This window comes from Homarus americanus, unplaced genomic scaffold, assembly GCF_018991925.1.
Source record: "Homarus americanus isolate GMGI-L3 unplaced genomic scaffold, GMGI_Hamer_2.0 scaffold24260, whole genome shotgun sequence".
NCBI classification, from domain to species: domain Eukaryota; kingdom Metazoa; phylum Arthropoda; class Malacostraca; order Decapoda; family Nephropidae; genus Homarus; species Homarus americanus.
In genome coordinates this window covers 596,741-668,829 of record NW_024721079.1, presented here as the reverse complement: position 1 = coordinate 668,829, position 72,089 = coordinate 596,741, and the positions used below count along the sequence as shown (strand labels likewise).

General features: G+C 38.0%; 4 protein-coding genes across 8 annotated transcripts in view; 2 read left to right on the top strand and 2 right to left on the bottom strand.

Moving 5' to 3' along the window:
* LOC121861396 (sodium/potassium/calcium exchanger 1-like) overlaps positions 1-6,076 on the top strand; it is a 26,533-nt gene extending 20,457 nt beyond the window's left edge. For both annotated transcript variants that reach the window (XM_042359069.1, XM_042359070.1), the window contains exons 8-9: positions 3,268-3,748; positions 5,144-6,076. In XM_042359069.1, coding sequence (XP_042215003.1) covers positions 3,268-3,732 — 465 coding nt within the window. In that variant the 3' untranslated portion in view covers positions 3,733-3,748; positions 5,144-6,076. The remainder of the gene's footprint in view (positions 1-3,267; positions 3,749-5,143) is intronic.
* Positions 6,077-16,256: 10,180 nt separating this feature from the next.
* On the bottom strand, positions 16,257-35,245 carry LOC121861395 (clathrin light chain-like). The gene is made up of 9 exons (XM_042359068.1): positions 35,163-35,245; positions 33,316-33,488; positions 30,032-30,154; positions 25,923-26,324; positions 23,700-23,738; positions 21,185-21,274; positions 20,875-20,986; positions 19,321-19,332; positions 16,257-17,589 (listed from the first exon to the last, which is right to left on the bottom strand). The coding sequence occupies exons 2-9, from the start codon at positions 33,485-33,487 to the stop codon at positions 17,415-17,417; spliced, it is 1,125 nt and encodes a 374-aa protein (XP_042215002.1). The 5' UTR covers position 33,488; positions 35,163-35,245; the 3' UTR covers positions 16,257-17,414.
* An 873-nt stretch (positions 35,246-36,118) lies between these two features.
* LOC121861394 (proton myo-inositol cotransporter-like) lies at positions 36,119-46,023 on the bottom strand. Of its 2 annotated transcripts, none has more exons than XM_042359067.1 (13): positions 45,935-46,023; positions 43,514-43,717; positions 43,154-43,251; positions 42,810-42,938; positions 41,034-41,190; positions 40,623-40,718; positions 40,197-40,302; positions 39,850-39,953; positions 39,450-39,719; positions 38,714-38,822; positions 37,959-38,097; positions 37,274-37,426; positions 36,119-36,801 (listed from the first exon to the last, which is right to left on the bottom strand). In XM_042359067.1, the coding sequence occupies exons 2-13, from the start codon at positions 43,654-43,656 to the stop codon at positions 36,638-36,640; spliced, it is 1,668 nt and encodes a 555-aa protein (XP_042215001.1). In that variant the 5' UTR covers positions 43,657-43,717; positions 45,935-46,023; the 3' UTR covers positions 36,119-36,637. The 2 variants fall into 2 exon arrangements, with proteins under 2 accessions (XP_042215001.1, XP_042215000.1); XM_042359066.1 differs by having other exon boundaries at positions 45,926-46,018.
* Positions 46,024-54,902: 8,879 nt separating this feature from the next.
* Positions 54,903-72,089, top strand: part of LOC121861393 (phosphatidate cytidylyltransferase, photoreceptor-specific-like) — a 22,145-nt gene continuing 4,958 nt past the window's right edge. Inside the window, exons 1-10 of one of the 3 annotated variants that reach the window (XM_042359063.1) lie at positions 54,903-55,134; positions 59,469-59,608; positions 60,568-60,664; positions 60,938-61,117; positions 61,708-62,067; positions 63,025-63,177; positions 63,582-63,713; positions 64,929-65,063; positions 65,346-65,464; positions 65,633-67,226. In XM_042359063.1, the coding sequence (XP_042214997.1) occupies positions 55,069-55,134; positions 59,469-59,608; positions 60,568-60,664; positions 60,938-61,117; positions 61,708-62,067; positions 63,025-63,177; positions 63,582-63,713; positions 64,929-65,063; positions 65,346-65,432 (1,350 nt within the window). In that variant the 5' untranslated portion in view covers positions 54,903-55,068 and the 3' untranslated portion in view covers positions 65,433-65,464; positions 65,633-67,226. Of the gene's footprint in view, positions 55,135-59,468; positions 59,609-60,567; positions 60,665-60,937; positions 61,118-61,707; positions 62,068-63,024; positions 63,178-63,581; positions 63,714-64,928; positions 65,064-65,345; positions 67,227-72,089 lie in introns of those variants that run through there. The other 2 variants (XM_042359065.1, XM_042359062.1) reach the window with 2 other exon arrangements.

Below are 72,089 nucleotides of genomic sequence, written 5' to 3'. Positions count from 1 at the left end.
TAGGTTAACTTTATACTTTTTTCCCTACAAGGTTTTATACTTTTTTCCCTACAAGGTTTTATACTTTTTTCCCTACAAGGTTTTATACTTTTTCCCTACAAGGTTTTATACTTTTTTCCCTACAAGGTCTTATACTTTTTTCCCTAAATAAGGGCTGTCAAAAAGAGCTGTCATGTTTCACTGAAGATCTGCACGGGAGAGAGAGAGAGAGATATTAGGGATGTGCTTAAGGATGACTGAACAAGAGCCCCAGAGATATGAGGACATGTTCTTCAAGAGTGTTCAATGTTCTTCAATGAGAGACAAAGAACACACACGTCCTCAACCACAGGAAACAGCAGGAGGAAACGGTAGGAGGAAACGGTAGGAGGAAACCCCAGGAGGAACGGCAGGAGGAAACAGTAGGAGGAACCAGGAGGAAACGGCAGGAGGAAACAGTAGAGGAATGGTAGGAGGAAACGGCAGGAGGAAACAGTAGGAGGAAATGTGAAACGGTAGGAGGAAACGGCAGGAGGAAACGGTAGGAGGAAATGGTAGAGGAACGGCAGGAGGAAACAGGAGGAAACAGGAGGAACGGTAGGAGGAACGGTAGGAGAAATGGCGGTAGGAGGAAAGGAGGAAACAGGAGGAACGGTAGGAGGAAAAATGGCAGGAGGAAACGGCAGGAGAAACGCAGGAGGAAATGGTGAGGAATGGGAGGAAACAGCAGGAGGAAACGGTAGGAGGAAACAGCAGGAGGAAATGGTAGGAGGAAACAGCAGAGAAACGGCAGGAGGAAAGGGGAGGAATGGCAGGAGGAATGGCATCAGGGAGGAAATGGCAGAGAGGAAATGGTAGGAGGAAACAGCAGGAGGAAATGGTGGAGAAACAGCAGGAGGAAACAGCAGAGAAACGGTAGAGGAAACAGAGAGGAAACGTAGGAGGAACAGCAGGAGGAAATGGCAGGAGGAAATGGCAGGAGGAAAATGGAGGAAATGGCAGGAGGAAACGGCAGGAGGAAATGGCAGGAGGAAACAGCAGGAGGAAACGGTAGGAGGAAACAGCAGGAGGAAACGGTAGGAGGAAACGGCAGGAGGAGGAGGAAAACCAGAAGAGGAGGAAAAAATGGAACAACAACAAGAGGCAAAAGAATGACCTTTTTGTAAACACCTGAAGACAATTTAATGAGAGAGAGAGCGAAGGTATCAGACAGGTAGAAGATAATTACAGGTAAACCGTGGCTCACCTGACACTTGAGGATGAGTGAAAGGACACCATTAACTTCAAGTATTAGGCAGAAGTGACAGAAAATATCAGGTAAGTATAACGTGTTGGTAGTAGGGTAGGAGAGAGTGAGCTTGGTGTAGGTGGGAGAGGGGAGGGAAGGGGTAGGGGAGGGGAGGGGAGAGGAGGAGAGGGGAGGGGAGAGGAGGGGGAGACATCAATGGATTATTAATTACACCACACAGAAGAGCAGAACCGATACGACTAAGGTTTTATCATAGGCTGAGGGAGCGATAGCGATGAGGTCAGGAGGGTTAAGAGAGTGTGGGGTTTTGATCGGGGAAACTATAGTAAAAAGTTAGCTTAGGTTAGATTAGGTTAGGTTATGTTAGATTAGGTTAAGTTAGGTTAGGTTAGGTTAGGTTAGGTTAGGTTAGATTAGGTTAGGTTAGGTTAGATTAGGTTAGATTAGGTTAGCTTAGGTTAGATTACGTTAGGTTAGGTTAGATTAGGTTAGATTAGGTTAGGTTAGATTAGATTAGATTAGGTTAGATTAGGTTAGATTAGGTTAGATTAGGTTAGGTTAGGTTAGGTTAGATTAGGTTAGATTAGGTTAGCTTAGGTTAGATTACGTTAGGTTAGGTTAGGTTAGGTTAGATTGGTGAAGGGTATTTTGTGGGGGGGGTGGCGGGAGGGACAGAGGTAATGATTATTTTATTTTGCTTTAGAATGTTACGTATATTAGTAAGTGTCTTGGTTAGGGTGATATTTTCTAGTGTTTGTAGGAAGATTCTTTGAGTTTTCCGTTTACTGGTAGGGAAGAAAGGCTCAACCAGGGTAAGGATTCAGGGGTTTTTTTGGGGGGGATAGAATCGGGTGTAAGGTTACATTCTAAAGTGAAAGGTCTACGAAATGTTGTCAGACCTGGTGGACTAGTAATGAGTACCTAATTGGAAGACAAAACTAGGTACAACATACAGCCACTTAATCCACTAGTGTGATTAATGATATTTAACCCTAATTAACCTGTAATTAGTCCATAGTAAATATTATTAAGGAGTTTGGTCTTTATAACAAAAAAATTATTACTATCCTTGGAATTTCTCAGTTTGATTCAGAGTTGTGTGAGACGTGACTGTCAATTAGCACACCAGAAGGAACCAAACTAGAATTATTGGTTCATTTTTTGGCTTTTGTGGGGAAGAGTTATCGTCATCACAGATAATCTCGGCAGACCAGGTATTGTCCGAGGCTTCGACAGGCTAAATTATTCGATGATCGAGACTTGAAAGGAGACAATAAAGAGGTGACAGTAATGAAGGTAATTTAGCATTGTGTGTGTGTGTGTGTGTGTGTGTGTGTGTGTGTGTGTGTGTGTGTGTGTGTGTGTGTGTGTGTGTGTGTGTGTGTGTGTGTGTGTGTGTGTGTGTGTGTGTGTGTGTGTGTGTGTGTGTGTGTGTGTGTGTGTGTGTGTGTGTGTGTGTGTATGTGTGTGTGTGTGTGTGTGTGTGTGTGTGTGTGTGTGTGTGTGTGTGTGTGTGTGTGTGTGTGTGTGTGTGTGTGTGTGTGTGTGTGTGTGTGTGTGTGTGTGTGTGTGTGTGTGTGTGTGTGTGTGTGTGTGTGTCCTTGTACCAACACCGTCAAGGACAGTCATTAGTTCCTGGCCTCTGCTCGTTGAAGTTATATAGCATTTTCGTTATAAACAATGTGAATATAACATAAGAAAACGATGATGTATAAAGCAAGTCCTATGGGTAAAACAATATATATATCCAAAGACGTAACATCGATTAACTGTTCGTATGTATAGCATGAACGCCCTCCTCCACACTATACAGCTTAAAGCATCCCGTAGGTGGCTCTCCAAACGTGTTTTATCAAGGTTAAGTACAAGGCTTCCAGGTCCCCAGCAGGTAGGTCCTGAAGGAAGTGGGCGGGGGTGTCTCTCACTCCTTGACATCATTAATAGGTTGGGTGTTACCTGGAGCGTCTACCTGAGCTTGAGAGGTGTTACCGTCCCGAGAAAACCTTTAATTAATCTGTGGTTGATTTCTTACCCTACAGGAGGAGGAAGCGGAAGGCGATGGCGATGGTGGTGATGCTGATGGTGGTGATGGTGATGATGGTGGTGGTGATGATGCTGAAGGTGATGCCGAGGGTGGTGATGCCGAGGGTGGTGATGCCGAGGGTGGTGATGCCGAGGGTGGTGATGCCGAGGGTGGTGATGCCGATGCTGGTGATGCCGATGCTGGTGAAGCCGAGTCTGGTGAAGCCGATGCTGGTAAAGCCGATGCTGGTGAAGCCGAGTCTGGTGAAGCCGAGTCTGGTGAAGCCGAGTCTGGTGAAGCCGAGTCTGGTGAAGCCGATGCTGGTAAAGCCGATGCTGGTGAAGCCGAGTCTGGTGAAGCCGATGCTGGTGAAGCCGAGTCTGGTGAAGCCGATGCTGGTAAAGCCGATGCTGGTGAAGCCGATGGTGACGGTGATGGTGGTGGTGACGGAAAAGGTGATGGTGGTGGTGGGGGAGACTAAGAGAACAGATCATCAGGTAATTTTCTCTCTCTTTTTGCCACACTCTGTACCTATCTCACCTGCTTGGCTCACCTCCCTCTATCTCTTACCTTTTACTTGTCTGGCACTAATGTATAACAAACATCACACCTCCAGCACAATACCAACTATAATTAAGATAGATTCCTCGCCTATAATAACCTATAATTTGTCTGCCAAAAAATAAAATGAAAAATAATCCCGTATAATAGTCACTGAGACGAACCCCTCATAATACGGGCCCCTCCTAAGACGGACCACTCCTAAGACGGACCACTCCTAAGACGGACCACTCCTAAGACGGACCACTCCTAAGACGGACCACTCCTAAGACGGACCCCTCCTAAGACGGACCACTCATAAGACGGACCACTCCTAAGACGGACCACTCCTAAGACGAACCCCTCCTAAGACGGACCCTCCCACGGACCACTCCTAAGACGAACCCCTCCTAAGACGGACCACTCCTAAGACGGACCACTCCTAAGACGGACCACTCCTAAGACGAACCCCTCCTAAGACGGACCACTCCTAAGACGAACCCCTCCTAAGACGGACCACTCCTAAGACGAACCCCTCCTAAGACGGACCACTCCTAAGACGGGCCCCTCTGAGAGTAGGTCGGGTTGAGCCATTCTACAATACAGTATAACACAGCCTGAGCAGCAACATAGATTTTCACTCAACGTTATTTGGAATCAATTCAACACAGATGTTTATCCAATCGAGAAGAAGAATTTCATGCGTTTGGCCAACCTTGTGTGAGGGTGAGAGTGTGTCAGTAATACCTGGTCACACTTAACTGATGGCTGTACAAACACTCAGACATCCGGGGGTCACGTCTTACACTCTTCCTCATCCATGTTACACCCTCCTCATCCATGTTACGCCTTCCTCGTCCATCTGAGACCCTCCTCATCCATCTTACACTCTTCCTCATCCATCTTAAACCCTCCTCATCCATCTTACACTCTTCCTCATCCATGTTACACCCTCCTCATCCATGTTACGCCTTCTTCGTCCATCTGAGACCCTCCTCATCCATCTTACACTCTTCCTCATCCATCTTAAACCCTCCTCATCCATCTTACACTCTTCCTCATCCATCTTAAACCCTCCTCATCCATCTTACACTCTTCCTCATCCATCTTAAACCCTCCTCATCCATCTGAGACCCTCCTCATCCATCTTACACCCTCCTCATCCATCTACTCGTACTTGAGAGCTCACAAAATCAGTCATTTAATATTATGAACAATGATAACTCGACACGGTGTATTTCTGACCTCAAGTAAGATTCATTCAAAAGTTCCGCGGATTCTGAGAGTGAGGATGAATAAGGAAGGCCAATTTCTCATCAGTGTGATATAATGTTTCTCATTTTCTTCCCCAGAGAGACGCCCCATCGTGGTGTGTGTCTCAGCGTCGTGGGGGGGTGTCATTGTGGCCCATCGCTCTTTCTCGCGTGGAAGAATTTGTATACCGTGCGTCTTAATGGTGTAAAAATATTTATTATTATATACCAATAAACAAAAATGGTACTAATTATTACCATGTGTGTGTGTGTGTGTGTGTCTGTGTCTGTGTGTGTGTGTGTGTGTCTGTGTGTGTGTGTGTGTGTGTGTGTGTGTGTACTGTCGTTTTTTTTTAAGACACACTTACGACCAAAGGGACACCTGACTATACTTCATATGTGACCACCAAACATTTGACTACCAGCCGCCACATCAAGTGACCACCAGACACTCATAACATACACACATCCACACATCTGACTAACCACAACTGTGACTAACATACATACGACTAACCACAACCCACACACTCACACTGAAGTATAAATGTGATGTGATGCCGTGATGTAGTAGCCATTTTCTAGAAGTTACTATTTACTATAATTATGACAGTAAAGTATAAGACCTGACACAGTTACCTAATATTCACGTATATTTTGAGATTCAGAGTTCAATTACCTTTTAAATATGTGACTTTAATTAGTGTTCTTATGTATAATTACAGGTGTTTTCAGTACAAATAGGTTATACAGAGTTTTATTGTAAGGAATTAATCTTTTTTTTTAACGACAGGTTAAGAAACTTGTTAAAATATTGAAGAAACAAAATCATATATTGACTTAAAATTTCACAAATAACAAAAACTCTGGTGGTAGAGTTTGTTAAGTGTTAATGTATGAAGAGAGAGAGAGAGAGAGAGAGAGAGAGAGAGTCAGCATATTTCTCTTTTAATTACAACTATGTGTCAGAGTCATACTGCCTTCCTGTACTAGTGATATAAACAGATACATTATAATAAAGAACTTACTAAGGCAAGCCCTCTCCTTGTCCTTCCTTCACCCACAAGAGACCCCAGGATTCGTTCACCCATCCACCCATTAACCCATCCACCTACCTACCCATCCACCTACCTACCCATCCACCTATTCACCCATGATTGAAATAGATCCATCCACTGGTAGGTAAAAGACTGATGGGTAAATGAATGGGGAACAACAAGAGCAAACTAGAGTGATTCACCAGGGAAGTGTATAGACAGACACTCACTCCCACACCTCCTCCCATTCAGGTTTCTCTTGGTTAGGTTAGGTTAGGTTAGGTTAGGTTAGGTTAGGTTAGGTTAGGTTAGGTTAGGTTAGGTTAGGTTAGGTTAGGTTAGGTTAGGTTAGGTTAGGTTAGGTTAGCTTAGGTTAGGTTAGGTTAGATTGTTTATCACATCCAGCCTTGTAGTTCAACAGCAGTTTAATATAGAAACAAATAAATAATTACTTTATATAAATGGCTTAGTAAATATGATAAACAAATTCTAAATGTCTTCCAGTAACACACACACACACACACACACACACACACACACACACACACACACCAGACATTGACCTATCTAACTACGCACATTTTAGCAGTCATGCCACGTGACCTGTACTCCACCACAACATGTTTACGTCCTGTGAGTGGTACTTGAGGTTCATCAGTGTGTGTGTGTGTGTTTGTGTGTGTTTGTGTGTGTGTGTGTGTGTGTGTGTGTGTGTGTGTGTGTGTGTGTGTGTGTGTGTGTGTGTGTGTCCTCTCATCACCTCAACGTCGTCTACTAGATACGTATGAACACAAACTCTTCAGAAACACCAATAAAATATGCAATGTTAAGTAGTTTCATTAAATTCTTTACTTGTCATCATCTAGGACACAAAAATATTCAAATGTTTAATATTTTTTTGTCTGTGGGAACGACGGGATAATATGTTATTGAGAACGTTGAAATGTTACAATGAACCCACTAACAGAGGTGGAACTGATATTTAGGGAAAGGAAGAAGAGAAATTAAAGAATATCACTATCAGAAAAGAGGATGTTCTTAAGAAGATAAATAAACTAAAGAAAACAAAATCCCCAGGGCCGGATGAGATTTTCCCTCGAGTCTTGAAAGAGTGTAGGGAACAGATTAGCGGACCCCTCGTAAACTTATTGACAAAATCATTAGACACGGGAGTTGTGCCAGACTTGTGGAAACAGGCAAATGTAGTACCCATCTTCAAAAAGGGAGACAGAGCATCAGCGTCAAATTACCGGCCGATCAGTTTGACGTCAGTAGTGGGAAAATTTCTTGAATCAATTATAGCAGATAGCATCCGATCGCATCTAGAGAAAAGCAAATTAATCTATGACTCTCAGCATGGGTTTACAAAGGGAAAATCTTGTCTAACAAATCTGCTGACGTTTTTTAGGAAAGTCTTCGAGGTAGTAGATAATGACGAAAATTAAGATGTTATTTACTTAGACTTTAGCAAAGCGTTTGACAGAGTACCGCATCAGAGGCTTCTGAGAAAAATTAAGGCTCATGGTATCGAGGGGAAAGTTTTAAATTGGATAAAATCATGGCTCACCGATAGAACGCAGAGGGTCAGCGTAGATGGTGTTAAATCTGAGTGGGGCCGTGTAACCAGTGGGGTTCCCCAGGGGTCAGTACTAGGCCCACTCTTGTTCATAATCTACATAAACGATCTAGATACTGGGATCAGCAGTGACATAAGCAAGTTTGCGGATGACACCAAAATAGGACGGCAGATTAATTCAGGGCAGGATGCAAATGCATTACAGGAGGATCTAAATAAACTGCAGGGGTGGTCAGGAAAATGGCAAATGAAATTCAACACCAACAAGTGCAGCGTACTTAATATTGGAAGAACAAATACTGATAATGTATACAGCCTTAACAACATCAACCTAGAGAAGTCGACTTGTGAAAGAGACCTAGGGGTACTTGTAAGCCCGACCTACCCTAGAAAACAGTGCGTTAATGTTCGAAATAAGGCAAAACAGAGTATTGGGTTCTATATCTGAAGTGTAAGTAACAAGAGTGCAGAGGTCTTATGCAACTATATCTTGCGCTAGTCAGGCCGCACCTCGATTATGCGGGTTCAGTTCTGGTGCCCCTATTATAGAATGGATATAAATTCACTAGAGTCGGTGCAGCGAAGAATGACAAAAATGATTCCGGGACTTAGAAACCTTCCATATCAGGATAGGTTAAAGAAACTTAACTTGCATTCCCTAGAAAGACGAAGAGTGCGGGGAGATATGATAGAAGTATTTAAGTGGGTGAAAGGAATCAATAAAGGGGATATAGATAAAGTTCTTATAATATCCGAGCAGGATAGGACTCGGAGCAACGGATTCAAGTTGGATAAGTTTAGGTTTAGGAGGGAGATAGGAAGAAACTGGTTCACAAATAGGGTGGTGGACGAGTGGAACAAGCTTAGTAACTTTGTAGTAAGTGCGGGAACTCTGGAAAGTTTCAAAAGGAGGCTGGACAGATTCATGGATGGTAGAGAGTGGTAGTAACTCTCGACAGGAGCTGCCATGCACAGGCCAACCGACCTATTGCAGACTCCTTATTTTCTTATGTTCTTATGTAACACTTCGGTAAAATGGGCGGACAACACAACAGCTCCTGGGGAGAGTGATGCAAGGAGGGGTGAGTGTGATGCAAGGAGGGGTGAGTGTGATGCAAGGAGGGGTGAGTGTGATGCAAGGAGGGGTGAGTGTGATGCAAGGAGGGGTGAGTGTGATGCAAGGAGGGGTGAGTGTGATGCAAGGAGGGGTGAGTGTGATGCAAGGAGGGGTGAGTGTGATGCAAGGAGGGGTGAGTGTGATGCAAGGAGGGTGAGAGTGAAGTGATGCAAGGAGGGTGAGTGTGATGCAAGGAGGTGAGTGTGGGAGGGTGAGTGTGATGCAAGGAGGGTGAGAGTGATGCAAGGAGGGGTGAGTGTGATGCAAGGAGGGGTGAGTGTGATGCAAGGAGGGGTGAGTGTGATGCAAGGAGGGGTGAGTGTGATGCAAGGAGGGGTGAGTGTGATGCAAGGAGGGGTGAGTGTGAGGCAAGAAAGGATGAAAGTGATGCAAGGAAGGGGTGAGAGTGATGCATCAGGTGAACCAGCCATGACAACCCTTCGGTCTGTCTGGAGAGTCGAGGTTAGGTTAGGTTAGGTTAGGCAAGTCTTTTTACCTGTGCTGGCCAATCATCCTCAAGTAAATCTTCTCACCAATACAGGTATCCATTTTCTCATCAGTTAGACATAACTGATAGGCTACAGGTTAATAAGCCATAGATAATTATCTGCATGCTGAGAATAATCTTTCTTCAAAATAGATCCAAGTATGTCACATTATCTTCACGGTAGAAATGAAGGATAATCTTAATATCCAAATGTATGAATATCCAGGCAATTTGGATAAAAAGTTCTTGATATTTCTGTTTTTCTTCCCATCTAAGTATGAATCTAGGCGTACAACATCTCACCTGCTGAGAGACGAAGGACAAACAGAAACCTTTGAGATGCAGAATGAGAAACGGTCAGTGATCCTCAAGCGGGAAGCTGTACGCGGGGCCAGCCAGTGTTGTTGTGACAAGAGGCGTCAGTGGGACCTTGCTCTTACTGCCTCGCTTGCCCGCTGCGTCTAACGATGGTTATTACTTGTGTCAGGTGATGATTGCTTGTGTGTCTGTGTGTGTGTGTGTGTGTTTTTTTAGTAAGGTGTATGTAGGTTTGTGGGGAGGTTTTGGCGTGTGTATTCTTGTGTGTTTTTGGGGATGGATACTATAAGTCTGTATGTATGTTTGTGTAAATATCTGTACATGATACATGGAAGAGACACCCCCCCACATAAATAACTTAACCTCACGTATTAAACCATAAACCTTAACACTGGTAACATAAAACATTCAAATCCTGCATTATCATTCACATAAAATTCCTCCTGACTCCCGCGTTCAACTGGCTATAGAACCATCCAGAAACTACACCTAACCCCTTGTGTATGGTGTCCTCTTTGAGCTGAATAAAATTATCTAGCATTAACCAAATAAAATATTGCAACTGGCGTCCCCGTAGTGAAGACGTTAATAGAAAAATTCGCATAACACAAGGAAAATGGTAGGGAGATGGATTACGATATTTTCCTTATCGCATTTGGTCGACATATTTTCCCTCAGATCATAGAGCGTTGTTGCCGGGAGCTGCATAGGGCGCTGGGATAAAGGTTCACATCTGTCCATTGAATCATCACAGAGAGACAACTGGTCGCTTATACTCTGTCGTAAAGGCTGACGGGAAGGACTAATGCCGGGTCACATAACACAGCATACGAATGGATACTTCAACTCTAGATTTTTCCTGCGCCTCGATAACTTGTTAAGGTCCTTGTGTCCATACTCTAGGTTAGGTCATACACTAGACATCAAAAATTAACAGTTAAATAGTTATATATCTTTCTGACTATACGTAACAAGGTGGCACAACCTGGAGTGAGTGACTGAAACATCAAACAAGTGAATCATGTCTTTGAGCCTACAAGTATCGAGGTCACCAAAACATTTATACTTCCTTGTATCCGATAAATAACCTGTTGACGGGTGTTCAAGCTAATGCAAAACGACTGAAAAATGTGAAGAGAGAAACAAGAAAAATAGGCATTTGTGAAAATATTATTACTGTGCTTCAACAACTATGGTATTTAAGCGTACAATGTGGTTATTAATCACATCAGGTCTATCAGTGTCTTAAACAGTTGAAATCTAAAATAAAAAGATACCAATAAAATTTGATAAATGGAAAATTAATAATACTGTATTTACTTTTACTTTTTTCTTCTTCTCCACTGATCGGCTCGCTATCCCCTTGGGCGGCCGGTCATGTCTCTGGAACGGAAATAAAATAAATGTACAGGGGAAATTTGTTCACAATTATACTACATTATTACGAAATATATGATAGATATGTAAAAAATATAATAAAGGTTACATTATATAAAATACTGAATTAAATTGAAAACACAGGAAAAATATTTGAAATGGTTATATAAGTTGTAGAAACATGAAACCAAATGAAATTAACTGACAAATAACTAAAAAATAATAATAATTTAAGGAAGTCACTTTTAAAGATTAACATACAAAGCGATTAATTACAAAAATAATTAAGCAAGAAATTTTTAAAAATAATTAATGATGTAACAAAGAAAATGTGAAGAATATCATGGGATACTTATCAAAAAATCAACACTGTTAAACCTTGTAATATAAACTTTAATACAAATTCACAGCTTGGTAGACTAGAGCTGCATGTCAGGAAAACATAAAAAACAACTAGAAAATAAGAAACTAATAAGAATAACATCAGAGTTAATTGGAAGAATATAGTACTGAAAATTACTTGAAGTACCTGACACAAATACTTCTTCCAAGTGTAGCATTAATATCAAATTTCTTCTATGGTATTCGGAAACATATCGGCATTTTTTACCCGTCAGTGATTCAGTCGGTTAGTCGGTGGTAAAATAAAAAATATATGCGTGGTTAACAAATAAACGAGAGTGAAAATAGTCGGGAATCGGGATAATAAACACAGAGAAAAAGTCATAAATCCGAGAAGAATCAAGCGGTATTAGGACAGGCTGGGGTGGATGGCGTGTGTGTGATATTCCCGCAAGACTTACACGAAGGAGGGGAGACCTTGGGGGTGTTTATGCGGTGTGTGTGGCTTCAGGCGGAGGTCACGGACGTACAAAACCCCGAGATATACCCTGCCACATCCTTAGTTTGTTTTTTCAAGATCCCCATCAACAGAAGCCCTAAATATTTACCTTTCCAGATCATTCCATCCGGTTGTGCGTTTCATTGCTGTTTGCGATGATTTTTCTATATAAATCCAAACGCAACACTTCCACGAGAGACATTTATATTATATTTCAACATTATGTATCTGCCACGAATGAAAATTGTTCCGAGTGACTGCGAAATTTCAGCTTCTTGCGCCATTTCTGCGTGACGTCACCTCACAAGACTGTCACCAAGTGGAATTTTTCGCTCTCTTCCTCTAGATAATACGTTCATTAGCACGTTGTTGTTGTGTTGTGTTTTTTCTTTAATTCTATATACAAGATAAGTGGGATTATTTTGGAGCTATTTATAACAAGTAAAAAAAAACATGCGATCATCAGTCCTCTCCATACACTATTTATATATTGCCGAGATCATACACTGTTGAATAAAATTACCTAATTTAAGATAACTAAGCCAGTACATCTTCTAAGTGAGGTAAACAAATAAAATTATAGAGAAATAAAGCAGTAAGAAAGATCAAAACGAAAATTAGATCTAGCTGAAACAAGTAAACCCTAGGAGTGTGTATGTGATTTGCTCGGACACGCACAGTACTGTACTTAATAGCTTTAGGTGACGATGAACCCAACAGGAACGCCCGAAAATCGTTTATTCCATCACTAAGGTTAACCTACTAACACTTGATTTACATTTTCGATTTGTATTCATTTTAATTCAAATAAACCTTGTAGATATACCAGACTCCCAGCTGTAAAGTTACGTATCCATTTACAACTTGATGGACTGATAATGATGCCCCGATGCGAACCAGAGACCCTTGATTGGACAGAATGTGAGTGCTAATATCAACTAGACCGCAGCGCCGGTCTACCACACTCAACCTAGAGAAGTCGACTTGTGAAAGAGACCTAGGGGTACTTGTAAGCCCGGACCTACGGCCTAGAAAACAGTGCATTAATGTTCGAAATAAGGCAAACAGAGTATTGGGTTTTATATCTAGAAGTGTAAGTAACAAGAGTGCAGAGGTCTTATTGCAACTATATCTTGCGCTAGTCAGGCCGCACCTCGATTATGCGGTTCAGTTCTGGTGCCCTTATTATAGAATGGATATAAATTCACTAGAGTCGGTGCAGCGAAGAATGACGAAAATGATTCCGGGACTTAGAAACCTTCCATATCAGGATAGGTTAAAGAAACTTAACTTGCATTCCCTAAAAAGACGAAGAGTGCGGGGAGATATGATAGAAGTATTTAAGTGGGTGAAAGGAATCAATGAAGGGGATATAGATAAAGTTCTTATAATATACGAGCAGGATAGGACTCGGAGCAACGGATTTAAGTTGGATAAGTTTAGGTTTAGGAGGGAGATAGGAAGGAACTGGTTCACAAATAGGGTGGTGGACGAGTGGAACAAGCTTAGCAACTTTGTAGTAAGTACTGGAACGCTGGAAAGTTTCAAAAGGAGGCTGGACAGATTCATGGATGACAGAGAGTGGTAGTAACTCTCGACAGGAGCTGCCATGCACAGGTCAACCGGCCTATTGCAGACTCCTTATTTTCTTATGTTCTTATGTTCAACCCCCTCTCTCTGTTCCCTCCCAACCTTTTTTCTTCTGTTCTCCTACTCCTTCTCTCCCCCGTCCTCTTTTCCCCTTACCTCTCCCTGTTCTCACCACACGGAGGGAGGCTCTTCTCTCCCTTGACCCACCCCCCAAGAAGTCTTCTAAGGCACGAACTGCCTACAATCACCCGGGGGCCGACACCACCCTCCCCCTCCCTCCTTCAGATCCCGGGGATGAGGTGTTTGATCCCCTCGCTTGCGTCACGTGATTTTTTTTCTCTGCCCATGGGAACCGCCGAGAGCACATAACCACGGCATCACGAGGACGACTTCTTCACGAGGATCACCCTACACGAGGACGACGACCCTTCACAAGGGCGACTGTAGAACGTGTCTGTATTTTTTATTCACATGTCTGTACTCTTCATTGTGTGTCTGTACTTTTGAATAACATGTCTGTACTCTTGATTCATGTATTTGTACTCTTGATTCACGTGTCTGTACTCTAGATTTAGAATTCTATTAACATCATACTCCACCCCGAACATACCCATATCTACAGCATACATTAGCGACGGTGGCAGATTCATCCAAGGTTTATACAGTAGAATATAGACCTTGGATTTATCAAGGTAAGCCGTCGTGCGTCGGTGTTTCCAGTCTCCACCTCCGCTTTCCTATTTTGAATGCAAGAGGGATGATGATGATGATGATTAGTGTTTTTGATCGGCCATAAGTCTTGAGCGCTACGTAAATAAATCTGAAAAATCGACAACTCACAAAATAGTGATGAACTTCCGCCCTTCACGCGATATATTTTGGCAGTAAGCGGCTAGCCTCGTAGTGACGGTGATGAGTTAGCCCGAATTAGAAAAACGTCACACAGCAAAAACATTTTGGGGTTGTTGTTCTCGTTAGGATATCGGTCATCTTTGTGTTGGCCGTCTTCACAACCTCTATACATAAATAAACAAGACATGCAAGATCCCTCCACCACCTTGACAGCCGAGCTTACACTTGTCAGCACCTGGGGAGGAGTACTGTCAGTTTCATCTGTTTTAAGTACAAAGAGATATACTGCAGTACTGCGAAGGAACATATATTTGTTATCAATAGTAAGATGAGTATTTCTTTTCCAGACATATACATACAGTATACTATAGTAATAAAAACAATACGACAATGCACAGAACCTAATGGAACCATTACTTAAACTTGTCTGACTTCCTCGCCGGACCCCTGGCATATTAAACAGAAAATAACTTACTTTGATATCTGGTACCAATCAAAGTAACTCTTGAAGCAGCATGGTATAACTTTACGCCTTTTGTGGACGTGAGAGCACAGTGACACCCGGACCATGCGGCTCGGTTACTGTACTGAAACAACAAAGATCGGACAACAAAGGCAGATTTTTTCAAAGTATTTCCGGTGAATAATTTATTTCTTCGCTTACAAAGCAAGTAGAGACATCATTTTAGTGTCATATGATCATTTTTTCGCCGAGTTTTATCCCGCAATTTCCCTCATCCTTCATACCCTGCCCACTACAGGTGAGTTTTTATTGTAGATAGAAAAAATATTAAAGTACTTATAATCAAAATGGAAAGTTGTGTCGTTTTTATTACTTATTCTCATCCAAAGAACATACTGTATGTGGTAAAAATTAACATAATCTAACAACTCCTGGTTGGTGTAAGCCGTCTGCTGCAGTTATCATATACTGTGAGGTATTGTTTGTAGAGAATGAGCATGGGAACCAAGCATAAAATAATTAGTACTAGAGTAATTCCCAAAATTATCACATGTAATTCTTTTTTTTTATATATACATTAGAGGATTGGTGAAGTTTTTACAGCGGTAACGAGCACGTTATCTCACTACAATGTCCTGGTCCGGACACACGTGAGGAGTATCCAGTGTGACCCTACCAAACTTTTTTTTTATGGAATATACAAGGTTTCAGAATGCATAGCTTCAAATGTACAAACATTTACTAAATTTTGCTCATTTTTTTTCTGTGTATTTGTGGCTTATGCAATACCTTGGAAGAGCACATTGGCAGAGTTTTTTCCTTCTGGAAGTTATACATTGTCTTCATGAAGGAGACTTACCATATCCTTGGTTTCATTCCCAACTGTATCAAATACAGATATTCTGATCAGTGCTGGTTTATGTGCTGACTTAACTGTTGTTGTACTTATAATAGGACTGGATTCATCAAATATGCTTCTATGTACGAGACAACCGTGCCCGAGCACATCGTTACACCTGTAAAGTTTGGCCACCACATGACTCAATCATTCCAAGCACAGTATATTCAATGTAGCCAATGTTCCACTGGTTCCAAAAGATGAGATTCTGTTGTACCCATTGCACATTAAGTTTGGTCTCATCACACAACTGGTCAAGGCAATGGATCATGATTTTCCAGGATTCAAACTAAGTAAGTCCTATATTAAAGGTGTGTTTGTAAGTCCACAAATTTGCCAGCTTTTGCCTTTTTGAGAAGGCAGTGAATGTGGAGTTAGCAGTTTGGAATACTTCAAAGGCTAAAATTTTCTGGTACCCTACAATATGGCTTTTCAGGAGGGTAGCGAGTTTTCTCCAACTGAACGCCTAATACCAAGTTGTTGGATAAAAGGCGAGTGTATGACCTACAATAAAAGACAAGTGGATGATGAAGCTCAAATCAAAGGAAATGTGTTCAGGTTGAAAAGAGGGTGAATAATGGGTTGGGGTCAGGGCAGTGTGGTCAGTGAATTGGGGATAGGGTGGTAGGGTAATAAACTATGAAAGAAACACTTCATAAACTTAACTTAATTTTATATTCACACAATTTAAATACAGTACATCAGGAATGTCTGAACACACTAGTTGATTATATATTACATAAACAATATATACTGCAAAATATTTATATAAATCTGTCAAATATCAAACACAGGTAATCAATGAAACTCCTGTGAACTGATTACTTATGTAGCTACTGCATACCATTTACAAGAATTTAGATAATAACTTAATGTAATGAAAATTTCAAATTTGCTGCCATATACTCGTGTGTGTAGTGTATATATATATGTATATATATGTGTGTATATATATATATATATATATATATATATATATATATATATATATATATATATATATATATATATATATATATATATATATATATATATATATATATATATATATATATATATAGATATATTATATAGATTCAGTAAGTCATATGCACATGAGAGTAATATGTAGTTTATATAACTCTGCAACTCCTAGTCCACAACAGAACTGGTACAGTACTTATAATTGCTTAAATCTTGAACACATTTATTCAATTAGAGAAAATCTTGCTCATCCCCCCTGGTGAACTTTAATACTTATATATCTAGCAGCAGTTATGCTAAAAATCCTGACCCCAAGATGAAAAAACTTTCTCCTGACCTTTTAAACAGAATACATATTGTACTGTACAGTAGTTGGTTTCCTCTAACATACTGTACAGTACAGTAACTACCAGAAAGAATTTGTAGCTGTCTAATGGAACACAACCATTTTTTTATTTCCATAGAATTATGGCTGGAGTTCAACAAATTACAATTAGTACAGTACTGTACCTTATATATGCCATACATATTCTCAAGCTGGCTAATATTTAGTTACTGTATTTTGTATTACAACATATGTACTGTAGTCAAACCACGCAAAGAAGTACACATACACAACAGCAAATATTCCAAGATCTTTTTTTAACCCAGGCATAAAAACAGGAAAAAGGAAGTCTGTTGACATCATGGCTTCAGAAATATAGTTTATTACAGTTTCTAAACTTCTTACTTCATGGTAAGGCAGAGACAATGCATCATACTGGGTAGTGGGCTCTTATGGTGGACTTTACTATCATACAGAATCTAGCAAACCCTATCAACAACAAGAGATTCAACCATCACAATTCTTCCTAAGCCTTGACAGGTGGATTTTGTTTGACCTGCAGGATGATGGATCGCATGCGAGAAATATCTCTGGAAGATTTTGAAGTCTTTGGGTTGAAATTACAGAGCTTGGTGATGCGCTCCCACTCGGTACCCGGCTCAATCTTCCCGGTATCAGCTACCAGTTCCTTCTCGGCAGACCTGAAAAAATTAAACACGTGAGGAAATTTAACAACTTCCAAATATATCATTCAAAACCACCAAGAATATCTTACAACAACTTTACTGATACAAAAAAGTGTGACCATTACTAAACAACCTATAAACAGTGGTCATTGTACTGTACACCTAACCCACTCCTCTAAACCAGCCTTCTTCCCATTTGTACAGTACTGTATTAGGATTCATCTACCTTTCAACAATATAAAAATTCCCCATGGCCCTATAACGGAGATGATCACAAAACCATCTTGGCACATGCATCTCTAAAACACCAACTGTACCAAATCTTAAGTCAATCATACAAAATGACACAGATGGAATCATCAGGGTGGATTCATCCTGGCACTTGCAATAAGTCACCCACGTAAGTACGGTACATCAACCAGTAAAAATTTCAAGCAAGTCAGTTAAAATTGGTTTACAAATTGATTATAAAGATTTGCACTCGTCACTAGGTAATCATATTTAAGAATCAAATACCTTTGAGTATATAAAGCACTGTACTGTACATCATTTAACCATTTACACAATTTATGAAAAATTATTGAAAATTGGTAGACCGACTCATTACTGTACTCAAACGTCGGATTAAAGCACGCACGCACACACACACAAATCATTACATCCCTTTTGGCCAGAAAGATAAAATATCCATACAACAGTAAAACAAATGAGGAAAATTTAACAAGTCAGGCAAGGAGATCATTTATATTATTTTCTTCCAAACTAACATACTGAACTCTGTCCATTCACAGGTACTCACAACTAATACACAAGATGTTGTCTCACCAACCAATCTAATGCCTTGTGGGTAGGGGAAAAATACCAAGCAAATCATATCAATGTACACATGCAATGCAGCTTGAAGATAGTCACTATGACTTTAAACAAGCCATACAGTACTGCAATGAATAGAGTAACATTAAAAAGATTTTCAAGGACAACATATATGACTCAAATCATCATACAGCATCTCATTTACCGAAAAGATTCCCTGTACTGTCCTAACATCTATGACGGACGGTGGTGACACAACTGATATGTTAAACAGAAATACAAAGAATATGATAAATAATGTTTTCTTCAATATATACAGAGAAAATTAGCTGTAACTATATAGGCGATTTGAAAACTGAATATCTTTAAATACACAGTGAAAATAGAGGCAATGCAGATATATATAAATATATGGAGTAAGAAAACAAACAGATGCAAATGCACATTCCAGAATGAAACAGCTTGAGAGAGAATGCCCCTCTGGAATAGTAAATGAGAGAGATATCTGGTACCCCAAATTTACAAAGAAGAATCTTCATCACTTTGCAAGTTACAAAAACAGAAAGTTGTTCTCCATCATTCATTCTGATCGTTATGTATCTGGTGATTCGTCAAAGCACTTGTTTACTTGAGGAAGTTTCCCGAATAAGCCTAATAACATTAAATTGTTGACACATCTTAATCAGGTCAAAGCATGTCTTCAAGGCATCACGTTCTTTTAATGTATTCAACACTATTCCACGAAGCCAACAATACGTTACCGTTTTTTTTCACGTACAGTTTAGAGTATTAACATTTACGCTCTCTGCTTACTACTGTATACCAAAAGCAAACTCACTACTGTACAGAAGAAGAACTAACAGAGAGATCATCTTTGTATGAATACTAAAGTACGGTAAATAATTTGTAATAAATATGACATGCAACACTTACTTGGATGCCTCCCTTGAAGCATGAAAGTTTTCAGATTATAATTACACTTCTAATAAAATCATTAATCATTAATTTATTCAAGATTATTCTTACAATTAAGGCTACCAGATAAAATTCCATGGTTAAAAAAAGCCTTAAACTAAATGAGCATAAGACATATGAATCAAACGCCTCTACCACTCAACCAATACTGTACATGCAGACCTCCAATATTAAATCTTCTTTTCAGCCCTAGAGTTACTTACACAGTATATTCATAACACTAGATGAAGGTTGACAATGAGCAAAGCATATAGGACATACTTAAGATGGCTATAACATTGACCTCATGTTATATTCATAACAAAATTAGTTTTGGTATATCCATCATTAATAAAATTACCTAAATAATAAAGCTAGCCCTAATGACATTTTTTTTCTTAAACATCATGTGGCTACAACCCGTTTTAACCCTTAGGCCCCGGGTGACGTTCCAGAATGTCCGCCTATTTTCCCGCTATTTTTTTATTATTATTATTTTTGGAAAAGTTGATTTTTCTTCGCAATTTAACCCAGCGCGGGAGTACTGCCAGCAGCACTCTAACCCGGGGCTTAAGGGTTAAATCCTATAATAATTACTAATTATAGTCGCATACAGTATACTATATATAATATAATCAAAGCGACTTAAAAATACCAAAAACATGCAAGCCTGGTCATTCACTGAGCATGAACACGCTATTCTGGCTTCAAATTTAAAAAAAAATCATAAATTATATTAAAAAATAGAAGTATCAATCATTCATATCATGAGAAATCAAATAATTAAGAAAAAAGCAACAGCTGAACTTGGACATTTCATTTTATAGCCTCACAGAAGAGACGAGTGACTTGTTTTTCCCACCAACAGAACAACAATTTTTAAAGACACCCGAAGACACTATGAACTCTTCTGGAACATCAGCCATCATTCTGAACACTTGTGAGCAGCCACCTAGCAGCATTTCTACGAGTACCTGTTAAGATACCTAAGGTCATGCATGACAAATACCTGGGACTTACTCACAGTATGAGGAGCACTTGTGAAATACTGTACTGTAATAAGCTCACTGACATGATTTTTCTGCAAATTTTGTGGTTACCAATACAGGGTACTTACATATAACACTTTACAGTGCAGAACAAACAAAATTTCTTCCCCAATTAGTTCAGTGTATCGAGGGTACTACTGTAACCTAACTTAATTCAAAGTCAATTTTCAAGCTCATATGAGATACCTGAACATAAAACCGAAATTAAATCTATCCAGAAACTAACACGAGACAAAATAAGCACCATAAGCCTCGGACAAAAGGGATAGTGTGGCTCATTATAATGGTGATCTGGCCTATGGAACCCTATGAAATATCCACAGATCTAAACTGAAGGCAATAAGGCCATCGGTCATAAAACTAATGCCTGGACGCCTATAAACCTCCGCTCACACTAATGTTATGGAGACAAGTGTAATTCACTCGCCAAATTTGTCTTAATACCCTACCTGTAGTTTTTCAAATACACTTCAGCCCGACTCACCTATTGGCCTGGCGTGTCTTGGCAACCTGTTCTTCGTGTTGCTTATACCAGTCTTCTAACTCTTTCTTCGCCTTCCCATTTAATTCAATTTTGCTCACCTCCTCAGCAGCATCTGATGAAATACATGAAATGAGTTATAGAATGAAAATAATTTCATGTTAATTAAAATTGCAAACAGAAGATACAAAATAAAAGTCATAATTCAACTTTCTCTGGTTAAAAGTAATCATTTGAACATTAGATATACTTTGGTGTATCACAATAACTGTAGGTCAACAATCACTAGTACAGTACAACATATCCGACCAACCCTTCTCCTCCAGGCGGATCCGTTGTTGCTCTCGCCAGATCTTAATCTTCTCTGGCTCCTCCCTCACCACAGGAGGAACAGGTGAGCGAGCTGAAATATTTAAATACCTCTACAGTTATTACTATTAACCATCATAAAACTACTCCTACAAATAAGGAACTATATCCTTTACAGAATCACAACATTAAACCCCATGTCTCTACCAATTACCCAGTTATCTATGAAAATGTCCCAACTTCACATTAATGCATAAAGTCTCGGCCACAACTTGTTTTTTCCCTATATGTTGCTCACCTTTAACACCTTGACTCCCTCTACTCTCCTCTATGATCAGACAAGTTAGTTAGTTACCTTAACCCTACTTCCATTACTTAAGGTTTTCTCTTCAGGCAAATTATGATCACTTTGTCAGTTGATACCCTCAAGATTTTGCATTTTCTTTTAATAAAGCTTCCATGTCAGCTTCTTGTCCTCCCAGTTGAGACATTAATACTTCAGGTACAGTAGCCAGAAACTTTATACTCTTGTTTACTCTGTCCTGATATTTCTTTGTGCAAATTGATTACTAATATTTACCAACTTTTCCAACACTTTATTCTTTCACCATGATCTTATTACAACCAAATGATTCATTCTGAACCAACATATCCCAAGGTATTTTGTATCTCAGGATTTTACTGTATATATTTCTGATAAAACACACACTACTCACCCATTAATCCATTCATTATCTATTTTCTGCCATGGTGTTAAAACTGAATTAACAAGAATACCTGTAATTGGGAATTAAACCAAATTGAAAAAATATATATATACCTGCATTTATATATATAAATTCAGCTGATAGATTCATGGTGGGGTGGACTTGCTATTTTTGCCAGAGAACCATTTCAAATTAATAACTGCCTACTGGGATGTTGACACTTCCACACACTGTTGAACTATAACAAAAGTACTTCGGCGAACACTGTCAACACAATACAATACCTAAACACCTGATATCTAATGAGCATGAACTAACTCCTATGTACAGTCACTCAATAAACTATCTTTACAAAATTGTATTAGACAATATGACAACATACAAAGGATTTTGACAAACCTACTGAGACAACAGGAGTCACGGTGTTCATTCTGAGATTCATCGATCACCCCGAGGGCAGATAGTTTTTTGAGAGACTGTACGACAGTTTTTCTTTTTAGAAACACTGGTATTAAGATTCCATAAGAATCTCTATGACCAAATGCCAAAAAAGCCAATTACTCAAGCTACAAAAATATAAAGCACAAAAAAAATTTTCTCAAATACAGTATATTAAACAATGAACCATGCATGGAAATAATCATCTATGGTTCATTACTATTTTCTACATGCCTGCAACCAAGACAAAGGCATAGATATGACTGCAATCAACACCTGAAGGACTCAAAACTTGCACAAGGGGTAAAAGATTATTTGCTTATACTATATGAAGATGATATTGGTAACAAGACTACTGCATTAGCTTTACTGTCCTCGTCAGATTAAGATAAGACCAAAAATTTGATTACATACAAGCCTTTGAGTGTAATGAGAACTAGGACCACTCTTAGACTTGGTTTTATTGTTGGTCCATCATCTACACATTCATACACTACAATACAAAGCACATTCAGTTACCAGAAATAAGACTTAACTGCCATGCACAAGACTATGTTATCAACTAAAAATTATTGAACGTTACTACTGCACTGTACATTAATCTCTCAGTATATGCCAGGAGTATGTTTGTTGAATATCTTACATTATACAAATTTACATAAACTGAATACAATACTGTACTGTACTTAATTATACATGTAGTTAATATTTTGTTGCTACCTGCACGACACAATAAGGGACAATTGTACTCTTTAATGGTGTTCAATATAGAAGTTATTATCAGCTATGGTCATTATACAGTACAGGAGGGTATGTAAATAGTGTAAGCGCATTGTATGCAAAAAGCGCAGTAAACGTCCGGATTTAATGGACTGCCAGCATGTATAACTGAGTTTAGCATACCAATAACTCATTTTTTATTATAAAAGCTGATACAGTATATGTATAACCGAGTCCTGTATACGGACGTATGTATAACTGAGTACGTACTGTATATGTATAGCAATTGCATAAATAACAAGGACCCCTTGTACTGTATGGATGAAAAAACCTGATTCCTCTGGACTTTAAATAACTAATTGTGAGCAGGACATTCAAAGTTACCAATACATGAAGAACTGAGAAACCTTAAGTTGAAATTTGTGAACCTTTCCAATATCACTTTAGCAACATAAATTAGCTGTATCCATCAGAGATCAGTATGGACCTTTGTTTCATTTTTTTCCAATCCCTGATCAGAGGCAATAAACTTGCAATACTTTTTTTTTACCCAAATAACAAACATAATTTACTGATAAAACAAGCACCAATTTCTATAACAGACATCATGCAAAATCCTCAGTCTAGGCTTTCAGGTGGCCATTAAGGACTCACCCAACTCTGGTTCAGATGTGGTCACTGGTGGTGCAGATTCTGTAATTGCAAAATGTGTCAGAGCATAGGCCAAGCAATGGTACTTCACCCAATAGAATGCCTACCTCTGATTCATGATCTTTACTAAAAATATCAGTTTAATGATTCAAAGAGAAGCAATAAAGTAAAGCATAATTCTAAAAATTTCCATCTACTGATTGCAGATTTAGAAGCAGAGGTATACATTCAACATTATGAACTGTGCAACACAAATAAAAGCACTGCCGTAAGCTCACACACTGCACAGCAAATTGGACACCCCGACATCCCTCTAAACTACAGTGAAGGTCTATCTCCTTACATCTGTTGAAACCATGACAACTGGTGGTAAAAGACCTTAATGCTACTAAATTCATCACCCACCTCCCTAAACTACATGAAATGTCTACCGGGTATTCTTTTACATCCATGGTAAAATATCTTAATGCTACTGTAAATGAAATCATATTAGTAACCTTAACTTGACTAGACTTTCCATGATAATGCCAAAAATTCAGCCTCAGATCACAGTACACACAATGGAACCTCAATAATATACAAAAAAAAAAAAATACCAACATAAATAACCAATTCAGGAGAAAACTGACATAAAAAAATATATATTGAACTGCATACATTTTCCCTCGACTAACACAATGGCTGCAGAATATAAGCCACTCCCAAAAATGTCAGAGCAAAAATGTAAATGATTAGTGTAAGTTAATTAATCCATGAAAACTTCCCATCACAATTACAATATGTAGCTACGGTATTTGATTAACCAGTAGTCATCCCAAATGTGACCATGCTGCACTGTATAGTTACACAAGGTGGTGATCTGGTCAAGATAAAAAGCAACAAAAAACTGGATTTAGTTTGGTGACCAGCCAGCCATCTCAAGAGATCATAGACTGCAATAAAATTCTCAAGCATGAAGGACACTGCATTATAAACCTGCAGGGTCTGATACACTCAAGCTGCATTTATTAGCATCCATATGATACACTTATGACGTCTGATGATTAATTCTATCTAAGTCTGTTGTACCCAGTCATCACATGAATTACTTGTACGTATTCGGTTTTGCACATTCTAGAACGTAAGTTATGTTTCACTAACCACACACACTAATTTACATAACAAATAAATGATCAAAAACTTTATGTAATCTTCACCCTCATAATAATTATTACCCAATGTTGGCAAATCTACAAATACTTTCCATAAGTTTTCACATGAATTATTGAGGTTCCACTGTACATCTGGGTGATATATGTTGGAGACAAAAGACATTGGCTACAGAACAAGCTTTTATGCAGTAAGGTACTACCAACTACTACAAGCAAGGGTCTACAAGGAACAAGCACCAATTTTTTCCCAACTACACATGCACAACACCAACCCGGCAACTTTTTGTTACAAGGCAATTTTATCAAGCATGCTATCTATAATTTTCTGTGTACCAAGTTTCAGGTGGCGACACACTATTCTCACAATGGTAAACTACATTAATGTTTAATAGATGAGCATCTGCACCTTGCAAATAGTGGATATGCTTAGCTTCCCAATAATAATGTCAAGTGTACCAAACAAAGACCTCTAGCTCCCAGTATAAGTTCAGGATAACAACTTATAACTATCTTATTGTATTCATATAAGTTTAAAATCACACAGTAAAAACACATGGTCATCAATTACTCTACTAAGGTATTTTACAATGCCATTTAATTGACTGTCCAACTTCTCTAAAATCTTGTTTGTGTTCTATGGAGAAAATTATTTGCAAAGCCTAAGAAAAACACAATTTAGTACTATCAACAATCTCACTTTATGATGAAATTATCTACTCAAAATTATTTATCTACAGTGAAATTTAAATGAATTTTTTTAAATACATAAAACACCAAGATATTGGATACTACTATTCATCCCAATATTCAAGAAATGCATCACTGTACAGTAGTTTTCAAATCAATGAAACTTCTCATGCCATAACCACTTACTACAGTTTTTACAATCCACGATTTCAAATCCTGCAAGTTATACCAAATCATAGGATACTTTCTTCACATAGTTTGAATATGGAATGGCTAAAAGCAGTCTCAAAGTTTTCAACTTGTGGTAAGATGAAAAGATAATATATCATGCCCCCAAACCAAGGAGCTGAGGGAGGTACCTCCATTCTCCGTCCCATCACCAACTCACCACCCACAAAAGAGAAAGCCCCAGAGGAGGTACCGGTATCACCAGCAGGCACAGATGCTCCCCCAAAGTCCTCCCCAAAGCCTGAATAATCCCGTTCGGGTGCTGTTGCTGCTTCAGCTGGTGTGGCTTCAGCTGTTTCTGCTTCAGCTGTTTCTGCATCAGCTTCTGGTGCTTCTGCTGCTGCTCCTGCTAGGTCAGAAGTGGATAAGAACCCCTCTCCTTCACCAACAGTAAAAGGCTGGGAGGAAAGGGGCTCATTAAAGCCTACAGCATCCTCAACAGGTTGAGCAACAGACTCATCAGTTGGACAAGGGGCTTGTGCAGAAGCCCAGGGATCTTCTCCCGAGGGCTGAGGTAGAAAGTCCACAGAACCAAAGACTGAAGGAGGAGGAGCAGCTTTGTCTGAAGCAGAGGCAACAACATTGGCAGAAGGAATGAAAGCAATATCATCTTGTTAAAAATGGCACATATTTTTTCTGTTAATTTTCTCACATCAAAGCAATATTTTCAGTGTTTTCCCCTAGGACCAAAAGAAAAAGCACTAAATTAAAATTTTGCATTTAGCATTCCAATAGGTCTACGTATCAGTTGCCCCATATAAACTATTAAGTACGTGTGCCGGTGTGGGTTTACATATATACGTAGCACTGAATTATTTACTGTATACAGTACTGTATTTGTAATTACTTTTCACTCTTAACCTTTTCCGGCTTAATGTAAGAAGTGTTTGTGTATTTGTCTGCAACCTCCTTCACTTATCTCTATTAATTTATTTTCCCTAGTTTTTGGACATCCTGCTGCACGACAGTAAAAGACTTGCAAGAATATACACTAAGTCCTCTATACATGTTGTGGATGCATTCTTAGAAAATGTGACATTAAGCAAAAAACACTACTGTCTAAAGTTAGTTCATATAAAAACCAATAAGTATAGTATTGGCAGCCCCCAATTTACAAAGCTTTGGTTTAAGAAAAATCAAAGTAAAAAAATAAATAAATTAATAAAAATTGTCCCATGATTTGGTTTACAAAATCACATAATTTATGAAAAAAAAATATTATTTCATAACTTTTCATAAGTAATAATGAAAATATGCTAAAATACAGTTTTGTATTTCTACCAGTACAAGTATGTTTACTTATTTCACCAGAGTATAAGTTACTGTACTCCTCAAACTTACTGAAATGAGTATAGAAGAAGCAAAAGAATGAATAAGCTGTGATAAGAATGCACCAGTTATTGCTCGTGTGACATGATAAATTGTAAATATGATCACGAACCAAGAAGATCTCGGAAGAATATGAGTAACAGCTATAGTAAAGGAATCCAGAAATGATTAGCCATTGATGAAATACTGAAGCTTGAGGAGCAATAAATACAAGCTCTTGAGCAAACAAACTTTGCTCACCAACAAATTACAAACACTTATCTTGTTCAGGATAAACTGAGAAAAGAAAGTCAGAAGTACAAGAACCCATTAACATTCTCATGGGGAGGCGGCCTCTCCCCAGGTGAACGAGGCGGTCAGTTGTCAGTCAGCTGTGCGTAAATGTTTACATTAATATCAGATTTCAAGCAATATTTTGGCTCGTTGATGCTCTCTTTGGTACATAATGTACTATACTGTATTTGATTATAATGAATGACTGTATTGTACTATAATACATAAAACGGTAATGTCACTGTTTTGAAACAAATTATTAGCCACCACTATAAATATTTAAAGCATTCACATTTTTCTTATAGACCCTACTATACTGTATTGGTTAAAATATCAAACTTAAAAAAATTATTGAGTAAGGGAACAAACTGTAGCAAAGCCAAGACTTTTAATTGCCATAGTGTTAAAAGCAAATTGTTACAGGTTTACCTAACTTCATTAGCCAACAAAGCGAGAAATGACGATTGCCAGGAATGTTTTTCAATGAATGGAAATGTAGAATTATAGAAGCTGTGAAATTAAGAGTAGACTTGAAACAAAGAATTCTATATTATATACCACCTCAAAGTGTACTGTACTGAGAGACTTAAACAGGATATCTATGAGGTGGTAGATGAGGCCAGTAAAAGCTACTGTACGCCATGGTTTGACTTAAAATTGGCAGGTTTGGTGAGGAAAGAAACACCTGCATTATGAAACATGAAAACTTACAAATTATACAATGCCGGATTAATTTTTTTAGCTGTCAAGATAATAAGACCAACTGATTATCAGACTGCTCCCTTAATTTATCCTAAATTCCATAAAATTCTGATCAAAGTCAAGTACAGTACATCACCTCTTCCTCTCCATTACTAAACACAATATCAGGTTTGATAAGTAAATCTCTAAAACTAGTATTGAAGGGTAGGAAAAATATTGCAAAATTATTGATGAATTCACTGGTACATTAATATGGTGGGTGATCAATAATATCCAGTATTAAAAGTTATAAACAAAAAGTGGCTGTTTTATATATATTGTACCCTACTTTTCCATGCATTTTATAGCACACCGATTTTGACTCCCGACTTTAAAACATGTACTGTATACTGTTTATGTCGTACTAATTTCTTTTTTTACTATGACACACCGATTTTCACCGTCCTTTTATCCTCTCTTTCCTCATTCACATTTCTTCTTTTGCTGCCTTCCTCCCTTACAGCTGCAAAAGATATCTGGTTGAATGTGGCAGCTGTCATCTGTATTCTACCAGGGATGCATTGATATTCCTTATTTTATCTTTTTTTGCATTTAGGTGTGTGTGTGTGTGTGTGTGTGTGTGTGTGTACTGTATATGTGTGATTCTATATATATTTTAGTTCTTAGGGAAAACACTGAACCTGATGTGTGACAATAACTGTGACAGCAAAACCTATGCACATTAACAACAGTGATTGGAAGTTTGAAATCAAGAGGGTATATTGAAATGGACAGATTGTACAAGAAAAATTACAAAAAGAGACATTACACATACATTAATCAAAAATTGTACAGTAAAGGTCAGGATATGAGATCATAAAAAATTAAATTATATGTCCCTATATTTTACTACTTGTATTATGAAGATTATTAGTGAATTATAAACCTTTCCAAACAACAAATCAAAGAAATTTGTAAAGGTGTGAAATAAGCTAAACATGCACATTAAGCTGAAAAGAAAAAAGGAGAGCATTTTGAAAAAAAAAAAAAGCAACAGCACCCAATAAGGAAACAAATGCCATTAAAGAAACTTACATATATCTGAGGCTGGATGACATTTTCTAACCTACAGGTGCATCAGCATAAAATAGTTAATCCTCTAGTGTGCACTGTACGGAGACTCTACTTCCCATACATCACATTTTGAGTGGCTTAACTTAGGTCCTTTGGCATGGACAAAACATGGTATACTTAAAGCTATAGTATTATGTATCTCACATCCTTGAATCTAATTATTTTCAATGAAGAATCTTACAAAAAACATAGTACAGTACCTGGATTACACAGTTTCTACTCGTTAAGGATTAAAAAAAATTCACAACGATACGTATTGTGCAAAACAAGAACTACAGTACTGGGATCGACCTTTATATCTCTTTAAGCATGCAGAAGGGCTGTCTGCATTACACGATTCAATCACATGAATTAATGAGGGCCATCTCATTGTTAACAAGCTAGTGCATATTCTTGAAAATTCCAGTGTTATATATCAGTGAAAGCAAAGACAACTTCACACAACCACAATATTTACCATACATAAGCAATACTGTATCAGATAACTGTTTTGTTTTATATATACAACCAAAAAGATTAATTAAAACTGGAAATGTTACCTGCACAAAATTCAAGTTACAGAGAAGATAAATAAACACTTTTTATACAGTCAGCCCCGTTGCTCTAAATTACCAGCCCAATTATGACGCAGTGGATGAGTGCAAGAAATGGAGAATCTATTTTTCACTTAGCAGGCACAGTTTCAGGTATAGATTCATTAAAAAAAAAGAATAGAACACAAAAAGCAATAGAGAATCTTATACAGTATAAATATATATCAAACCTTATAGCTAAACAGTCAATGCAACACAGAACAACATAGCCAGAAGATCAAATGGACTGAGGGAGGGCACACTACTGTACAACACTAACCTGGGGCAACCTCATCTCCACCCAGCATCTCAAAACTCTCCAGGTCTGGGCCACCATTCACGGGTGCACCCCCAAACAAGTCAGCTTCTCCATCAAGGCCTGGAGATGAGACACCACCATGCACTATTCACATCTTCATGCAACCATAAGGCTCAAAAAAAATATATGTAAATAAAAGAGGAGCAATATATACAAGCCAAAGAAAATCATGTGCATTTGAAAAAACAAATATATTATAGTGTACACAATATTAGGCTTGTATATATGGTCTCCCACAGAGCAAGGTCAAGAAGAGTAGTGCAGTTAACACTATCTGTGAATTCACTGTAGCATGAAACTGAAAAACTTACATAAAAAAAAAAGAATTAAGATATTACAGGTGAAACATAACTAGTTTTAAAAACTGAAGAATCGGGTTACATAACACAAAGATATGCCCCATAGTCCCCCACCTACGATACACAAGCATTAATATGCAGAAAACAAACATTCCCATGCAATATCACTACCATACCGAACATAAAATAATGATTTAATGCAAGATAATAAAGTAAACTTGATGAGGAAAAATTTCCAACACACACACACACACTTATTGTACACATGTTTTCTTTCTCTCTCTCTCTCTCTCTCTCTCTGAATAAAACCTGATCTTTAATAACAACTAAAGATTTAAAGCTTATCACAATCTTATAAAATGCATAAACAAGTTTCCTATTAAGAAATCACTAAATTTCAACAAGTCAAATCAAAGCAGAAAAATCTATCTTTCTTTCCTGAGATCTTAAAACACAAACTATACTGTACTGACAAATGATAACCTTTATTGCTTTTTACACGTTCAGAAAGTCATCACATACAAACTCTTCCAAACATTACACTCATTTTAAATCAAATAAAGCTCTAATTTCTTCAGCAGCATTTCTTTGCCGAGAATTCACCATACCTCACTCTGCTTAACTCCTCATAAAGACAATTAATCAAATGTAGTAGGTAGTTGGCAACTATCAAACAGGGAGGTACAGTACTACCGCCTGGGAAGATATTGGAAGCATAATGTGTTGTCTAATGGTAGACCCAGCTGCCATATGGCATCACGAAAATTGTGACTAAGTCCCAGGTTGCTGATCTGTCTTCCTGCCTCATTTACACACAATTGCAGGTCTCAATTGTTTCTCTTACTTGACAACACAACATACATATATTGTTTCTCACTCTTGATTTTTTTTCTTCATTTTGGTACCTGTATTTCTTTATTATTATTATTACAGTATTGTTATTACTGTAGTATCTCTATTATTTTATTTAACTTTTTATTAAAAATTTAATTACAATGAATTATTATTATTACATTCCCCCCCAGGCCCTGATGTGGGTCAGTGACCTGTGCCCAGGTGGCTAATCCCTGAGAAGAAAAAAATAAAAATAAAATGGCCAAGAAAATTTATAAAACTTCCAATAATTTGTAGTTTAATTTGCTTGTAATATCTTTTTATTTAACAAATACATAATGCCTTTCATATTGCTACTGTCTACACAAATAATGCCAAACTCATAACACAAGTAACCAACAGGCTACAAAGTTTAAGCTGCTTGTGCAAAGGTTGCCAATATTAACAACACAAACTTAATAGTACAATACTGAACTATACTTGACGCTTTACATCATACAGCTCTAATTTGACAAGTGCAATTATGCTCTGTGTGGCAAAATGACTTGACTAAGTGCTGTAGTACTTGCATTATCCATGCTAGATCACTACACATAAATCAAAGAATCCAAATATCTACTTTCTATTTTAGTCTTGTAAAATACCTGCAAATGTCAATACAGTAATAGTTTGTGACTTGATGGAACTTTGCTCCTACCATCCCAGTGTAACAGCCATTAAATGTATAATCCTGATCAAATGTAACAGTACAGCAATTTTAATTTAAACAGAATATACTGTACAGTAAACCCTCATTATTCACAGGGGTTAGGTTCCAAGGAATGGCACGAACAGGCAAAACTGCGAATAGCAACTTATACTACCTTAGTGCACTGCTGTATACCTATATCAAACAACCAACCAGCTGCACTCATCCCCCCCCCCTTTAACTTATCTAATAATTCAACTTTCTTTGTCAGGGTCATCACTGACTTTTGCCTTTTACATTTCACTCCACTAGCATCACTAGCACTGACACTAGGCAGTCTTTTAGGGGCTATGTTCACACAAACACTATAGTCTTGAGAGTACAACACGAGATGCTGCGGGAAAAGGCTCGCAAGCTAGCCACCATAGCCACCATTTGCTTATCGCGAATCACAAACCCGCGAATGGCAAGGGTCTACTGTACTGTAGTTTTGAAAGCAATTATGAAAATCTGCGACGCAAGATGAACAAATTGCAATTTTTTGTAATTACTGTATACTGCCACACTGTACTTCAAATTATGGGAGCTTAAGTCAAAACATACTATGATATCAGTTATTTCAACTCAAGGCACTAAACACAAAGTCAGTTAGCAATGAAGTCAGTAAAAAGCAGTTCAGTGTCTATTACTGTACCAACTACAACCACTTTACATTGAAAAATACTTTGCCCGATTCCTAAAAGCATCCTATCAAAACTAATCTACTTGTCTGAGGATAACTTGTTAACTCAAATGTTACTTTGATTCATTATGCCCTACAATTTGTGGCTTAAAAGAGATGTCATCTGTGTACAGTACTAAAATGACCAACACTTCTACTGGACTACTGTAGTTTCTAGCCAACTTGTACTGTACAGCAGCACCTAGGTTCAATTTTTTCATCAGCTTTCTTCATATAATAATTTCCCTTGAACACATGAAATCAAATCGGCAAATTCTACAATATTACAAATAATTTTTTTTTAATATATTGTATTGAGCTTCTTTTTAGCTGTCCTTTTCCATGAACTTATTTTATATAGTAATTCCTTTTGTTAATTCTACCACACTACAGTAATGTTCTACTGATCATCTCATTTCTTACCAGGATATACTGTATACAGTAACACTACTTCAATAATCATCAGTGTTATTTATTTGGTTTACAATTATCCTCAATGCTCATATAACTGAAGTCCTTTAATATGAATTTAAAGATATAATTTGAAGTTATTTAATGAACCTGTTCATATCTAAAGCAACCAGACAAAACCAAGTTAATAGTCACAGGAATATATCATAAAAGCCAAACATAATTTATGACTAGTTACGTGAACAGATTGTCTGAAAATACGGCATCAGATATCCACCACTATATATCTCACCTGCTGCGAGTGGGGGCTGCTCCAGTACTAGGCTAGCTGGTGGAATGATGTCATCATCTAACCCAGCAAGTTGGTCCTGTTCACGAGCTAGGAACTCTGCTGCAGGATCCACCTCTGGGACTGGTGCAGACCCTTCAGTTGGAGGTACAAAACTGTCTCCAAATCCATCCATGCTATAAAGTGGAACTGGTTATTGTTTCACCTTCATGGTTAACTGAGATCCTCAAGTTTAATTTCCAGACTTTATCTTTACCATTGTGGAAAAGCATCACCTCATTTGATTCAATGATGAAAAATTCAGTCCAAAACAGATTCCAAAATATAATTTTGTTCTCAATTATGTCTGGTTCAAACTATAGCAATGCCTAGTGATGTAAGAGACCAAATCGCCCAAGTTCCAGGTTCAGTCTACTACTATACCATGTAGCTAATACTACCCATTGACTGGGATAGCTACCATTATCAGATGATTAAGCAAGTTGTAAAACAAACACTAAATAGAAATTAATGCTTCAGTTCCATCCAGAGAAGTAACAGGAAGCAACTTTTGAATACCTGTGCAATATGTATTTTCAGACACAATCATAAATTCTTTCTTAATTGATAGTACAGTACAGTAAGTCCTCGCTTAACGTCGTCCCGCTTTACGTCGTTTCGCATAACGTCAAGTTTTTAGGAACATATCCCGACGTTAAGCGAGGACTTACTGTATAGTGTATCTGTGGTAATAACAGTTAAAGTTACATCATGCCGTATTCACTTAAAAAAGGTTTCCTAATTAAAAATAATATAGCAAAATAATAGATAAAACACAAACCTGTACTATACTTATATTTAAAACTACAGTATACTTAAAAATTTATAAAACTACCATAAATTTTGTGGAGGAAGCCAGCCTCAATAAATTTAAACACACCAGTACTATTATAATTTTGGTCATCCGGAGAATCTTAGCAATTTAGGTTAAGTTAGATATAGTTCCTGGGTTCTGGGGCTAGATTTGGTTAGGTTGATTAGGGTAGGTTAGGTTGGTTAAGATAGGTTAGGTTGATTAGGGTAGGTTAGGTTGGTTAAGATAGGTTAGGTTGATTAGGGTAGGTTAGGTTGGTTAAGATAGGTTAGGTTGATTAGGGTAGGTTAGGTTAAGTTGGTTAGGTTAGGTTGATTAGGATAGGTTGGGTAAGCTCAAAACACGTCAGGAAAACATAGGGTTGACCAAACTATAATTTTCCCACTCCATCCTCTAGAAATGAGACATCTGCTCCTAGAATCACGGACTGTAAGTACTGTAGTAAATTTCCCCTCCTTAATTCCCAGAGAGATGTTGCTTCCCACGGTTCCTCAGACTAGGTGTTCTAATAATTATTTAAGGGCACCAGGTATTCATCACCTACTGGTTGAGGTCCTTAGGTCTAATCAGGCGGTTGAATGTCAAGTTTGGTAAACCCAGTCCCATATCTCTGCGGCTTTGGGGTAATACATGTGAACTTGTGTGAGGAGTTTACTAAATAAATATAAAAATGTATAACTTTTGTGATTAATTCCCAGCCTGACAAACTACGGTACCCTTTCACACTACACTATACATTCTCTTATACTATTTTACCCCATTTCTTAACTCTGGATTATTTTCAGCTTCTTGGTTGTGCTTTATACAATATTTGGGTCACATACATTAAAATCCCTAAAAGCAAATGATTCACAGCTCAACATTTGGGACATCAGCCATTCTCACTACACTGACGCCTCTAACTCAAAATTCTTTCATAATTCACATGGTATAAAGACCTTTACACATAAAAGATCTATAATTGAGACTAAATTTAATAACTATGCCATATTCTCACCTTTCCCGGAGAAGAAGTACTGTTGCTTATGGTGGCCAGGGCTCCTGTCAGACCTGCCCACTCACCGCCCGCCATCTAACACTATCCACAAATTTAAATTGAATAAATAACTATGTATATTATTTTAGTATTCTGACATATTATATAAAAAAATTACAGTTAAATTATTGTTACTTCTAAATTCTAGCTATTTATGGCAATTATTTTAGTATGACCCAATATTTAATTTCCCCGTTTAAAATGTCTGCTCAGTGGCCTTCCCTTGGACCACACTGCTCCATTGATGAATACAATAAAGGGTTTCAAATGTGATAGACCAAGATACTTTTCTCGTGTCATGACCTGCAGCATGAAAGTGTATGTAGTTTATTGTACATGTGTGTGTTAGCGCTTCTTTTGTAAATGTGTAATAGGTGTACGTATTTATGTAAATGCATATAGGGGCAGGTCTTGGCGGTCCGGATCCCTCCTTTTCATCGGAAAATTGCAATACTTTTTCTTTAACGCAGTATTATACTCGGGCGTTTTTGTGTTGTAAAAAGTAATTACTATTGACCTCAGAATATATCCTACTATTAAGTGCACATGGCTTAGAAATGGCCTCAAAATGCCCATGATATGGGTCAGATTTAAAAAAAACGTCTGGGGGCTTACAATGCCCCCCCAAGAAGGGGAGGCTCGCTGCGGTCGCCATGTTCACAACTTCTTGGACCCCGCCCCCTCCTTTAATATTCCTGGATCCTTCTCTGCATCTATACCGTCGTGGACTCTTCGCTCTGGGAGAATTAAGAATTTTTTCGTTGATTTACCCAAAATAAAACTCAATGGACCACGAAGTCGTGGGAGAACATCTTGGCCAAAGTAAACTTTAGACATAATATATTACCCGTGAGACGCCATCAATGTGAATAATAATAACAGTAACGTTAAAACTTTATTAGTTACATCCATATACAGAATACAAACAGAGATACAGTATATACAATATGAAACAAAAGATAATAACCATAAATAACGTTTATAAACTGAACCGTGGCGTAAAACTAATGAATTGTTAATATTCTATAATGTATTAAAAATAAAAAGTGGGGTGTACGCGCACCTTTGAACTGAGCATAATCAGCTGTTTCCTGAGTAAGTTCCATTCCATTTGCTGTCAGATCCAACTCATGCTGACACCAAGAGGCAGACAGCTATAAGAGTTGGTAGACACTAGGATCCACGAAGTTTATTATATCATGCATTGTAACTTAGGTAGATAACATTGTTTCTCTGTTCCTTACTGTTAGAGTCATCAAATTTATTGTATACAATACCAAAGCCTGACTGGGCAACAAAAGTGATTGAACTGTGTACCAAAGATTGACCCGTATACAATTATTGCTTAAACTAGGTGCCAAGACTGAGCCGCAGATATATATGGTTGACTCATACGTCAGAGCTCGTCTTAGTTTTGAAAACTTGTTGATCGAGACTCAGTTAGGGTCGACGCGTGAGCTGCTCCTGGCGTTGACGGTGCCGATCGGTTTGTTGAATAGTTTCTCCATGTCCTCCAGGCTAATACCGCTAGTCTCAGGCAGCAAGAAGTAGAACACCGCCAGGAACATAAAGTTGATCCCCATTAGCAAGTAGAACACACCTACAGTAGATAAATGAAATATCGTATTAGCAGAACTCTTATGTGCTGTTCAGTATATCAAACGATGTGTTTTGAACAGCAGATAGAACATATTTGAACACAATGAATTGCTCACCTAAAAGGATAGGTTAGTACTAAGTTAAGTATAATTAGGTTAGTTTAAGTTAGGTTTGGTTACGTTCGAATTGTTTAGTTTGGATTAGTTTATTTTGAATGTAAAAAACATTTCCACTAAAAATTATTTATGGAAAAATCCAAAGTTTAAGACCGTTAAATTAGATAACTATGATAAAAACAAATTAATTTTCTATAACGTTACCCCCAAAAACATAGCAATCAAATGGATTAAAGTCGACTACGCTACTGATATTAATTACTACTCCATGCATCGCCTGTTGATACTTTACTATTATTAGGGGTAAATCAAGTAATGTCCTACCATACTCGAGAATAAGTTCAGTTAGTGTCTTACCGTACTTGAAAATGGTTTCTGTGAGGGTGAGGAAGCTGGTGATGACGGCAAAATTGATGAGCCAGTTGATGGTGACGACCAAGCTGACAGAGGTGGAGCGTGCCCAGCTAGGAAACACCTCACTTGCAATCACCCATGGTAACGGACCCATACCTGCTGGCACACAGACGCACAAGATAAAGGTACAGTCACTCAAAAAACTATATATACAAAATTGTGTTGGAAAAATATGACACGATGGACGAAGGATTTGACAACCCTACCGAGACAACAGGAGTCACATTGTTCATTCTGGAATTCATGGATCACCCGGAGTACAGATAGTTTTTTGGAGTAATTGTACAATAATATATATATATTGATTCAGTAAATTTGTCATACAAAAAAATCACATTACTTCAGCATTTACAGTTGAAAGTGCAGAGGAACTTACCCAGAGTTTAGCTTTTTGTCCAGGATGTCAACCCGGGAACCCACAGTAACGAAATATATTCAGTAATATACATACACACTGTATAGTTTTAATATAACGATAAAAGCATGCAAATAAAACAAATAACAAATTCACCATAATTTGGCTAAAAGTTTAAGGAGTATACGTTAATAATTCATACAACATACAGATAAATACACGTGAAAAAAGCCGTCACTAATCCCTCGTCGTGTGTGTGGGGGGTTACAAGACCTAAGTAGTAGACGAAGAAGAAGAAGGAGAGGCCGATGAGGATGATCCAGGAATATCTGTAGGGGCACCAGTCATAGGCGAAAGTCTCCACTCCAGCATCAATCAGTGTAGCATTGGAGCACGACCCAGCCACACTCACCTGCAAAACAGACATTAGTTTATCTCTCACACCCTCAACACACAATTAGGTTACCCCTCACGCCTTAACACACGATTAGCTTACCCCTCACACCTCAACACACGATTAGTTTACCCCTCACGCCTCAACACACGATTAGTTTACCCCTCACGCCTCAACACACGATTAGTTTACCCCTCACACCTCAACACACGATTAGTTTACCCCTCACGCCTCAACACACGATTAGGTTACCCTCACGCCTCAACACGATTAGTTTACCCCGCCTCAACACACGATTAGTTTACTCTCACGCCTCAACACACGATCACTCAACACACGATTAGTTTACCCTCACACCTCAACACACGATTAGTTTACCCTCACGCCTCAACACACGATTAGTTTACCCTCACACCTCAACACACGATTAGTTTACCCCTCACGCCTCAACACACAATTAGTTTACCCCTCACACCTCAACACACGATTAGTTTACCCCTCACGCCTCAACACACGATTAGTTTACCCCTCACACCTCAACACACGATTAGTTTACCCCTCACACCTCAACACACGATTAGTTTACCCCTCACGCCTCAACACACGATTAGTTTACCCCTCACACTGCTGTCACCTGAAAGTAAGAATGCGGATCAGCGGCCATGCAGGAGGTGTCGTGTTCGCTGCCTACTGCACCCTTGTAACAGAAACCACACTCCTTCTTGCTGGTACACTCTCCACACCTGTAGGAGGAGGACATGTGTTAGTTAATTTATTGGTATGTACTGCGCACGTTAGTACTGGTCCCTATAATCTCTCGTGGTTTATATTACAACTCCGTACCAAATATTTAAAGTAGTATCTACATTTTCTATGGTGTAGCGTCACAGAAAATGGTAAACATTTCGAAGGGGTAGCTTGTATACTGTATGATGTTTTCTTTTATCCTCTTCACCACTGATCGGCTCGTTAGCCGCTTGGGCGATCGACCACGTCTCTGTTACGCACTGTTGGTAAGTACTGGGCATGCGCCGGCTCCTGAATGTACCTGAACCTGCTCCAGTGTTGGTCAAGTCTTGTCTTGAAAGAGCTCACACTCGGTGCAGCCACAACACTTTCTGGGAGATTGTTCCAAGAGTTCACAACTCTCACTCCGAAAAAGTTTGCCCTCACAGTTTTCTGGACCTGCGGCCTATCCAATCTTAAGTCTGTATATAGATAGTATTAATGGGAGAATTCAAGGTACCTATATGATGGTTAGGAAGGCCCAATTGATACTTAATGCTCATTCATATTCGGCTCATAAACATACATGTATACCTGGTAATGTAAAACTGAGTGTGGGTCTGGCACTGTACTGTAAAACTCACGTGTTAGCAAGACACTCTGGATCACCAGAAGGGGCCTGGACGGTAGGGCTGTGAAGGTATGCCATCTGGAAGGTGATACCCACAATGATGAATGCGATGATGATCCCCATTAGGGAGGCGAGCACCAGGGGGCGTCGACCCAATCGCTCCACTAGCCCCTCGTTCACGATAAATCCAAATGCACTTCCTGATATTATGGCAGCCATGAACCACAGGGCGTTATTCTTGTCTGCCACGCCCGTCATGGTGATGATGGTGGCACTGTAATTTCTGTAAAACAACGTAACACAACTTTGAAAAAAAAAAGAAAAAAAGTGGATTAATTTTTGTCAACAATTACAAGCAAAACATAACTATTAACATACAGTAAACGTTTTATGTTCAAAATTCATCTACATACAGGATGGCGAAACAGCCTGTGAGGGGTTGAGCGATATGCAGAAGGGTGCCAATGAGGAGAGCACGACGGACAGGCACAGACTTGAAGATCATGAAGAGGCCGCCCTGAGAAAACAAAGAGTAAAGCACAACTCATCTCACAGTGATAGTAGATAATCTTACCTCCCTTTAAATTACTATTTCAAAATAAGACTAAATATATAAATAAAAATGAAAACAAAAGCAATACACCAACCATAAAGACGAAGATCAAGTAGTTTTGATGTCGAGGGAATGGTTAGTTAGTTTAGGTTAGGTTAAAGTTGGATTAGGTTAGATTTGGTTAGGTTAGATTAGGTTAGAACTGACCTTGCCAGCGTTAGCACGGATGTCGACCTGTATGGCATTTATCTCAGTCTCGGAGGGGGCATGAGGAGCACGAAGAGTCTTAAGAGCGTCCGTGGCCTCCTCCACCCTACATAATACAGCTATACTCAGATACTTGTGTCAGCTTATGACGTACTTAATGAGCTCCTCAGAATGATCACATTAACCATTTAGTGATTATAATATTTGAGCCATGGTTGTACAGTAATGGTGAGCTGGGATAATATATATTTTGAAATTCATCTCTGAGATAACCCTAGGAAGCCTCATAATCGTACTACACTGTATGTCCCCGAAAATAGTGTATTTCCTAAGATCAAATAAATTATGTCTTAAGGATGAAATTATTCAAAAACTCTTAGAGATAAAACAAAAACAATGACTATGCGTCCCCTGGAACTCACTTACCTTCCCTGAGAGAAGAGCCAACGGGGACTCTCCGGCAGGAAGAATAGGCCAATGAACTGTATGAGGGCGGGAAGGCTGCCTGCCGCCGATATATACCTGAGAAATAGACGTTATAGTACCGGAGGATTGTTATAGTTATTGTGTAGACTTGACTACAGGTGAAGTACGTAGTAAACCCATTGTTATTCATATCCAGGTTTTTAAGACATCATCACCAGTACACAAATGTGTCTGATTGAGTTAGGTTAGGTTAGGTAAGTCTAGATTAAGTTAGGTAAGGCTAAATTAGGTCTAATTACACTGGGTAAGGTTAGGCATGGTAAGGATGGATTAGGTTAGGTTTGGTTAGGTTTGGTTAGGTTAGGTTAGGTTAGGTTAGGTTAGAATCACGGTAATAGCAACAGTAGTAACCTCCATCCATGAGGGACGGTGGAGAAGGCGCCGCCAACCAGAGAGGCGATGAGCTGTCCCACGGCATACATAAGGTTAAACACGATGGCGATCCGACCCCGCACAGCTGTCGGTGATGACTCACTTATGTACACCGGGACAATCATGGTGGCTATCCCTGTGGTAAAGATGGTCTCATGTTAATGTGTATCTCTCTCTCACACACACTCTCACACAGACACACACACACACACTCACACACACACACACACACAGACACACACACACACACACACACACTCTCTCTACACAGACACACACACACACACACACACACACACACACTCACACACACACTCACACACACCCACACACACACACACACACCCACACACACACACACACATTCTCACACAGACACACACACACACACTCTCACACAGACACACACACACACACTCTCTCACACAGACACACACACACACACACACTCTCACAGACACACACACACACACACACACACACACACACACACACTCTCACAGACACACACACACACACACACACACACACACACACACTCACACACACACACCACACAGACACACACACACACACACACTCACACACCCAGTTTCCGTCTCCACCTCCTCCGCCGACTCAAGTCCCTCGGAGTTCCCACACACGAGCTCCTCAGTGTATACACAACATTCATACTTCCCAAGCTCACCTATGCCTCCCCCACCTGGTCTTCCTCCCTAAATGCCACACAACGTAAACACCTAGAAAAAGTGCAAAAGAGGGCATGCAAGATTATTCTCTCCCCTTCCTACTCCACATATCAAGAAGCGCTCAACACACTGACCCTTTCGACTCTCACTGACCATCACCACGGCCTCATCTGCAAATTTGGTAAGAAGCTTCTACACCATCCCCGACACCGGCCCCTACTACCACCTGAGATCCTGTCCGAGAATTGCTGTTCGACACCACAACCGCATCCAGCCCATACGTGCACGAACTGATCGCTATAAGAACAGCCCAGTCCCAACCATTGTAAAATTATCAATAACATGTAATAAATCAGTGTATTCACTCCCAGTAAACACTGCTCCCTACACTGTCACTATGTTGAAATGAACTGTAGTTTGAGCTGATCCCCATCTAAGTTACTATATGTCTTATTTGTGTCACTTATGTCACTTGTATATTATTTGTAATTCGTAACCCATTCCCCAAATATGTAACTGTATATTTTCAGCCTTCTGGCTGCCAAGCTCTTTCAATAAACCGTTAATTATTATTATTATTATTATTATTATTATTACACACACACACACACACACACACACACTCTCTCTCTCTCTCTCTATGCTATAATATAATGGAAACTACCTGTATATCATATATGGTACAATTTGCCATAAAAGACTTCGTTTATCATTAAATAATATAAATCATACCTAAAACAGGACGACGCGAAGATATTTGTGAAATGCTTTCAAGATTATGAAATGTAAGACTGCATATAGGATACAAGCCTAAAAAAACACCTCTTCTGTTAATAACACGCAACACTCTCCTGTAGATGCTGTTGATGAAGGAAATGTTCGAGGCGTTGTGGTTGAGGACTCACTGAAGGCTGCACAGTAACGGGGAGAGACAGTGATGTTTATAAACCTAATTAACGGGGAAGAGGCAGTCAGTGATGTTACTGTTTATATACCTAAGCTAGCGGGGAGAGGCAGTGATGTTTATAAACCTAATTAACGGTGGAGAGGCAGTGAGTGACGTTACCTAAGCTAACCCCGAAGAATACACGAGCCACAATGAGTTGAGTTATACTCCCTGCCGACGCCAATGTCACCGACGCTACCACAAAAAACACACTGGACGCCACAATCACCTTCCACCGACCAACACGCTCTGAAACAATAACAATAACAACACTTCACTTAAGAATATATATGAAATAAAAAAAACAGTGTATATTGTTAATCCTGTTCTTTTTTTAGTTAATGTTTTGTCTTTTTTTGCTGGTGCTTTTAATCGTTATAAATTAGTCTCAAGAAAAACTGGACTGCTTCGATCTGCTTTGTGTATTTTTTTTAGAGAGAGAGTGACTGTGTTATGGACCTCACCTGTCACCTGGCCGGTCAGTAGCACCACCACCACACCTGTCATATTTATTGTGCCCACAATCACTTGGTGCCACATTGTTGTCAGTTTCAGCTCCTCTCTGCCAACACAAGTTTATTTTAACACATACATAAATGCATATACGACCAACGTTTATTTTTTTCATTCTCTAAATAGGTAATTGGATGTAGTTCTCCTCAGTTTAGTCAGTCATGTATAGCTTAGTTGTTAAAATAAAATAAAAATCATGACACAAATTATTGACAAAAAAGCATGACTAAAGTATGAAAGTTTGATAAAAAAGCATGAAAGTATGACAAAAAGTATGGAAATATGGACCATGTTGTCGAGTGTTTGTTTACCTAATGAAGATCATGCAGGCGGCGATCATGATGGAGTCGTAGCCGTTGAGGAACCCGCTGAGGGAGGTGATGATAGTGAGGGTGATCAAGGTGCGGCTCACACCCATCTCTCCAACACACGCCTCCACTCTGCCACACGCCATCACCACACACACGGATCAACACCACCTCTACAGTCCTCTGTCTCACGCGCCCCTCAACCTGCTGGAATTTGAAAGTGTTTAACGTAAATTCCAATGTTATTTACGCTATAAACGAGTCTTTATTACAATTACAAGCGCTAATAATAATAATAATAATAATAATAATAATAATAATAATAATAATAATAATAATATAATGATAATAATAATAATAATAATATAATGATAATAATAATAATAATAATAATAATAATAATAATAATAATAATAAAACAAGTGGTCTTATCACACACAAGGTAAGGGCCGCATCACGTAGCCAAATATAGACACATGTTATCAGAGATGGACACGAGATAAAATTTTACAACGTGAGCGACATTATCTTGCTTTTAGTATGTTGACCCTGATTCACCCCGCTACCATGTTTGTGGCTGTACTATATGAATGTGTGTGTGTGTGTGTGTGTGTGTGTGTGTAACTACCGCGGGATCTCTGCTGTCCGTAGCTAGCTGGCAAGATTATCGCCTGAGTCCTCCTAAATAGACTTTTTCCTGAGACGGAAAACTTCCTCCCAGAATCTCAATGTGGCTTTAGAGTCTTGAGTGACCATCACGTGGCACCACTGACATGATCTTTGCTGCCCACCAGATACAGGAAAGGTGCAGACCTACAGGAGATCCTGAACACCTACGCAGATACGTATGCACACTTCGGCCTTGAGGTGAATGTACATAAGACTCAGATTTCTCTTTCAGCCTGCCCCTGGCTCAGCCACACCTCCACCATCCATCCAGCTTAATGGTACTACCCTCTCTAATGTTACCCACTTTCGGTATCTCGGCTCCCACCTGTTCACCACCGCGGACATCGATGAAGAGATTTAGCATCGGATTAGATGCGCATCTCAAGCCTTTGGCAGACTCCGTACCCGTGTCTTCAGCTGTAGGGAGCTGAAATTATCTACAAAGTTACACGTATATCGAGCAGTGGTCCTCCCCACCCTGCTATATGGCAGCGAGACATGGGTCACAAACAGGAGGCACATCGTGGCACTTGAAAGCTTTCACCAACGTAGTCTATGTTCCATCCTCCGAGTTCTCTGGGAAGACAAGAGAACAAATGCCAGTATTCTTGCTGACACCAACTGTAGGAGCATCGAGGTTACCATTGTCCATGAACAACTATGCTGGACTGGCCATGTTACCAGCATGGACGGCAGTAGACTGCCAAAGCAGCTACTTTACAGTCACCTAACGAATAGTATACGTAACGCTGGTGGGCAACTGAAAAGGTATAAGGATAGTCTTAAGACAAACCTGAAAAAGTGCCAAATCGACCCCCTCACCTGGGAGACGATTACTCCACACCGTAACGCTTGGAGGATCACCACACAAGGTGTCAATAGTTTCGAGTTAGCCCGACTGCATAACGAGGCAGGCAAGCGCCATCACCGAAAAGACTCTGCCGCCGCCCCTCCCGCACTAGATGTAGCCCTCCCACATGTGCAACATCTGCGATCGTTCCCGCCGGTCCCGTATCGGTCTCTTTAGTCACCTTTGAGCTCACCAACGAAGGTGACATCCTTAATAACTCATATCATTGTATCATAGCTGGATGATCGTCATACTCGATTCCGAGTGACAGCAAAGTAGTAGTAATAGTAGTAGTGTGTGTGAGTGTGAGACAAGTCATACACAGATGTCACCTGGCCTCACAAATTTATTGATATTCGTGATACGACGCTATGGTGTATATCGAATTATGAAACCAATAACAAAGACATGGCTCCTAGATTCATAAATGGGAGAATCCCGTAAGCCTGACTATCTGTTAGGGGGAAAGAGACAGGCTCACCACATTGTAGACTATAAGCCTTCCGTCGATACTCAAGGACTGAGGGTGGTCGGTCGCCGTTACACTCGCCCTCAAACTTTCTCAGCTATGAACTTGGGTACCCATACACAGTTGGGTGAGTCGGGTGGGTGCCCCTGGTACGAAACAACAGCAGAAGGTGAGTGTTTGTATACACTTAGCCACCGCACCCCGACTAATAATATACTATTAAAATTAACGTTAGGCCTAGTACCGGTATAGCTAGACCTATATAGTGTGGGTTATGTTCCTCACGTCTGGGATAAATGTAGCTATAATAATGACAGAAAAGGATCAATCGTTCACTGATGTAACTGTGCTTAATTTACAACATGTTTGTAGTATTTCCTTGTTCAGTGTCACACCACCACCTATATCACTGAAAATATCACCTTACCTTCATTACCTATATCAGTAACACTCCTATCGATATTGTCCGTCCATCAACACTAACGAGGACTTGTTCGTGAGCTACACCACCAGGCAAGTGACAATGGTAACACTCAACTGACCACACTATCCTCCCCCCTATCAGGAGCAGGTCATTACCTTTTATCTCAACTACCATCAATATTACCTAATTATTCCCCCTGATGATCGATAGATGATGAATTGATGATTGTTTAGTAGGGCGAGTACCTGCAACAAGTGACCCAGGGTATATTGGTAGTCATAAGTATTCTTTGTGTAGTGAAGATACGAGGTGAGTTCTTCCCGTAAGTTAAGATGTACAGTAGATTTAGCCCTTTTCTCGTTTGTTTTTTCTTCTCTAACCGACAACACACACTTACATTACCACCTACAGCACACACACACACACACATTACCACTTAAACACTGAAAAAAAAGAGAATAAATATTATAAAAAGGTAAAAATAATGATGAAGAATCTATACCAATCCCATCAGTTAAATATATCAATGAAATAGTATCAAATATTATGATAAAAGACAAAATTAATTTCCAGTTTTAATAATATGTATTTATGTCAACTCTTAAAAAATTAGCATTTACTCGAACGAGGTGCCAATTTACGCCGAATAGTACTGTACTATAAAATTCTGTCATTATTTGTTTTATTATTCATACACTTCCAAATTCTCGTGTGTTGTACTGTGTGGATTAAGCGAACACTTTCTGTGTGTGTGTGTGTGTGTGTGTGTGTGTGTGTGTGTTTGTACTCCAATGGGAAGCTTAGATTAGTTGAAAAGGGCAAAAATGGGCTTAGAATTACAGTAATACTGTAAATACGGAAGTAATGGTAGTTTCAAATTTAAATAACAATATACCTGTATCCTCTAAAACGTTTGAAGTGTTGGGATAAGGTCTCCCATCCTCAGACACAGTACAGTACCTGGATTGATTTATGTTAAAACCGCAGGAGTTATCTGCCGTAGGCGTAACCTCACACAATAAAAGACGCTTGGCATGTGAAGAACTGAAAATATTAAGATGTGTTGCCATAATGCTCATACTTTCACAACACTTATGAAAATCTTGCTTTAGTGTTTATTATGCTTCAACGATAGTAATAATAAGACTTATAACTTAAAATTTATTATTAAACAACTGCCAAAGCGCATGATGAAGTTAACAAAACTCTAGCGACTCACCACCATCATGGCTCCTGTGATGTAAGAGGATTTAATTCGACAGGAACATTTGGGATTTGTCTTATCTGATAGTTATGTTTGCTAACCGGTGTTGTTGGCACTTTATTTGATTGTTGTGTATTTTTTCTTCATTTCAATATAGACGTTTTGATCAGTAATATGCATGTTGAAGGTTATTTTGGGAAAGTGAAACATGTTTGAATATTATGGCGTGAGGGAAACTGGTGGTTCGTGGGAGATGTGATGCCACCGTGGACAGTCAGGACCCTCGCCTACACCTGTCACCTCCCCAATAACACAACACCGTCCTGCCACTCGTCTAAAAATACTTATTGAATAACTCGCTTTCCCTTGTATTTTTTCTCCTTTCACTTATTGATTTAGAATGAATAAATCTTCAACATACATGAGCGCTAACCTAATCAAACCTAACTTAACCTAACCTAGGATATGGTCGTGATCAGTGATACATAGTAACATTGATTTGCAACATTTCGACATCGATGAAGTTTGTTATATGGTATGCCTATGAGGTTTTAGAGGACTGCTGTGCCATAGGCTCACACCACCAATGAAGGGGTAGGTCTGTTGTTATCGTTTGCAAATTTAACTCTTATTAAGCCGTCACAAGACACGATTAATACAACATATAAACACAACAGCAGACGCACGCCCCTGCAGGCTGGAACATTAAGAGGATTTACATCGACTTGAGGGTCTTGGATTTCTTTATCTAATAGGGGCGCGGTAGGCTGTCTCGCGATGATGGATCCCGTTAAACAGTATAAGCGAGGTTGTGCTGTGATTCTTTGCCTCTTTCTTTGTTGACTAATTTTAATAATTTTGTTGTCATATTCATCAACATTAATTTAGTACTACAGGTATTAAATTTACCAATGTCATTATTCTAAGTGGTTAAGCCTGTGAAAAAATGTTATACAATATTCAAAGATGTGAAATATATGAGAGGCTGTGTGTTCGTGGATGTGTGTGTGTGTGTGTGTGTGTGGATATGATATTATCTACGCATTTATTTATTTAAAACTTCAGCACTTATCAACTTACTAGGCGTTCAGGTGTGTTGATCCGTTCTTTGTTATGCCTTGCCCTTTATTTCCACCGGAACGAGAAGCCCAACGCCTCTTGGTGTCAGTTTACCGTTGGCTCGTATTTTAATGAACCGATGAAGGCCCCTACAAATAGTATCCCTACAAAATTGGATGAGTTACTTTCAATGTGTTTATCTCATCGGGGGTTCAAGGTATGACTGTAGACCTATACCGGGGTGTTACCGGAGGCCCTTGCTCCCGGCACGCGCACACTATTATAGTTAACAGGCGTAAACAAGACTTAATTATCAGTGGGCCTTGTTCCTGACCTGACCTAACCTAACCACCCCCTGCCCCTCCCCCCTCTCTCTCTCTCATTTACACACTTCATTTTGAAACCTAATGAAATTGTGACTTTTCAATAATGCCTTCCAAGTGAAGTCAAATCATAACAAGGTAAATAAGTCAGGTCAATAACTAGTGACCGTATGATCGTGACCTCTTGCCACTTGGGTACAAATTTTGACCAGTCGATCGTTCATTTTCTCAGTAATTACGAGTCAGGTGAGACGACTACCGATACACGCCTCTCACCTGCGGCCCTCGACAAAGATTCACAAACTTTCGTACGTCATTTTTTCCTCAATATTGGAGTTATCATAAATATTTGACTGAATAACTTAAACCACAGGAGAAATATATCTCAAATATAACTTCAACCTAACCTAAATTAACCTAACCTAATCTAGCCTAACATTATCTCCCCCTTCCCATCAAGTAATGTTAGGGTGTCTAATCATCAGGTGAAATAAGCAAATGGGTTATTCTTCAGGTGATCCAAAAAATGCAAGATGATCGATTTAGAAACTTTTAAGATATCCGGCGGGAACGTATAGTGTGTTATCTCCCGCCAAATATGACAGTTCTTATTGATTTCGTTAGTCAGTTCAACGCCCGTCTTTTAAATTAGCCAATATAATCCAATTAACTCAAAACATGTCAGTTTTTGTGCCCCTGAGAAGTCTTTCCTTAAGCTCGTAATCCCCCAGTCCTTCATGTCTGATATTATCTGTTATGGCCATTGCAGCCGTCCTGTCCAACCAGACATAATTATCTCCCTCAACTGGCGTTTTATCTAACACCGAACTGACTACCTATTAAGGCGGCCCTAATCAACTTTAATTACCTGAAGCCTCTCGCCGGTATATAAAGCCGCGTCCTTAACACAGAGGTCAGTCTCATCCTCGGCCCTCGGCTGGTGTGTCTCGCCACCACTACCAGTCACGAGGGGAGTTTTATTGACGGGTTTTCTGGTCAGCTGAAGAGGGTCTTGATGACAGCTAGTGTAAAGTGGTGTACTGGGTGTCGTTCATGGATGCCCAACACACCGGGCTCGTCCATTGTATACCCAGACCACCTGCACCAATCAGGCCTACACCTCGCCGCCCTGTGCCTCGACACTCTAAGGCTAAGCCACCACCGCCACGCCCGCACTACGGTTTCCCCACGCCCACAATACCTATCGTCACACCAGCCAACTCCACCATACCTACACCACCAGCCCTCACCACCTCACCCACTGTACCGTCATACATCGTCGTGGAAGGAAGATTGCCAACAATAATCCCAGTTTCCGCCAGATCATCCATCACTGAGATATCCTCTTCACATACAAGGATTTCGATGGCATTTGAAACTCCTGCTAATATAAAACCAACAAAACAAGTCAGAGGTGTTGCCGAAGTCCCATCTAAAGATGTCAGTCGCCAAAAGCTTATCTGAAAATCTTTGTGGTTCTCGCCGACAGTCGTGTTGTGGAGGGACGCTCTTGTCATCGTCCGAGGCACTGCGGAGGCGGCGGCGACAGGCAGCCAACGCCCGGGAGAGGAGAAGAATGACAAACCTCAACTCAGCGTTTGATCTACTGAGAGCGAAGCTGCCGTCTGCTTCATACAAACTCTCTAAGTACGACACACTCCAGATGGCCCTCTCATATATCACAGAGCTGTGCCACCTTCTGTATTGACCACAGTCCACCCTGATCCTCTCCTACATGCCGAAGCTGTGCCACTTACTTCAGTCCTCCCTCTATCATTGCATCTCGGTGCCTAAAATACCATTACTACTCTTTTACCAAGTGAAGTGTGTTTTTAGCAAAGAAGGAATCCTGAAATTATATATACCACGTTTACAAAAAGCTGTTACATTATATAACTGCAAAGAAATTGATCTCATTATTCGAGTATCACCAAAGACCTCGTCATATATTCTCTAGATAATGTTTTTATCCAGGTAATAAAATGGTGTGAGTTATGGTAGGGGATTTTTCTTAACCTAACCTGATCGATCATTTGACAACTAGATGAACGTAATAACAACACAATAGCTTTGGTTGAGTCGTATGTGGAATAACAATTTACAAATTGAATATAAACCAACCATTCAGGATTTTTTTTCTGCACAGCTGCATAATACTTGCTTTACCTCTGAAAACGCGGGAGGTGTGTTGGTTTGAGTGGGAGTGATATTTGAGGGGCGATGTTAAAATGTTCTATGATCAAAAACGATGAAGTTGACGTAAGACGATGGTTTATATGTAGAGGGTTAGCGTAGAAGGTAAGTCACAGCAAACAGAAACCCTTGCTTGCCGATAAAAATTTTTAACACGGGCGTTACAATGATAAAAATCATTTAAATATTCAGTAAAATTGCCATGCAGGTTCACTCTCATTCTGCATGCACATGAACAGTACGCATATACGAACAATGGTGAATAGGAGGATGACTCACTAGGTTTACAAAATAGTTGACATGCAAGGATTAAATATCCAAATAATTATATTTTACTTTAAAATAATCAATGTATTGCGGTGATAAATTATTCTTAGATATCTAAAGATGGATGTCAATAACCCACTGACTATATATAAATTGTATTTATTGAATAACTGGTGTTATCGCACAATATCATATAAGGCGCAATGGGCTAAATGTGATTTATACACAGCGGCCGCTTGGCGACGCCACCGTCGCGGGAAGATAGCTCAGCCATATGATAATTATGTACAGTATACTGTATTTTAGTGTATATCGGTGCCTGATGGCTGACCTGGGTGTCAAGGACGGGATATGAGGGCAAAGTTACCGATTTTTCCAGTGACACGTAAATTGCCTTCTTTATTCTGTTTATCAAAACATATGTACATAGGCATATGTTTGCCTGCCCTACAAACAAGTGTATGATATGCACATTTGAGTATATAAACTAATATACAAAAACACTCTTACTTTGCGCCTTGTTGACTGATACTCTACTGAGTGTTGGGCGGGCACAAACATGGTTCATGACGCAGTGCCCATTGCATACAAGGATGTGTGGGAGGTGATGATTTTGGCATGCGGCTGAGCTGCTGCACGGATGCAGAAACAGCAAGTATAACCATACAGTTTGTCAGGGCCTTTTACTAGGTCTGCCATGAAGAAAAAATAGTGATTTAATTAAAGACTATGTCGAGAAAACACGAATATAAAAAAGGAAGAATCGCTATCTAATCTGCTATTTAGTCAAATTTACGGAAAGCTAATAAATAGAAATATATTGCAACATGTGCAGACAATAGACGCTTGAAATGATATACGCATCAAAAGTTATTCGACACGGCCCGAACACCAGCTTATTAACGTCATATCTTGCGCCTTCTATTGTTACAAAGGAATATTATGAGCTAAGACTCACTTATATTTTCTTTAGGTTCAGAACTCTTAGAAAATGGTTCTTTGCATTCTCGCGTATTTAATTTTATTTTTAACGCTAACTTTAGTATTTCTTGCTAGTTTTATTTTCGATACCATCAACATTCATTTAATTATAATTTTTTATTATTAATAATTTCACCACTTATTACTTTATTAGCCGTTCGGGCGGTTCAATTTCAATTTCAATTGTTTATTCCTTGATAGAGGAAGCGGGATCCTAGTGCTGTCACTAGGTACCCCTGTACAATGACACCAGAAGCATCTGACAAGTGTGACAAGTATATACAGTATAAATATTATAAAGGGGCTTACTAAAGCCTAAGGAAGGAAGGATATTCCTTTAACACATAATCAATATTATTTACATAATATCTGGCCAGTATGGGGAGGATCATCGTGTCTCCGTCAGGGGGTCATGGAGTGGTGGTCCAGCAGGCGTCACGGAAGCGTTGTGTGTGGGGACATCTTTGGAGGTAGTGGATAAGGGTGCTGCTGTCGGGTCTTCTGCATAATGCACAAGAGGTTCGGGCGGTTTGCCTGTTCTTTGTTAGTGGCGTTAGTACAGGAGGAAACTGTAGTACCCAGAAGAAACTTGTTGCCAATCAAATCGTGGGAGGCCGCAGCCAGTCAAATCAACATTTGATTCAACCAATTAGTGTTCAATATTCGGCGTGGGTAGTAGGATGCGGGACATTTTTAATCAGTTGCAACATGGAGCCATTATGTGTTGGGTGAAATTTCGATTATTGGAAGTTTATTGTATTATTTCATTCTAAAAATAAGGAAACTTTAGAGAACTGAGGAACCCACGACGCATTCTGGTCCCTGACTCAGACTCTGGCCCTGACTCGGAGTAATGTAAGAAATACTGTAACGGCTATTTATATTCTCGTGGAGGCTGACCATGCGACTCTAGGGTTATTGCATAGTGTTTGGGGGTCACCGGGATCCGGGGCCGCAGCCCCCAGCTAGGGGATTAAATAAGGTTCAGTTTGGTTATATTGTATAAGTTAGCAAGCACAGAATACCGGGAATTCAGAACATGCAATCGATAGAACTGTTATGAGGGGGGATTCAAAATGAGTGAATTTCGACAAAAAAACGAATGTCTGATTTGAACCAATCGCATCGAAAACCACTAAAAAACATTTTTTTATCAGATTCTTTGGTTGCTGTAATCTGCAATTTTACCGAGATAAAATTACACTACAAACAACTATAAAATGAGGGGATTACTCGATGGGTGCTCCTAGATAATCTAGTTCACAAAAGTAACACATACGATTCCTGCCGCCCGAATAGCGAGTAAGACAAGTTGTGAAATGATAAATTAAAGTGCAATTTAATAGTCACTGCTTATGAATGAACCACGTCACTATGAACTTACCTTTCCCTGTCTTTTTAGAAAAAAAACGAAACCTTATCTCTCCATCATTTCCTTTGTTTTTTCCCACAAATAACAGAGCGGTGGCCGGTGTTTCTATCTACCGCCACACTACCAAGCCAAGGTTAAAGCAACACACTAGCGTCCCAACTCCATCTCCACTATAAGCATCCGACTAATAGGATTGAATTAGTCCCGTATGACTAATCGCTCCTTATGATATTCCTTGATTGCTACGTTATCCTCTTCGTAACAGCGAGTGATTTTCTCACTTAAATGTCTTAGAGGAACCGAAATTAGATAATTGTGATTGGTACAAATATCTTCGTATGAGCGAAGAAAGCTTTGCACCTATTATCCCTAGTTTCTCCTTTGACTTAGTGAACGAATACCCGTTTGAGATAATAATTAGTATGAGGGCCTGAGCTGCCACCATTTATGAGGGCCTCTGTGTGCCAGTAACAATTCCTTTTACTCTCATACTTATTACCATTGGTAGCGTGACGAGAGGAGGCTCGTGGGTAGATGTAATGATAGTATCAAGCAATAGGGAAGAAATAACGGTAAATACTGTAGGTGAATAATAGACACAATTATACAAATACAAAATTTATTTAAACATGAATATGAAATTAGGAGAAAGAATTTATTTGTACCAACAGACGAAATCTAGTACTAGGCCCTCAGGCTCAACATACTCACACCACTACTGGGTGGACATACTCAATAACACACAACTCTTATAGTCACTTAGCACCATAAAGACCAAGTATTACTATGTTTGAGTTTATCAGCTCTTAGGTTTAACACTTTCTTGCATATATCATGAGATTTCATGCAGCCCTTAACATTTATTTGCTGGCCACCCAAATACAGTGTTTAAGTATAACATTAACTCCAACAATTATAGTGTTCACAAATGCAAAACATAAATGGATAAATAACTTATCTAACATACCTCAGTCTCAATATGTTATTCACAGTCGTCTAAGTTAGTTGATGCATATCCAGAACCGCTGCACTTCTGCATATAGTCTCGCCTCACCCTATCCCCGGTCATATGTACAGTACTTTTATCCTCTTCGCCACTGATCAGCTTGTGAGCCTCTTGGGTGATCGGTCACGTAGGGCTGTGCGTGACGTTGGTTGTGAAAAAACTGAAAACGTAGATAATCAAACTTTTAAGAAAAGTCGGTCCTCTAGTCTCATTTAACCTGCCCTGACATATATAAAGGTTAACAGGGGTTAGTAAACACTGAGGACTTGGATGTGTTTACGTTTGTGATCAATGGTTGAATGTATTTGTTACTGGGTCAGTTTACCTTCAATCCTTTAACAGTTTTCCTTCACTCTCACCTCTCGGTCGTCGGGAATTGATATTGTTGTGATTTAAGAGTTTTTTTACAGGCATATTTTAGGAGGAGAGTGAAATTTACGCTTGAAATAATATTAAATTTACAGTGATTTAAAATAATACATTGGGCAACAAGTTGACCTCACGGTACTACAGCTCTTAGGAAATAATTGATATTATGGTTAAATGTACAGTAACTCCTGAATATACTACACAGGCGGGTGAGGAAGGGCACTGAGAGGAGCAGTGCGCAGGTTTCAGTATCTCAAGTAACCTGTGAAGACCAGCGACATTAAGGCTGTCTTCACTACACCCGCTGCCACTTGTCATAACCCAGCCAAGCCGTGGACATATTGTCGTCTGTTTTTGTTACACGTATCAGTCATGACTTCCGAAATTGAGGGGGAATTACGAAAACGCATGACAGAAACAGAGGACAGACACGAGCAGGTATTGGTATTGTCATTAAGTTCTGAATGTGTGTGTCAAAACATCTGAGGTGCAAAAGATATTAAGACACGTAGCAGCTCAAGTGGGAGGCCATAACATATATTCAACCCTTACTTAACATGCTATTTGAATGGTTTACCTTGATCCTTTACCCTCACTGTATGTACTTAATATAATTGCAGTATGTAGAAGACATGAGAACGTCAGCTACTTTTAATGTGTTAGTTTCAATTTATCATCATGAATACGTTTGCTACGTGTCGTGGTATGCTATTATTACCTCTTTACACTACATAGGCATCCATGTCTTGGTATCTGCCCTTCATACATCTCCATCAATAAGTACAGTGTATTCACAAATTATCCTCACCCTTAAATAAGCATTAGTGCAGGAAATAAAGGTCATATAATTTAAATCACAGTTAAAAACAAGGTAAACGCTATTTTAGTAATAACATTCCTGTTCATTCATAAAACAAATCATTACTCTTACCAGTATTTTAGGTTTGGTTAGGTTAGGTTCAGGTTAGGTTTTCAAAGGCTTGGTAACTGTAACAAACCATTGATATTGGTAGTGGGTCATATCTCCATAAATCACCAAGAAAAACATAAACAAAAACTATTTTGGTTTATAATTTCCTATTATGGTCCCTCACAAACCTTTACTGCAATTATTTTCATTTGTTGTACTGTACTGTACACCTAAACTACAATAAAGCCTCTGTACCATTATATCAAGGTCTGTTAGATGTGAAGCCCCCATCTTATGGATTATATGGAGAGAGAAGTCTCTTATATATAGGTTTTACTGAAGTTATATTTTTGTATTTTTGTGTAGATTTATTTTTTAATTCCTGACAAATAATTTCGGCATGATAAACAAAAATTTTTAATGGAATATTTTCATGCTGAATACGAGTTCATTGATGATATTGAAAGTTTGGGTGAATGCTTAATTACTATAGTATAGGTATTGAGTTATGGCCCTTTCTACTGTGTCATTACTAACCATATTAAAGGTGGATAGGACTTTAAAGCAGGGGGAAAATGTGCAGTTAGAAACATAACTAAAAGAATCTAACCTAACCTGATCATTGTACTCACCTGGTGGGTGGGTACACAAACACTGGCGTATGATTTAGGTTCATAATGCAACACCGATACCTGTATATTATTTAGGCTTGTTTGCAGATGTTTGGGGAATATTAGCCTTGAAGAATAACATAATCATAAGATCAGGTTTGGTTTGTTCCTGTCATAGTCCAGTGAGTCTCCCTGACATAGCTCTGTTGACAAGACCATGACATTTTTTAAGAATCTTTTGTAGTAGTTAAAACTAGTTGTGCACCTTAATTATGTAGCTTCTGTACTGTACAACATTTCTCTGAAGAATACAAATACTTTCTTTTTTATCATGAAATCGGCAAAAAATGGACGAGCAATATACAGTACAGTATACGATACATTAAGCTGGATATAAATTACTGTAGTATACAATTTCTGTGGGTGGTGCCGTCAACTGAGAACCTATGCCATATTATCTTCTCGGTGATTGTGTGTCGGTACTGCAGACCTAAGAGAAAAAATCGTAAATTTTGTTTGGTTAGGTTAAGGTAGGTTTGGTTAGATAGGGTAGTTTGTTTTATTTTGTAATCTATGATTTATAGAATGTAGCAGTGTCTAATACAGTGTTACCACATTAGAGTACCTTGTGTGCACTCTGCATTAGGTAACCAAATTTAGCCGTTATTACATTTTCTTTGGTTTTAAATTTCTTTGATTTCTTTTTGAAAATCAGTGTGTGAAGTTATTCTGCTGGTGTTCCTCTTTTTCAACTCCCATTTTGTGTCAGACTCATTAAGTCCCAGTCCTCTCTGGACTGTAATTTTTATTATTATAATTTTTTTTATTGATCAGTTATGTATATATTATTTTCTCTTTTGACATATACAATACAGTATTTTATTTTACCTATTACCCAACACCACCATTTATGTTATGACATATACAGTAATTCATATTAAGCTATTATTATACATTTTTTCTCCACCCAACAAGCTGAGAGTGCACAGCAGAGTGTTTGTACGAGTTGTGAGACCTTAAAGGGGTGTTGCCGTTTGGTCACCTCTCAAACTTAAGGATGCATTCACCCTCTAAATGGTGGTGTATTGATGTTAGGTCTCCCTCATGTGAAGACTGAGAATAGCTATATCAAGTGGTGTTATATTTTATGAGTTGTGGCTAAAAAGTCATGTTTATTGTTTTGATGGGTTGATATTCAGTTATTATCATATTATTATTATTGAGTACAGTATGGTATATTTTACAGTACAGTATTATAATGTTTAACTGCATTTTTACCTTGTCTAATATTTTAAACAGCTGTGACACCAAGGGACTCTTTTTATATACAGTATATATAAATACAGATACCCAGAAGACCTCATTTATACACTCAAAACAGTTTATATTTTGAGAATTTATTACTGTATACAGTACAGTATACCAATGGACGTAAAATAGTTTAGCAAATGAATGTCATGATGTCACTTCTCCTGTTAGGTAATAATTGGTATGCTTCCTCTCTTTTGTAGCCAGAGGAAAACCTTCAAGTGGGGATTTGGGGAGATTGTGTGTGTGCATGTATCTGGCTCTACAGCACTCATGCCTGCCTCAGTGTTCATATTTTATATAGTATGTTATGATGTGACTGATGTATGATTCACTCTCCATGGTCAATTAATTTCATAACAATACAATACATCAAGTGAAACTACAAATGCAGTTCAGTGTTGGAAAGTGAATGATTCTTAGTTAGGTTTTCTGAAAATGATATCTGCAAGTTTTATCCTTAATTTAAACTAGCCATCAGGAAAGCAGTTATTCCTTCCACTGACAAAAGTTGACAAGGACCATAGAGATGGGCTGTAGCACCTGTACACACTAGCTGCAGTGGTATTGAAGAAGCAAATCTCAGTAACAAGAATATGACATTTTTAAATGAGCACACCCAAGTTATGTACAGTACTGGTACCCTGTATTAATTTACTTGATGTAAGGTTTAGGTACTCTCACCAAAAACTTCTCTAATGCTATAAGCACTATGCAGTCTGAAAATGAACAAAGAATCTGAAACCATTCCGAGATGACAAGCCCCCATTGTGCTCATTCTCACATAGATTGTGCCAGGTGTTGGAGAAGTTTGTGTTGAGAGTGTACATGACTAGGTTGTTGGTGTTGAGTAACATGACAGGAAAAATGATTTCATAACTACTGAAATTCTCACTATCATTGTTCTTGAAGTGCAGTATGAGTATAAAGGTTGATGATAACTATTTATCAGCTCACTTTATGTACCGTAATGTCTTTAACACAGTTATTTATACGTATCAGGTTGTTTCCTAGTGAACTACTCGCAATAAAACGTCCTGATAATTTGAATATGTAATATGTATCATGGCCTGTTCTTTTTTATGATTTACTCCTAAAACTAGGTACCCTTGCTTTAGAAATGTTCTCAGAAATACTGTATAAATTTTATCAGTTTGAGTGATATTATTGTAATATCAGCCAATATTCATGGTGGTTAAGGGATGTTTATATTGTGAATGGTACAGGGAGCTGCTGTAGGCTTTAATAACCTTGTCCATCTAATGTGAAGTGTAAGGTGCAGATTTCAACCTGTGGTAGATAATGTAGGCTGTTATGCAAAAGTCCTACAGTACAGCATTTTTTATTAATATAGTCAAAGCCTACCAGCAGGTATACCAGGTGTGTGTAATCTTGTTCCTTTTTTATATACTGTACTGTATATATAACAATCTCGACAAACAAGACTTCAAATTTTCTGTTTAGAAACCTTGCCTTGTATAAAAAGCTGTTAAGATTTCAATGAAACTTTACATAAGTTGGTACTCATTAATTACCTACTTCATTTAAGAATTATTAATTGTTACCTGTGCAGTAGCTTGATAAGTTGGATCTATCATCTTGAGTCAGTGTTACTATCATTAGCTTTCTGCTCACCATTGATCATAAAAATGGAATATATCATTTTTTCCAGGTACAGTGAAGAATATTATTTAGAATGATATTAGTAGATTATATGCAAGTATTTTGTTAAGTATAAGTGTAGTAAAGGAGATGAAGGTACATAAAGACATATTGCTGTGAAAGGTGATGAAAGCATATAGTTAGGGAGTACCAGTATGTCCTTTGATGGAGGTGAAAGGACATGGAAGTATGTACTGAAGGAGTATTGGTGCATTAAATATAAGTTTGAAATCACTGTATTTGTTATTGATCATTAATGAGCCACTTGTCTCTGTGTGCAGATTGTACCCAGCTCAGAAGTAGATTCAGATGATGACCGTGTCCCAGAGCAGACACTAGAACACAGAACAAAGCATACCCCTCATGGAACTGATCAACAGCCTAGTTTCCTTCACACTATTCTCTCTCCATTGCCACCAAGGTACTGTACATTATATTATACAGTTGTGTCCGGAGAGCCTACGAGACATGCTGTTTTTGTAACTGTCTGCCAATTTCTCTTAATATGTGAGTGAGAGACCTGGGTGCTGGTGCTTGTATATGCTAAGTTCAACATTGACTTTCTTGATCCTCCCTGAGAGAGTTGTATCTAAGACATTACTTATACTGTATCATTATTATTACATAGGAAAGTCTATTGGAGTGTTCGAATCTAATATTAAAGGGCTATGCATTTAATATTCCACTATAAGAAGCTTACATAATATTTGTTCACAAAAATATCCAAATATAAATGGTTAATTAACTTGTAACTTGGGAAAGTAAAGCAGTTGAATGTAGCACAGTACTGGCCACTCATCCTTCCTGTGTACTGAAGGCTAATTATTGTATACTGTATCCACACTGTCTACTGTAACTTAGAATATCATAAGTATTCCCATCAACATGTAAGGGAATACAGTATATTATATAAGTACGGTAATGGTGTTAAAGTTTTGTGTAGCCTTGAAAAGCCTTGACTTCGGCCCCATGACTTGTTAAATGGCTAGCTTCAGCACCATGTCTACTTCACATCATAAAACAGAATTTTAGAATCAGTCTTTCATTTTTTAGTTGTTCATCCTAATTTCATGATGAAAAATTGAAGCTGCTTAAAATTAATGCTAAAAGGGGGTAAATATCAATGTTGAGGATTTTACAGAGATGGTCATTTTCCATGGCATCTGAGAGAGAATACCTCCTCGGCCACTTGTGTGTATCAAGACAAAAATATACTTGTGTACTGTATTACATATAGTGTAGTATCATAGATGGGTAGGGGGATGGATACAATATTAAAGTGCATATATGTTATTAATCAACAGTGCATTATTGTGATTGATTTATACCACAATGATTGTCTCCCATCTCACTAATGCTGTTTCCCTTCTTTGTCAACAGATGGAGAAACTGGGTGATACGAGGCATCTTCACTTGGCTCATGATTGGTCTCTTCTGTTTTATTATCTTTGTTGGCCCACTGGCTCTAATGTTCACGGTAAGAATTCTCAATAGCAAAATTTTTTATTTTTTTTTTTTGATGGAAGTGTATCAATGAATGATAGTCAGAAAAGAGTGGGAGATATTTTGAAGGTGAATTTCAGATTTGTGACAGCTTGGTCATTCCACCACTTAGGAATGCCTTACATTATCTGAAGGCCTTATTATGGGGATTTTACTGATATAATTTTTTATTTATTTTTTTTAATGTGCTGCTGTATCAAGATGGATTTGTTATTTTGTTATCTTATTATATTTCTTTGTTTGGCAGACATTACTGGTACAGGTGTGGTGCTTCAAGGAGATCATCAATATAGGCTACTCAGTCTACAGAATGCATGGCCTGCCCTGGTTCAGGTCTCTCTCTTGGTGGTTTTTGATCACCAGCAATTATTTCTTTTATGGAGAATCACTGGTGGCCGACTACTTCAGTGTTATCTTCTCCAAAAGTGTAAGTACGATACTGTACTGTATTGTTAATCCTCATCATCATTCTATGTTTTATTGAAAATAGTAAAATGTGTTACAGTAATGTCGTAAATTCTCGGGAAGTTTGACACTGTTCCAAGACAATATTTGACCCTTAAACTATGGCTGGGAATTCCTGATCACTGTTCTAATAGACATTGCCAATCACCTTTTGAAGCATTCCAAGTTAAGCAGTAATTGATTTGGCCGTGTTCAGGGATGGATTTCCTGTTTTGAATGTTTTAGTGCTATTTAGCATATGTTAATTCTTATCATTATTTTCGTGTGCCCTAGCAAGGATGTTGTTACAAGCAGCTGTTATAGGTTTATCTCTAAGGCATCTAAGAACTTGTATGGCCTTTTCTTTCAGTGTGATCTTTAAGACTGTGATAATTAGTGCCAACCAGGTACTGTACTTCGATTCAGCTGTGAGATGGGATTTATGGGATCATTTCTTGATTTTTCATTCCTGGGACTGTCTAGTAGGGTTGTCATGACCAGTTACTCTACTGTGTTTAAACTTTTAAAGAGAAACAAATTTTACAGCTTTACCAATCTTTTTATACCCAACAGGATATAATGCGTTGGTTGATTGCCTACCACCGCTTCACCTCATTCTTCATGTACATTGTTGGATTTGTGTGGTTTGTGCTTTCTTTGAAGAAGAAATACTACATGCGACAGTTTTCTCTGTTTGCATGGACGCACGTTGCTCTGCTTATTGTGGTCACCCAGAGCTATCTTATCATCATCAACATCTTCCATGGCATGATCTGGTTCATTGTGCCTGTGTCCATGATTGTCATCAATGATGTCATGGCATACATGTTTGGATTCTTCTTTGGCAAGACTCCACTCATTCAACTCAGCCCAAAGAAAACCTGGGAGGGCTTCATTGGTGGTGGTATTTCAACAGTCTTCATGGGAATGATGGTAAGCTCTTAAATGCTTTTGTTTCAGTATCTGTTAAACAGTTTACTTTCTTCAGTTTTTGCCTTTGGACTGATTGTATTCTTATGAATATACAGTACAGTACTTAGGAAAATGATTTTTGAAGTGTACAGTAAATAAAAAAGTACTGGACTAATTAAGACAGCAACGTCGTTACTTAGATGAAATCCGTTAATTCGGCCGTCCATATCAGCAGGAAAGCACAACTATTCAAAGCAACAGCCAGCATATTACACTAATGCAGATTAGTTTATTTAAGCTCATAATAAATTAGTTCAAGAAATATAATCATATTCATGATACAGTATATTTTTAGTAAATTCAGTTGTGTTTTATCTAAGGTATTAATAGATGTGCATTTAACACTATTTATGCATCATATTCGGGCACACACAGGCTTAGTATAAAACATTGGATGATGCAGACAACGCATATGTGAAACAGTTGATATACTGTATAATGAATATGTCTTCCTGTATTAGTTAGCAACGTATATGTTAAATGGTGTATATTGGTACAATGTTTGGCAAGGACCCCCTGTACAAGTAGTTATTATTTTTAGTTTTCAGGTATACGTATTGTGAAATGTTATAAATGTTTCTCACACATTCATAAAGTATTACCCTAAAACTACAAAATAAGACAAGTTGTTAGGTAGAAAAGGCCATGAAGAAAAGGAACATGAGTCAAGGCCAAGACCTCGTATGTGTCTATATAGAAGCACAGCACAATATTTATGAGTGTGTATGTATGTAAGTCTTGTGTACATGAGATTGTATGTGTGATTATGCATCCATATGTGTAGACTTAGTAGGTAATAGGTTAATTTTTTAGTGCAGGGCATTATGCCAAAGAAACAATATTATCAAAATATAATAAACAATGTTCCTTGAAAGAAATTTTTCCTTCTTGTTCACTGAGACTTTATTTATTTTACAGCTCTCTTATTTGATGTGCCAGTATCCATTCTTCGTGTGCCCTGTGGAATTCAGCGAGTCCGAGGACAGTTTTAATTACACGTGCGATCCTTCCCCCATATTCAGACCCCAGGAATACAGCTTACCTGAGACTTTGGCCAACTTCTCTGCTTTGGTATGTTATGAGACATTTCCTCTTTATAATGAATGCACTCAGTTGCTTGTATAGTGTATCTGTATAGCACTTTTTATGCCTTTCCTGTCATCATTTGTACACCAGTACAGCTTATTCTTGACAATGGAGTTCTTTCATCTGTATAATATGCCAGTTGAAGTGCTCTTGCGTGTCTTTCCATATTTATAGGTTTATTTCCATTGCACTAAAACAAAAATTATCCAACATACAGCACTGAAATATGTAGGTTTCCCTGTAACCTAGCTTACCAGTTGAAATTTTTAAGTTGTTTAATTTAATTTTGTAATAATGATACAGTAGCTAATTTAATTTTTTTACACTATTTATTTATTTTTGGAATGGACTAAATGCAAAGATTTCTACATTTTTGCTTTTCATTTCAGCTGGGTTGGAAGAAGACTGTGACTATGTACCCATTTGTTCTTCATTCAGTTGCACTGTCCGTCTTCAGCAGCGTTATTGGACCCTTTGGAGGTTTCTTTGCCAGTGGCTTTAAGAGAGCATTTAAGATTAAGGTAAGAAATAATTATCTCTTTAGGTACTTTTGAGTATCACGATTCCAAATATCAGTTTTCAGAAAGACTAAATTTCTGGTGCGCCTGTACATCGCCTGGTGATATACATCAATAAATTCAATTACTGTATGAATACAGGTATATGAACTGACCCTTTAACTGTTGATTCCTTCTGGGTTAATGGGGCTGGAACATGTAAAAGTATATAGGGTTTTAGTAGCGAAACCCAATTGTCTGTTCTCTATTTATTGAGTAACTATCTCATATACAGTTCCAAGTGTATATCACTGTAACTTAATCACTGTAGCTATGAGTGTTAAGATGAGGACGGAGGCTATGTTAAAGAGCTCTTCTAAATACGTCCGGTTGGTGTGAGGTGTTGAGTGACAATCCTGTAATATCCAACGAGGGAGAACGGTAATATACGTCCTCCCTCGAGGGAAGACGGAACCATCCACGATGGCTCTCAATAACGTCTTCCTCTAGTCAAGGATATCAAACTACTGCCACAAGAGGTGGCCAGAGAGCCGGCTACTTAATGCCTTAGCTCAGCACTAAGTGACACGACTTCCCGTGGGCACAACTTATCTCGTGCTCTGAACATGCTACCTCACAGCTAGTGGAAAGTTACAGAGGGTGATAGAGTATATAAATCAAATGTAATTAACCCATTTATATAAATACTCCTGCTTATAAGACAGGGACTATTACATACAGTATGTATATATATATATATATAATATATATATATATATATATATATATATATATATATATATATATATATATATATATATATATATATATATATATATATATATATATATATATATATATATACACATATATATATATATATATATATATATATATATATATATATATATATATATATATATATATATATATGGTATATATATATATATATATACCTATATATATATACACACACACACACACACATAGGGAGGTTGGTTTACTGCCGGTAAATGTGGTATCATGGACCACCTCTGTCAGGTTCTTGGCTGGTTAGAGTAAGGTAAAGTACCCATAGGTGTTCAAAAGAAATTAATTAATTTTTCTGCAACGACTTAAATTCCTTTGACTTCTTACAACCAGAATGCTACCAAGTATACTCTATGAAATCATTGTGTTTCTTCAAGTTTTGTTTTTATTTACTATTACAGAAGATCATGTAAAGTTATCTACTTGCAGGACTTTGGTGATGTTATCCCGGGCCATGGTGGAATGATGGACCGCTTTGACTGCCAGTATTTAATGGCCACATTTGTGAATGTTTATATAATGACATTCATCTCAGAAACATCACCTCAGAAGCTTCTGCAAAAGGTTAGAATTTTGTGGATATATTTGTGTACAGGGTATATATATAACAGGGCTTTCCTCGAAGCTGTATAGAGTTGATGCCATCATGTTTAGATTTTTTTTGGCACTCTTAAGGTTCCCAGAAAAATAAAAGTTTAACAGGTTATACTATTACCTGGATCAGAAGCAATACTACTGTACTGTGACTGTGACCTCCCTTTTGTTTGGATGGACCAAGGGGAAGTTAAGTAAAATAACGGTAGTATAAAGTCACAAACAATAATTTTTTATTTGTGATGTTTACAGGTGTACATGCTGAAACCAGAGCAGCAGCTGCAGCTGTACAATATGCTTCAAGACTCTCTTATTGCTCGTGGGATTTTACAGCCGTGAGTTCCAGTAGAGAAATATTTATAGATGATAATGTAAGTACTACATGTATGTGTATCTTACATCATGTCTTTGCCAAAGTAATACCACATTAATTCCATACTGTTTAATCCTTTGCAAAAGATTACATATTTATATATATTCATTAAAACCTATCAATAAAAGCATGTCCACAAATAATTAAAGACCCCTTGTCATCTCAGATTCATCTAGACATCTGGTGATAGGTACAGTACCTGCTAGGTGAAGAGCAAGCTATGTGCTGAGAGCTGTATACTATCAGTAACACGACATCAGTGACCTTAATCTTTTACCATGTCTTCATATTTGGTTTTGAGATCATTAGTACACAAGCAATATACATTTTCACTCGTTTTCACTAGAATCTCTTCCCCACCACAGTACATCACTGAGTAACCAGAATTGAGAACAATACACACTCTCCCTTCAGTTGCTCTTAATGATTGCTGTTATTACATGCATTAATTTTGTTAATAGTTTAAATGCAAAGAGGAGATAACAATTTCAGTTAACTAATTCAAACACATTCCTGTAGCCACACACTTACACTCTCATAATTCAGGGTGAAGGTAATTGCAGTTGTCTTTACCTTTTATGACAAAATAATTATTGAAGTAGTGCAGTGTTCATATATCCTAATTATTTGTAATTAATGATAATCGACTAAGTTGTAATGAGATTGCGTCAAGTATTTCTTTGTTAGTATTTATTATTTTATATACTTCGATATTTAAGCCACTTATTAACATTAAATATTTATAATTGGTTCATTTACTTAGCGATGTTGCCTTTAAGAGATGAAATATGATTCTCCTTTTTATACAAGTGAAGAACAAAAGAGTGTAATATCTTATTTTGGTTAACCTATCAGTAAAGAACTAATATGTTTTAAAGAAGTGAACATTTCTCAAAGCATTTCATTTGTTCACGATGAAGTACACAGCTGGGCTTAGGGAATGACTTGGGGATGCATATACTGTAAGTTTTATCTGGACACTGTGAACATCAGTATAAAATGGGTCTTAACCAATGTATAAATTAAGTATTTTTGTATGATGATGATGATGATTTGTATGAGGCTATAAACAAAAGGTATAACTTTACTTATTTGGATGAATGAGGTTGTTCAGTGTCCATACTACTAACTGCCCTGTTCTGTAATAGGCTAATATAGTTTAGCCTGACTGCCTGCAATCCAGTATAGGATGTTATAGTCCTTTCATAGGATAAAATTTGAGTTGTTACATTATGTACTTCCCACTAAATGTACTAAATGTTATCCCATGAAATGTCAATATAGCCTAAACTACTCAACTTTCCTTTCACATGATAAGGCGGTGCAATCCTAAGTAAATACACTGACTTACCCTTATAGGATGGTGTAGCATGGGCTCCTTACGCCCTTCTTTTCCATAACACTTATAATATAGCTGGAGGATTCATGTGATGACTAGGATTATGAATGGATGACTGAGTAGCAGGTTATTAATCGACTTTGTAATTATATCATGCTTTTTGTACATACATGGTACTGTACTACTAAATGTATGCATATCAACTCTGATGTGTTGGAATTTATATACTACATGTATATACTTTAGGTACAAACTATATACTTTACTGTTTTGTTTAATTTCTGAGTATGAACTTAAGCCTTTTTTTGTGTGTGTGTGCAATGATTTTTGTTTTATATATATATATATATATATATATATATATATATATATATATATATATATATATATATATATATATATATATATATATATATATATATATATATATAGCTTTACGCGGCCAATTGAACCCACGGAGGCCAGCGTAAAGCGGGAAACGCTTAAATGGAACAACAGAACATATGGGATTAATATTAATAGAGACTGGGCCGACCCCCAAACTCCACTTTTTCAGACACAATACGTACGTTGCAGTAAAAATAACATCTTAATTTTATGATGGTATACACACACAATAATTAAAAGAAATATCAATAATATTAGGTTTTTTAACACTTACATTAGTAGAAAAGATGGCTGGGAACACGGGGATGGGAGGTTGGTTCTGAGGCAGAGGGCAGATTATTGGCCCTCACCTGTATCACTTGTATCAATTGTATCACTATCCACCACAGAGGCTTGCAGGGCCTCCTTGTCAAACCCCTGAAAGTCCATATCCTCACTATCACTATCACTGACTTGGGCAGGCTGTGGTGGGTGGCGGGTAAAGAACTCGGTAATGTTTTGATGACTGGGCAACCTTGTGTGCACCCTGCCCGCGCCGCTTCCCGCGTATATGAGTAGATGCACCGCGTAAAGTTGAAATTCCGGTTCTGGCGGAGTACCGCGTAAACGAGAGCCTCGTAAAGCAGGGTATTACTGCCCTTTATTTTCTCTCTCATTTATACACACACACAGATAATCTTATCCCCCAAGAATATAATCATTCCATCATGTTGTCTGTTCTTGTTCTCAGGTAAGATGGAAAAAATACATTTAGAAAAATATATTGGCTACATAGAAACATTTGGTGTAGTAATATAAGGGAACATTAGCTTAATGGAGGTGATGCACTGTACTATAATGTATACATGTATATTCATTTTAATTCACCTTTTATTATTTAAAGAGATCTTCTCCAAGGGAGTTTAATTTTACTTGTGATAAATTATTTGATGAACTAAGTTGGAGAGTTTTAAATATGAACATTGCAGTTGTCTCTTGTCTTCACACAGTAGTTTACAGGAGCCTCATCCAGTTCAGATGTAGAAATATATAAACTGATACTGAAACACTGATGGTCCTGTGATGATTGTTTAATAATAATTTTTAGCTCTGGTAATTTTTATCTTGGTGGGGGTAGAATCTGTAAGGTACAGTACAATGATAATTGTATTTCAGCCAGTTGTAGCTGTGACAGTTGTTCCTCACACAGTTATGGTAGCTGCAAGTTCCTCTCTGACTTCTCTCCCGTCATAAATAACATTAGTCTAACTGTACACACTCACGATTGGAGGGACGGCAATATTATTTATATATATTTAGTTTTTTAATATATAAGTTGACTCCCCATTCATTAATATTAATATTTTGTATCATGTGTGCTTATGCCACTCATGACTGGAAAATATTACATACTGTACATTCATCCAAACAGTTTCCTTGGGCATGAGCTAAACAGTGAACTCGGTAGCATCGCTTAGTTAAGGAATCAGGAGTAATGGTCGTTAATGACATATAAGCTTTTGAAAAACAGGCAATTGAAATTCTCCTAAAAATCATATGGTGAGCTTAGAGAATCAATTAGTGACTGCAGTAGGCAAAATTAATAAACTTTTTGCGATAGCAATTTCAATTTTTGCTTTGTGGTTTGGCATTTCTTTTCCGAGTACAGTATACTGTTCAGGGTTATCATATGCTTTATATAAAACTTTAATAAAGATTTAATATAGTACCCACCCAAGTGGCTAACAAGCTGATCAGTGGTGAAGAGGATAAAATTATATGAAATATTGTACCTCTCATCACAAGGTACAACTTTAATGTATTGTTATAACTGTTATTTCTGTTGTATTGGCAAAGGAGAGTTGAAAGTGTGAAGTGTATTTATTATGTATGTCACTTTTCGTGTACTCATAGATGGGTGGTCCATGCAAAATCTTATGCTTTTCTGCAACTACACGTCGAAACACTTTGTGTAAGATGCATCAGCAACCTTTTTGGTACTGGTACATATGCTGAAGAATTTTTCATATTGCATTGGGCAATAAATTACTTTGAAATATCATTAAAAGTTTTTAATATCTTTGTTGTTTTTAATTAGAGAGCATAAAAGTACAGGTACTGTAAATAAGTAGGCTAACAAGAGAAATGAATACACATGGAAATTTACAAGTATTAAATAGCAGCATTTAAAGTAGTCACTATTGTCAGCAAAAAATAAACAGGCAGTAAGAGAAAAGAAGACTATTGCTTGATTGTGCTTCCATAAGTGACCAAGAGTATCAGAGCTGTTTTGAATATTTTATCAATTTTGAAATATAGATTTCATATTTTCCTCAAAATTAGACTATTTGGAAAGAAAGGCCTTGAGGCTAATGACATACTGTACACCATAAATTAGTGAGTGTTTGTTATAATAGAATATTGTAATTGGTTATCTAATTAATGTAATGATAATGTATGCATTTAATTGTAATTTAAAAGTGTAGTTAGAGAACTGTGTATACCTTGAGACCACCAGTAGTGAAGAGAGTAAGGTCCAAGTACAGTATAGTGAAAAATAAATTGTCTGTTATCATTAAGATTTTTATTAACAGTTGCAAGGATCAGGTTGACTAAGTTGTTTATATTTGTTTTCAATATTACTGTACAGTACTCTACATGATGAGTCCAGCATTTTAGAGAAAAAATTTCAAGAGGGGCATTTGTTCATGTAAATGTATGTGATAAGAGGAATCACCTTAGTAATACAGGGACCATTTTTTTTTATTATTACAGTATTGTTTTTATTGTGTAGAATTAAGTAGTCTACAAAATTTTAAATTCATGCAGTTTTGTTGAACCAGATGATTTAAATTGCACCTGGTGATGTGAGGGTAGGAATGATCTACAGTGCTGCTTTACAAAGAGAAATACTGTATGGTAAGGCTTCGAGACAGACTCAAACAGTGGGGGATATGATAAAATTTAGGTGATTCACAATGCTTTTGTGCAAAATACTGTCTGCCTTCAATACATATTCATGGTTTAAGGATTCACTAATCTCTCATATTCATGGCATTCAAGAGGTTGAAATCCCTGCATCTTGGGGCCAAAACTATTATCTTAAAACATGAAAAATATCAACTAACGTAGCCTGCAATTCTTATCCTCGGTACATGTTACTTAACTTCATCCAGCAGTGATGATGGGTTGTATACTTCATATGTCTGTTTAACTCCTTCAGTTAACAGCCATAGTCTCTCCTTACCAACACACAAGCATCTCATCCACAACACATTAAACAAGAGAAAATTGTCAACCACTGTCACTGAGAACCTAACTAATACATATAATAATCTGTGAAATATCATCTGTAAGATTCAGTAATATTATAACAGTGTATTGAAGGTAAAACCACTTTCAAATTTATAAAAAATCAGAGAATGTTAAATTACGTATTACATTTTTAATTATTAGATTCAGGTAAAAAATAACTCCAGGAGAAAACCAAAGATCCCTATAACGAATCAGCATTGTGGAGGGTAGGGCTAAAGGGGTATTACTGTAATTATTTGTGATAATTTGGATATGAATGGTCCGTTATTTTTTCCTTAACGGACCCGATTCCACAATATATGAACCTAGTCCGAACGGGTCAGAGTGTCGGTTAAGCTTGAGGGCCTTTGTAGATGGTGTTCATTCTAATGGCGGTTTACTGTATATAGAAATAAAAATGTTTTAAAATTATAATAATTCTCTGAAAAAAAAAAATTTTGGTGTAAGGATATAAGCAAGTACAGTATGTAAGGGTTTTTCTATGAGTCAGTTTAATGCTCTTTTGTTACTCTCTACACTTATTTTCCTCCCTGAATTTGAGGTCTTTGTATCTTGATTCATCCCAAACAAAAGTGAGAAAGGAGTAAAAATTATAAATAGATAGACTTTTAATATACAGCCACTACTCGACTTACGACTGGGTTAGGGACCCAAATCCAGGTCGTAAGTCAAAAATGCGAAGATAATACAGTACATAGAAAATCTAAAATGGGTGTCTCTTTTTCTTCTCAGCACCACAGAACTCTTACTTTTAAGCATGCCAGTCATTTTAGAGGGAATTACAAACGAAAATTTTGTCAGTGCACTGCTCAATCACTAACGTCGGGACTCGAAAATACGTAATTTGAAATAAATTTGGTATGACTGGGGCGGTCGTATATCCGGGTGGTCTTAAGTCGAGTAGGTCGTACGTCGAGGAGTAGCTGTACTGTGTTAATTAATATTCCTTTTTTATACAATAGGAAGCAAGAGTCTAATGTCAAGACACACTTCAACTTATGTACAGCCAGATTAGATCTCATTAATGAAAAATTTCCAGTATCCATTTTGTTATGCTGAAAAGTCTTTAAATGTTTATTGTTTGATTTACAAAACTTAAAAGTTTTTCAAGTAGTTGTTGAAATTGTCATTCATGTTACTTATCAAAATAATTCTAAGTTTTATACTTTAATATCTTTGTTGCCCATTCTAGTTTACCAGTTTACTCCTTTTATACTGTACAATTGTTTCAGATTAAGATATTATCACAATCATAGTTGTGATCATTATTATGGATGTCTCTCCCTACACCATAATGTAGTGAGACATGGAATCTCTGCTAATTATTCCAGTTACCTTCAGCTTTATCAATGCTTATTCATTGTTAAGTGTCTTTCAGCTCTATACAGAATCACATTTATTTACTACTTGTGTGAACCCTAACTTAAGTGTGATGTTGAAGTCGGTAATTCACCAAGATGTTAAAGGCAATGTGGAAATTATCATTCTTATCTGGTAGATATTTTTAAATACTGTACAGGACAAATATTGTTATGTCATCATAGGTTTGTTTTTTCCAATCAGTTTAAGACACTTCTCCACGACAGCACAGGGTGGCCACAAT

Coding starts and splice junctions, on each gene's coding strand:
- LOC121861394 (XM_042359067.1), bottom strand. CDS start 43,656: ATGGCGTGTGGCAGAGTGGAGGCGTGTGTTGGAGAGATGGGTGTGAGC. Junction 42,939..43,153: donor ACTGACCGGCCAGGTGACAG/GTGAGGTCCATA, acceptor TTATTGTTTCAG/AGCGTGTTGGTCGGTGGAAG. Junction 38,098..38,713: donor ATCCGCATTCTTACTTTCAG/GTGACAGCAGTG, acceptor TCTGTTTTGCAG/GTGAGTGTGGCTGGGTCGTG.
- LOC121861395 (XM_042359068.1), bottom strand. CDS start 33,487: ATGGATGGATTTGGAGACAGTTTTGTACCTCCAACTGAAGGGTCTGCA. Junction 26,325..30,031: donor TGGAGATGAGGTTGCCCCAG/GTTAGTGTTGTA, acceptor CCTCTGCTTCAG/ACAAAGCTGCTCCTCCTCCT. Junction 21,275..23,699: donor CACATCTGAACCAGAGTTGG/GTGAGTCCTTAA, acceptor TAAATATTTCAG/CTCGCTCACCTGTTCCTCCT.